General features: G+C 43.1%; 2 protein-coding genes across 3 annotated transcripts; one reads left to right on the forward strand and one right to left on the reverse strand.

Annotated features, from left to right (window-relative positions):
• The first annotated feature begins 814 nt into the window (after positions 1 to 814).
• Positions 815 to 13010, forward strand: CLNS1A (chloride nucleotide-sensitive channel 1A). Of its 2 annotated transcripts, none has more exons than XM_075716608.1 (7): positions 815 to 963; positions 3587 to 3723; positions 6417 to 6527; positions 7251 to 7361; positions 7820 to 7993; positions 9549 to 9633; positions 12282 to 13010. In XM_075716608.1, the coding sequence occupies exons 1-6, from the start codon at positions 815 to 817 to the stop codon at positions 9614 to 9616; spliced, it is 750 nt and encodes a 249-aa protein (XP_075572723.1). In that variant the 3' UTR covers positions 9617 to 9633; positions 12282 to 13010. The 2 variants fall into 2 exon arrangements, with proteins under 2 accessions (XP_075572723.1, XP_075572730.1); XM_075716615.1 differs by having other exon boundaries at positions 6420 to 6527.
• Positions 13011 to 16659: 3649 nt separating this feature from the next.
• On the reverse strand, positions 16660 to 29624 carry AQP11 (aquaporin 11). Its single transcript, XM_009485530.2, has 3 exons — positions 29030 to 29624; positions 23517 to 23633; positions 16660 to 16747 (listed from the first exon to the last, which is right to left on the reverse strand). Exons 1-3 carry the CDS (start codon positions 29622 to 29624, stop codon positions 16695 to 16697), a joined length of 765 nt encoding a protein of 254 aa, XP_009483805.2. The 3' UTR covers positions 16660 to 16694.
• Between the last annotated feature and the right edge of the window lie 41407 nt (positions 29625 to 71031).

Here is a 71031-nt window from a genome sequence, read left to right on the forward strand (position 1 = left end):
GGGGCCAGCACTTGTGAGGGGACAGCAGCCTTCCTGCCGCTGCAATCCGCTGTCCCGTGACTACCCCCAGCTCCCTGGTGGCAGCTCACCAGGTACATACTGTAGTAGCATCGGGCTCCTGATCCCAAGTTCATTGCTGCTGAGGGAAATCAACTGGATATCCTTTAAGCAATTCAGGTACTTGTGACTTTTTCTTCTCCATGTGTATCTAACAGGCACTGGGCGGTGGCCGTCCACCTAAAATTCCCTTTCCCGCATTTAATAATGGCCACCAAAAAGCTGCTGTGTTTGGTTTTTTCCCTTTGCCACCTGTCCGACAGATTTACAGGCCAAAATACCTACGCTGCTCATCAGCTGTCATCGGGCGGTAGTGTCTGTGATGACCTCAGCATTCCTCTTTGCTTCTCTTTTCCAGATAACGAAAATTTTCCTCAAAAAAATGCCATAGACAGATGCTCCTGGAACACAGGCCGCATTGCTCTGGAGAAAACCCGCAACTCACTCTCAGGAACGTGGCCGTTTTGGGGTGAAACACCGTCCCGTTCCCTGCGGGTCGCCGACGAAGGGGGACATTACTTCGGGGAGAAGGACAGCCTTCGGCGTTGCCGCACGGCCCCTCGCCCGCCCGTGCCTCAGGCTCCGTGGCGGGAACGGCTCCAACATGGCGGCGGCAGCAGCGGCGCGGGCACGCGCCACCCGCCCGCACCATGGAGATGGCGCCTAGAGCGGCCCGGCAGGGCCAGGAGTTCCGCTTCCGGTGGCCGTCGGGGCGCTTCCGCTTCCGGCGGCGGCGGCGGCGGCGGCGGAGGAGGAGATGGTGGAGGAGGGAGGCGGCGGCGACGCCATGAGTTTCCTCAAGCGGTTCCCGCCGCCGGCCGAGGGCGTTCGCCACCAGCAGCCTGACACGGAGGCGGTGCTGGCGGGGCGCTCGCTGGGCGCCGGCACGCTCTACATCGCCGAGAGGTGCGGGCGGCGGAGCGGGAGGGCGTGCGCGGGGGTTACGGCTCTCGGGGCCCCCGGAGGCCTCGGGATGCGGGGACCGCGGGTACCGTCGTGAGGGGACTGTGGGGCTTCTCCTGAGGGGGCCGACTTATGGGGGCTTCCCCTGGGGGCTGGTGGAGAACGGGCTGGGAGGGCCGAGTGTGTGCGGGCGTCTCTCCCGAGGGGTCCTGTGCCCTGGGGGGAGCGTGGGGCCCTCCCTGAGGGGCCCTCTCCCCTGAGGGGACGTGCCCGAAGGGGGCTGAGGGGGACTGGTGTGAGGGGGCCGTCGTGTGTGGGGGCCCTCAGAGCGGGCGGTGAGGGGAAGCTCTGGGGGGGGGGGGGGGGCGCCGTTCCTGCTCTAAACGGTGCTTTTAAACAACGCAAGGGGGAACCGCACAGGGAGGGAGCACACAGTGGCCGGCGCGTTAAAAACGCGGCACCTATCTTCCACTGACCGGGGAGGGGACGGGGCTGTTGGTTTTTTGCTGTTATTAAGTTCTGTGAAGTCTCTGATGTCGTATTAGTCACGTGGGTGCTGTATGTTCTCACAAGGCAGGAATCAATTTGGTTACTCTGGAAGATGTTATCTGAGCTCTTTATAACTTCCTTAAAAATTTTTCTTTGCCTGCATTGTACAGTTCAAGAAGATAGCTTGTTGATTAAGGCAACATAATTTTCTTTAACTGTGGAAAAGTACTCTTCTCCCAAATAACTAGCAATAGGACAACAGGAAATGGCCTCAAGTTGCGTTGAGGAGGCTTAGATTGGATATTAGAAAAAATATCTTTACTGAAGGAGTGGCCAAGCATTGGAAGAGGCTGGCCGGAGAGGTGGTGGAGTCACCATCCCTGGAAGTGTTCAGAAAACGGGCAGACGTGGCACTCTGGGACATGGTTTAGTGGGCATGGTGGTGTTGGGTTGATGGTTAGATTGATGATCTTAGAGATCCTTTCCAACCTTAATGATTCCTAGTTTTTACTTTCATTAAAAAATAATCCAGCCACCAAGGCAGGAAACATGAAATTAATTATTACTCTCCCCTTAATTGGTTTAGTGGTGGACTTGGTAGTGTTAGGTTAATGGTTGGACTGGATGATCTTAAAGGTCTTTTCCAACCTAAACAATTCTATGATTCTATAAATAGAATATATTTCTGCAGTGGAAGAGTGTTGTTAGAACAAAAACATCATCTGAAATGTGTGCTGAGGAGTGAATTGTCTTTTAGGACCTTTAGACTCTGAAATGTTTATAAAATAGGTAGTATTATTTGAGGGGCTTTTGCCCCACCTGAACTTGTTAGTGATGTTGTGTTCCTCTTGGAGAAGAATCTCTCTGGAATTTCAATTACAGTTTTCTTTAGTTGTTTGGTTGCAGACACAAGGGCTTCTGTTCACGCAGCATCTGCTCTCAACACGTACAGCGTTGAGTTTCCTTGTAACTCGCTTTCAATAGATTTCTGTGTGAGGCACACACAAGTCTGCCAGCTTCCTCCCAGCGTGTTTTGAGTACGTCGCAGAACTTTTACTGGAGTCACTTGCTGGTAATGAATAGAAAAGGCCAGCGTTTGCAGGAGTGTCGTGCTGTGGGAGAACCGGCTACCCGGGAGGACAATGTGGCTTTGGATCTCTGTACTGACTCTGCATCAGCAGCTGTAAACATCGAGAACTGGCCAGTCGAGGCTAGGAAGGAAATTCCTCACTCCCCCTTGACTGGCTCTTGCTCTCAGCCTGATTTCCCAAGGCGAGGACTTTTCTGTGACCATTTCATTGCTTTTATCCCTCCAAAAACTTGCGAACACTGGGTTTTGCACGCAGCGGCCGTCTCACTTTCTGCCCCTTAGTATTTCTGTTCACTGTGTGACCTCATTGATCACAGACACCCCAAAGTAGCTTGAGTTTGATTTCTCAGCTGCTAGATGGACATTGATCTTTCTGATGGGAAGGAGGTAGCAGCCCAGTGGCGACAACCTGTGCTGTCTCTTGCTGTGGTTAGGGATGAGAGTGAAAATGGGCGGAAGCAGAGGTTAGAGCATGTAAGTCATGAGGGGGGAAGAACCATAGCCTGGCTTTGTTAACTCTGCTGATTCCAAAACTGGTTGTTTTTCTGCATACAGTCTCTACCCACATCCAATCTGTAATCCTACAGAAATTACAATTGTGCCTTTCCTTGCAATGTTCTCTTTATCTTTGAAAAAAATACAGAACATGTAATAGTTTGAATTATAAATCGTACTCTGGAACCTCTGTGGTTATCTTGGGATGATAGATCTCTACAGAGAGGAGAAAATAAAGAGGTAGGGAGAGAAATTCAGGCTTTAGTGCAAATGTGATAAAGCTGAAACGTGTTTAGGGTGCTCAGATTCGCATTCCTTCAGAAAAGGTGTCTTTTACCGCAGCCAACAGTTAATGCAGTTGCCGTGTCCCGTCAGGGCAGGTCCAGGACTCTGTATTAGCTGAGAGTAGGGTAAGTGCCCTGTCCAGAATTACTCACTTTTTGGGGTTGGTTTGCTTTTCTGCAGGTGTGAGTCAGGTACCTGAGACTCCTCTGTTAGTTTCTAACTTGTGTCTCTCTCCTTTTTTTTTTTTTTCCCCCGCCTCCCTGTTAGTCGTCTGTCTTGGCTGGAAAACTCGGGAGTTGGCTTCTCCTTGGATTATCCCACCATAAGTTTACATGCTGTCTCCAGGGACCTGAACGCCTACCCATGGGAGCACTTGTACGTCATGGTGAATGCCAAATTCGAAGGTACGCCCGGAGTGCTGCTTTGTGTTCCCACGCAGTCCTGAGCGGCATGATTTCCTCTTCAAAAGGAGTAAATTTTGTTTCTAAAAATTATATACTTCATTCAAGTAATAGCTTGTATTTTCTTTTTCATTTCCCTGAAGTGTAGTCATTTTGGCAGTATAGCTTTGTCCTTGTTTAGAGTCACTTCTGTAGTGTTCTGCTCTCAGCACGTGAATACGTACAGCTGGAGCCGCTGCAAATCGGTTCTCTGCTCTCTTATATTCATTTTAAGCAGTTTAGTTTCTCTGCAGTCTCCCTGTGATTCCAGCTTGGGTATCATTTTTGCTTTATTGAATTGATGTTAATGTTGGTACCCTCTTCAGGCTTTATGAATTCCTGCTGTTTCACATTTGCCTGCAAGCTTTCATTCATTTTCTCCCACAGCTTGCTTAAAAAAAAAAAAACCAGAGAGAGAGAGAAAGAGAGACAATAGCTCATGTTACCAGCCTTAATGGATCTTTGTAGATTTCCTACAAAACCAACCTTTTGACAATTCTTGCTTTGACCTAGAGAAAACAAGCTTTCTATTTCATTGTTTGTATGAAGATTTTTCTATGTTTTTGATGTATCTTTTTTTTTTTTCTTCTGGCAGACCTGTTCATATTTTAAGGTCTCATAAACTGCCTTCTCACTTGAAGAGTAATGAGTGCTGTCTTGAGTGTTCTCCTTTCCCCTTCATGCCTACTGGTTGTCATAGTTAAAGGTTAAAATCTGGGATTTAATTTTTCTGTAGATAGTCTATATACTGAAAGTATTGACAAGACTCTGAGGAGGCAGAGGTGTTTTTAAGCTATTAATACTCTTTGTTATTTCCTTCTCTCATGTTGCTATTATTCTCTGACAGTCTGTCACTACAAATAATAAGAGAACGTGTACATACGCCTCTTGGTTTATCTTCCTCACTTTCCTTTAACTGTGCTTAATTCTGAAGTAAACTGAGCCTAGTCTGAAGAATGGTGTTGTTTCCAGCTTTTAATTCATTCTTATAATGATGTTTGAAAATATGGGTATCCTGTAATAGTTCTTATATGTAAATCCTTAATAGACTGATTTTTGTGGTGTTTTTTTTTGTTTTGGTGGGTTTTTTTTGTTTGGTGGGTGTTTGTTTTTTTTCTTTTTTTTAGTATTTGACCTCTGGCTACAGTAAATCTTCTGCAGCAAGCAGAAGATTTGTTTAGCTGTCAAGTCTTTCCCTGGCCTGGGATTTTAACTGCTGAATAGTGTTAAACCCAAACCTCTCCGCTTCTTTAGCTGCAGGAATCTTCATTTCTTAGTGGGGCAGGGTACATTTTGTTCTTCCTCTGAAAGTTTTTGTTGCGCTCTGTGTGTATGTGCTTTATCCTCGCCCCTTTTTTAGAAAAAGGCAGTCAGAGGTTGACTTAAATGTTGAAAACAAAGAGCTGGACTCAGCAGTAACAATCTATGCCTGCGGGTGTCAGCTGGAAAAGGATTGAGTAGCTTCCTTGGACACTTCATTTTTTGGGGCAGCTGGCTGGCAGCTTCTTGGCTTCTTCATATTCTTGGTGGTGCCAGTTTTGTATGTGATAAAAGCCACTCTGGGCGGAGCAGCCTTAACTGTATTCCTCTTTTTCTCTAGAAGATAATTTGCGCTTTTGAAGCTGTCAGTGCAGTGTCCCCAGCCACAGAATGATGAACTGTAGCCATCTTGTTTGTGGTTTTTATATTTACGGAAAGTAAAACATCACGTTGTTGCTTACTTAATCATATATGTAGTGCTCAGAAGCCAGGAAGCACGGTTTTGCTTACAGTTGTCGTTGGCTCTGGGTGCACTTTCTACCTCCGACATCTTGCTGGCTGGCTTGGAACGCCAGAAATCGAGTAGAGGTCTTCTGTAAATCTCACAGTCCTCTGAGAGGCCACACTGGAAGCGAGTTGATTTCATGACAGTAGTGTTAAGGATCCGTAAAATTCACATGATTTCAAAAAATACATATATAGCGTTGTGCAAGTAAATGATAATGATTGTGAATTGTGGGAGTTGTTTGAGTACAGTTGTTTTTAATAAGAATCGGGCAATTTTCCTGAAGTATGTAGGGGCCTATAGGAAAGATGGGGACAATCATTTTAGCAAAAAGATTGTCCTGTTATGACAGGACAAGGAGTAATGGTTTTAAACTAAAGGAGGGCAGATTTAGACTGGATATAAGGAAGAAATGTTTTACACTGAGGGTGGTGCAGCACTGGCACAGGTTGCCCAGAGAGGCAGTGGAGGCCCCATCCCTGGAAGCATTCCAGGCCAGGTTGGACGGGGCTCTGAGCACCCTGATCTGGTTAAAGCTGTCCCTGTCACTGCAGGGGGTTGGGCTGGGTGAGCTCTAAAGGTCCCTTCCAACCCAAAGCATTCTATCATTCTATGATTCTATGCGAATACATCATGTGACTATTATGGAAATCTAAAGTCCTAAAATTATAAATAGAGAAGTTTTCGTGTGCATTGCAAGTGTTGTCGAGGTGCTGTGAGAGGACCTCATATGTACGTAATGCAGATGGGAGTGGGTTGGTTTGTGCCTTTCACAGTTTGTGTCCAGGTTTCTGATTTGATTATGTGTGTGTTCCTGAAAGAATAAACAAATGTGACTTTTTTTTTTGGACAAAATAAACACGTTTCTCTTAAATCTTTCACTTTCCTAAAGAAGAGGAGACAAAAGAGGCTCCCATGGCTGAAGGGGAGGAGGAGGAAGACAGCGATGACGATGTTGAACCAATTGCAGAATTCAGATTTGTACCTAGCGACAAATCAGCCTGTAAGTGAAAAGGGAAATCGTGTTTTAGCTTAGTCCTAGCTATATGCGGAAGACATCTCTGGTACAGAGATGTAAATGATGTGATCCCTTAGTGTCCTTCTCTGATTACTTGATTTCTGTGTGCTCAGAACAAAGCAAATGGTTTCATCTTGCTTGAAACTGGAATATTTCAGGCAGCCGCTTCTCAAGGAAAATTCTAATGTTTTAAAATACTTTTAAGTATAAACACGACACAGATAATCTTATCTCTATACATTTGCAGAGAACTTGTATGGGAAAGAGCTTTTTAATTACAAATACAGTGATATTTGAGTCAGCGACAGTTTCATGAGGAGCATGCTAATGTCCAGAGGCCACCACTGGAAAGCAGTTGTATCCCGTCCGGTGAGGAGCTTACAGCTGGATCCAAGTTTTAAGAATCTTATGCATTAGGTGCTGCAAGGAATCCTGTAGTGGGTAACCACAGGCTGAATTGTCCAGAGATAAGCCTTTGTCATCAGCGAAATAATGGAAAAGCGCTATTAAGAGGATAAAGCACCAGGCTGGAGCTAGGAAACCTGATTTGTTTCTTGCATGGCTGCTGGCTGCTTGGATGATGTTTTCAAATACGGATTCTGTGGTGGTTCTGGTAAAGGAATATTCTCAGTCTCTCTGATTTCTTGCCTGTTGTTGTGGTATTGTTGGAGAAACGAGGGAGGTTTGTGTTCATTTGTGTTCGTACAGTGGAAGCCATGTTTTCAGCGATGTGTGAATGCCAAGCTCTGCACCCAGACCCAGACGACGAAGATTCAGACAACGATTACGAAGGGGAGGAGTACGATGTTGAGGCCCACGGTTTGTAACAGCTGTTTCTTTCAAAATACCTACCAGCACTTGGATACCTGGAACTTGTCGTACGGTATCTGTCGTGAGAATGGTTTGGTCTGTTAAGAAGTTCCTTGTCATCTTGCCTAAGCATTCTTCATGGCACAGTGTAAAAACTCAGAAATGTGTAATTTATCTGTCATGAATCACTGGAATTCAGCAGAAACATTGTTCTCATTCTCAAAAGCCCCAAGGCACAAATATCAGCCTTTCCTGTTCCCAGTGGACTTGCTAGCACAAGTTCAGTGCCCATGCTGTGGCATGGTCAGTTTGCATCACTGTGTATATTCCGTAACTGATGTAAGCAGCCTTTTGATCTCTGTCAGTCAAGCTGAGCATAACTCGCCTAGCTGTTGTCCTGTTCCTCCACCCCTGCTTGATCCAGGCTCCTAAACTCAGGTCTGATAAAGATGAACTTGTTTTTGCAGAACTAGAACAAGGTGACATCCCGACCTTTTACACTTATGAAGAAGGATTGTCGCATTTAACAGCGGAAGGTCAGGCCACTCTGGAGAGGTTAGAAGGCATGTTAGCCCAGTCTGTCAGCAGTCAGTACAACATGGCTGGAGTGAGAACGGAAGACTCGATAAGGGAGTTTGAAGGTAAGAAATGCTTTTGTTTTACTAAATAATATATGAAAGCTGTGGTTCTCCAGTCTGGCTAATCCATAAACACCAGGACTGAGCAAGTACCGTGTTGTGGGTGATACCTTACTGCCCTGTCTGTGTCGCCAGCGGTTTTGTCTTTGTTCACAACCACAGGCTGTAAAAATGCCCGTGGCCCTACAGGCAGCACATTGCCTGCCGTGGATTGAGGGCTGCTGTGTTAAAAGAATTGGGATCGCTGCATTAAGAATTCTTGATTCTTACTGGTATGATTTCCTGGAATAGTGGTAGGGTGAAGTTGATTTAGGATTAAAAAAAAACCCTAAACTTGTCAGTCTATGCTGGGATTAGGAAGCAATTTCCACTCTAAACAGATAATAGTATTTTTCTTGAAAATGCCCTAATTTGTAGGTTAATAATTCTCCTTACAGAGTTCAGTGTGAATTCAGAATCATTGAAATACACTGGAACAGATTAAAAAAAAAAATAATCTGCTTTTCTGAAGGATGCTGCCTCTTAATGCTACTGGTTGTTCAAACATGTATTTAAGAAGTAAGGTTTCTTTTTGTCAGGGAAAAAACCCAGTCTCTCAGATTTTGCCTTTTCTGCATGCTGTTTTCACTGGGGGGGGGGGGGGGGGGGGGGTATATTACCTGGGAGAAGAACAGGGAAGTGGTTTAGTAGTATTGCTTCTTTTTTGATATAAATCTCAATGTTTTAGTATGGCCTGACATTTCTGAAAGATGAAAAATGATGCAGCTGCTGTGGATTTCTAGCTATCAGCTTGCCTAGAATGCTCAACAGAATAATAACTAATCTGTTCTGATCCACATGGATGACTTCTTAATCTATTTGCTTTGTCAGTTGTTTATCTTTGTTCCACAACTTCGAATGACTTTAAATAATGTAAAGATAACCTTAGGTGATATCCTTGTGTTTTAGCAGTGCCCTTCATTTGAGTATGTTGTCAGGTTTCTGAACCCCAACATTTTGAAAATTAAAATAAATTGAACAGCAAGTACGTCACATGTCTCAAAGCCATCTTCATCATTTTTATTTGCCTTCCTAATCTTATTTGTTACGGTACTGTTTCTTGGTTTGTGACAGTCATTAAAATCCCCAGGGCTGCTCAGTTTCAGAATTCTGTTATTTGTTGATGTAGCATAGAGCGATTGTTCCTTTTTTCGGCTTTATGATGGCTGAGAGCAGTTTCAGAACAGCATCCAGCCTCTTTCTGTTAGAGCATAGTTAAAGCTATTAAAAGGAATCATGCCGTTTATTACACCGAAACTTCATTAAAAAATTAAATCCTTTAAATCCGGTACTTAAGTCTTTTTAATAAGATAGGGTGAGATGAGGTTGTAGGAAGCAGTGACATCTTTAAGTGACTGACTGATAGAGCTGGAACAAACCCACAAACTTATGAGCACGTCAGTCTCCTTCAGAAGTTCAGCAAAGGAGTTTTCTGCTCTGGCCATCTCTTGTCAACAGAGGGCACTCGCTCTCTTTCCTGTGATAACATCATCTGCTCACGTTGGCTGTTGTTTTTCAGACGGGATGGAGGTGGACGTAGCACCAGTAGTTGCGGGGCAGTTTGAAGACGCAGAAGTCGATCACTGAGGAGGACGTATGCTGCTGTAAGTTCTTCTGTCTTCCAACACCAATGCCTTTCAGTCCTGCAGAGCCTTTTGCCTCTGTAATTTGTGTGATACAGATGATCCCAGATCTCCTACGGGAAGTATCTTGTGATATCAGGATGATGGTGATTTAGAGAAGGAAGAGGCAGCTGTAGTTATCACAAGTACGGAAAGATGTTCAGTGATCTGTCCAAAATTGCCTGTTGGTGTAAACCACCACGCTGCGTGGGTAACCTGCGTGGACATGTCTGTCTGGAAGACAGGTCAGCCCCTTGGTAAATGTAACATTGTCTGATCTCGGAGGCTCTTAGATACTGATATATGAACGCTGCAGCCATCACTGGGAAGTTACTGTCCTTAGAATCTGTTATTTCGCCCTTAGTGTGCAAGGTTCCCCAGGCCTTTCAAGGGGGCAGAACACCTCACAGCGCCGCAAATCATCTCTTCCTTCACTGTAAGTGGAGCAGGAACAGTTCCCGGTAAAGTTACCGAGCGATCTGGATGGGATTGTTGTCAGAAGTGCACAGCTTAGAGACAACACCCTGCCTAGGTGGTTGTGCCAGTGTGCCCTCTTGCCTACCACCACCTGTACCGCTTCTCTCCTGTCAGTGGCACTACAAGATGTGCCAGTGTTTCCTCGCTGGCGCTGGGTGGGAGAGGAAGAGCAGCTTATTCTGGGGCTGTGTTTGTGGAGACGCGCAGGCACAGCGGGGCTGCGATTCCACCCCTGCCTCAGCAGTGCTGGCTAGTGCATGGTTTGCCCGTGCTGCTCAAGCGGTGGTGCGTTGTCCCAGTTCTTCTGCCTCGCTAGGAAGTGAGACTGCCAGCTCTCGCCTTGAAGTGAGTGTGGAACTGTCCCACTTGAAATGCTGGAGAAAACAGTCGTGGGGCAGACAGAAAAAGCTCAGGGGAGGAAAAAAAAAGGGGGCAGGGGAGGAAAAGGCCACAAATAGGAAGACGACACGCTGAAAAAAATCAATGGAAATGGGTCAGAAGTTGTTGGTTATGGATTAGAGTGTCACCGAGAGGCTGTTGCGGAGGGATGGTGCACATCTGCTTTCCTCCTCCGTTGCTTATTTTACTTCGTTGCTGTTAATACTCCTGCAGTTCTGAAAGTCTCCAAGTAGCCCTGTGTTTACTCACTGATCTTGACCGCTGCCACTGGTCCTGAATTAGTATTTATTGTTTGGTGTAAGAGCTCAAACTTACCTTCAGTTGCTCTTCCTACCCTGGGAAAGACTTTGCAGTACAGAGAGTTCTTCCAGAAAAAGTCAAGATACTGTTTGCCTCGCCACTGGACGGTTACCTTATTTGATACAGGATGCATTTTAAAATTAAGGAAAACTTCAGCTGTAGATGGGGTGACTCTTAGTGAATGGAAAGCTTGGCTCTGACTCCATCTCCAAGATGATTTTGGTCCATGGTTTATTTAAAAAAGAAAAAAAAGAAAATTGTGTTGGTGAAAATTGAAATTTGAACACTTACTGTCCTGGTTTAAACTTGAGCAGGGTTAAGGAGAGTTTAGTGGCTGTAGCAGATCCCTAAGGAGCCTGAAAGCACTAGTGGAAGTGGTGTTGACTGATCTTCTAGCAAAGCGCAAAACACATCCTGTGAGGAGTAGTTTTGGTCAGTGGAATTCTTCCTGCTGCTTACTCCGTGCTTTCCATGGCGCGGCAGGTGGCTGTGGGCAATGAATGCTGCAAGAGGTGACTGGATAGGGAGTCCTGCTGCTTGCTCCTAAGCTGTTGCTGCTCTGAGCTGCGGAGCTGATCCCTGTCGGGGCAGATCAAGTGATCCGCACATGCAGCGTCAAGCGTTGCAATGGCGTCGCTCCAGGTAGCGGTTTGGGAGCTGTGGGTGTGATGGGTCTTTTGAAAGTAACCACCGGCCCGAGCCCGGTGATGTAATTTAAGTAGGTTCAAAACCCCAGGATACGCGGCAGCAATAAACAAGCGAAGGTGCGGAGTGACAAGAACAGCTCTTGCAGGTCTGTGCTTATCACCCTGCCAACAAGTTTGAGCATGAGGGTGGCTGGGTTCTACACTCTGAAAACAGGGGCAGGGAGGGAGTGTGCTCTGATCTTCTCGGTACTCTGTGGAGCAGGTCAGCCCTTTTAACCTTCTGAACTGCGAGAAACGACCTACAGGAACATCTTGTTGGTGATCCTTTAGAGAGCAACACGCCGCCCTGCCTCTAAAGCGATGCCCTTGTGGGATGCTCATGTTGCATGTCGCTGCTCGTTACCCAAATGAGATGTGACAGTTGCCCGCTGAAGCTCCTGCAGGACTTGCTGACGGTTGATGTAGGACATTTCCACCGGTCTTGTAATAAGAGGCTTTTTGTCTGTCGCGTCACGAGGTTGCAGTAACTGTTCCGAAGCAACCGGTGTGTCTGTGTGTGGCAGTGTGACGGGGTCTTCCAGGGCACAGGCGTGCAAGCGCGGATTGTAAGCGCGTGCTGTCCTTAGCTGACCTGAGTTCAGAGCTGCTGCCAAAGGCAAAGATGCTCAGCCCTTCTGAAAATTAGTGGGTTTGCAGTGAAGTGCTGTCCTCTGTGACTGCGCACAATGGATAGCTACTGCTTTGTAAGGATTAAGAAGTTTTTATTTTAATGCCAATTATGTAAACTTGGTGTCTTGTATCTTTCAGATTCTTCTTGTGGCACTTCCAGAATAAGCTGTAAAACTGAAGGCATTGCAATGACTATCGGGAGTTAACCTTTCTTTCAGTGACCTAAGCTTAGACATCTAGGTCTATAAATGCTTTTATAGATGTTTAAAACAGGGTTTGACATTTGTGACCACTATGGGGTTATTTAAAAAAACACAAAAAACAAAACAAAAAACAATAAAACCTCTTGCATCTAACACTTGAATGGGGCTAATCAGGGGTCATTTCAAAGAAGCCTTTGTAGGAATTCTAGGACTTCAGAAATGAAATAAAACTGTAAGTAGAACAGAATTTTAGATTGTCCTAGAATTTTCCATATTTTTGTACCTGTTCGTTGAATCGGTGGAGTAAAATGGAAATAGAAATGTTACAAAGTTCTGCTAAAAGGAAATAGGGTTGGCTAAGGATTAAAAGCGAAGCTAAATTTAATGCCCCTCAAGTAACTGCTTTATTGGTTCAGTGCTATCCCTTTCATTTCTCTGAGAGCAGAGTTTGGGTGGTAGAGGAGATGGAATAAAGTCTGTAAAGTCCTGAAAAAGAGAACTGTTTTGTGTCTTTGTATTAAATGTTAACAACATTGTTAAATAAACTAAGATTTTTGTATCTCACAACCAACTCTGTGTTGCAGCTCTCAGTCTTTTACTTCAGCAAGCAGCTGGCAACTCTGAGCAGATGTCCCTTCAGTTTTTAGCACTCTCTTCTATAACAAAAAAGTCTAGGGAAGCCATTTCCATCATTTACCTGGATGTGAGAATAAAAGGGCAGAACATTTGCGGAGTGCGCCTCTAAGAATTAGTCTGCAACACATCCCAAACTTAGGAACCCGGCTTTAGATTGCTAAGAGTGTGGTCCTGCTGGAGCTTTTACTGTTTCATATCTCTGCATGGTGGTGTATTTGCCATGGGGTGAGGGCAGCAAATTTCGGGGGTTTTTCCCCCCCAATACTCAAATGGAAGTCTGATATTACACTTGTTCCACTTTCATTTGATTTGAAGTTGACTTGTGAATTGTTTTTCAATATGATTATGTTGGTCTATGAATAGTTTTCTTTACCAGTCCTACACTTTTGGAATAGTACTGAGCGGTCCTGCCCTGCTTAGCATGTTGGGATGTGGTTTGTTTTCAAGGTATGTGAAAATTGTAACTGCTTTTTGTTGAGTATTCATTAGGAATGCCAGTCAAATTAGTGATGCTTTAATAGCATCGTGAACTATTGACGTTGCTGATAAATGAAGTTTTTAGCATGTTACAGAACAAGGCATTCTACAAGAATGTCTTTCCTGGTCCTTTTATATGCATATATGTTTATGGAAATGTATGCATGTTTTTGTTGGGGATACAGAGTAACAAAGGAGGGTACAGAGCGATGCTTTAGGGTTTGCACTGGGATTTGGAGAATCTTCACATGGTGAGATTTTGGGACAGCTAAAACTCTACCAGCACCATAGTTTAGGAAAGAAGGTTCATACAATTCTAAATTACCGTTCATCAGTTAAAACAGACTGGGGTTTTTTGGTTTGGGGTTTTGGTTTTTTTTTTTTTTTTTTTTTTGTGTAAATCTGGGTTGTTGGACTATGGTCTTTCTATTGTTTTTCATACTCAGCTGCAGACTACCTGGCACATACCCTGGCAGATGGGCACAGTTAACCTGCAGGGCAGCTGGACTACACTCAGCTCCTCTCAGTACTCTCACACTATCTCTGAGCAGTAGGAAGCTCCAGAGGGAGAATTTGTTTTGTACTAATGCAGAGCTCCAGGAGCAGGCATTTTATGATGCTTCCAGTCAAATTGATGGAGCAAGATTAATTCCGGTCAGGCAGAAACAAACCTGGATGAGCCCTGAAGGTAGTGTTGAGAAGTGTCTTGTGTGGATTTACAAGTTTTATTTTTAATAAAACTTTGTATTTAAGGTATGTGTAAGTGTTCTGGGAACACTTATACTTCATAAGCATTCATTACTTTGAATGAAAAATGCTGATTTTTGTCTGTACTACCAAACCCAGTTAAATTCTTCAGTTCCTAACAGTTTTAGTTTTCATTCTTCCTGCTTTTTTTTTTGCTTTTGTTTTGCCTTAATTTAGTAAATTTAAGGCTTGTCCATTTCTTACTGATTTTTTTTTTTTTAATTCTACTTCTAGTGGCTATAAATAGAGCAACTACTTGTTAGTCACTCAGATTTGTACCAGTTTTTTTAAAACTATATGTTATGCCAAAATAAACAATGTAGATATACAGAAGTCAGATCTGACCTCTTTGCTTTATGGACTTTGCTTTTGCAGGCTGTCCAAAATGACGTGGAAGTAGGGCCTCTAATCTAACAAATCTTGTCTGCCTGTAGGTTTGTATCTCTGCTTCCTCTTTTCCTTGGCCGCCTGTTTTTATGCTCTTTGAGGTTTATTTTTGAGACCTTTACCCTGTGGGCCTCATGGGCTCAAAGGAGACATGCAAATCAGTTCATTATGTAAGGCTCATTTCTGTAAGAAATGAGGCTAAAAACTGGGCTTGAGTACACCAGTAAAGGCAAAGTCCCAGGGAGGGGGAAAAGAAAAAAGTAATCTGTAAGGGATGGATCACTTTAAAAATAGGTGAAAGGGATAAAAAGCAAGAAAGAGACAGGTAGAAGCCTCCAAAACATGTTTCAGAAGCAGTACATGGCATAAAAGGATGTGTTTTTCAGAGGTCTCGTGCATCGGGTTTCTGTTCTAGCAGCCCTCTGTGGCCAAGTTATAAGTAAGCGGGTGAATGTAAAACCAGCTACAGGATTGCACCTTACCAGGCTCACAGCGTGGTGGGGCATAGTCCTTGCCGTGAAGTTTTACCAAGGGTGAGTTTCCTTCAGGAGGCCTACTCGCACTGGTATCGAAGAGCTGCTGAGCGATAACCTAGCAGTTCTAGTTCTCTTTGGCGTATTGGCAGGCTACTTTATTTTAACGACTGAATACAGGGTCACGGATAAGAATCTTTGCTATGAAAAGCATGTTCAAACAGTCGATTTCATTCTGCACTATAATCTTAAAGGTACCTTGGAAAGTTAAAATGAAAAAAGATTTTATTGCAACAGGTAAGAAATTACATGGAAATATTTACTTCCCGAACTCTTGCAAAAAAGATAGCTGACAACAGTAGCTGTTTAAGACTTGGTTCAGAATTTTACTGTGGAAAAAACCCTGATTCCCTCCCTTTGTCTTAGAATATGGTCTGCAAGGTGACTTGGGTAATGAGTTGAGGCGCCTACTACTGAGATCTTTGTAGAACTTGTTAACCACCTCTCCTTTCAAACCTAGTGACTATAAAGTTGAAAAAATTAATTTAGTCTTAAATTTGAAAAATATATTTTGGTGTATATAAATATGAAGAGGCATCTGGAAGAAGAAACTTCATTCTAGAAACAGAACTTTAGGGGATGGTACCTATCAGTGCTCTTCACCTCAGCTAATGCTATAAAGGGTGTTTGTGCCAATTTGGGTATGTAGCTTTCCTGTGGTTTTAGCTCTTATTTATTCTCTTGTATTGCAAGTTCATTTATTTCAAGAAAAGTATCTGATAAGAGTTCATAAAATCAAGGACAAATCAAGTTCCACATGATTATCGTTATATACTGTGTTTTGCTATGTGAAAAAGCAGCAGTAATCTCAGATAAAGTAGGGTTTGGGGCGGGGGAGGTTGCCCAAAATGCACTTTTGTGTGTGTGTGTGTACAGAATTTTATGGTACTTTATTACCGCTCTTTTCAACTAAGACAAACACTCAATAGACTATAGTGAGACAGGATGGGGCAGAACCTTCTGGAAAGGAAGCAAGGGGGTTACTTACCTGCACTCGGGTATAATTAAAACAATGCTGGTCCTACAGACTTTTACTTTTGGTGTAGGGTATCTCTAGAATAGAGCTGTGGAGACTCTTCTAGGGAGTAGAGTAGCCTTTCTTCCTCTTGGAGGTATGTATATTGCAAGTAGGAGTATGATGAGGTCACTAAAAGAATGAAATCTTCAGCTCCTTTTTTGCAGGTGCCTTCTATGGGAAGAAATCCGATAAAATCAAACCTTGAAAGGTCTGGGTGTTTGTCTAAAATTAGTTTTGCATGCTGTTGTAATAAAGGTCAGCAAATGGCACTTAGGGCTAAAGTGACAAAGTTGCAATGCTTTAACAGTCCTGTACATTCATATGGCTTAACTGAAAATGTTGGCAGATACTCTCAAAATCCCAATATGCTATTACAAAATAAGTATTTAAATACAAAGTTGTAAGTCAAATATTTCAAACATGAAATCTGAAAATACAGCTGAAAGGTGGCGTGGAAGTCGATGTCAACAGTTTTCTGAAAGCTTCATATCTGCAGGTGTTGAAAGTATTTTTTTTAATGTAGTACTCCTAGATTTCAGAATTTGATGACTCAGGATATCCGAGGAAGGATTTCATCCCATATAAAAGCCACAACTATTGTACCTGAAAAGAGAAATTACAGAAAGGACCTTTATTTAAATGTATTTGAGAAGGACACGGTACTGGTAATGTTTATTTTCAATATGTTCAAGTATTTGAGTGTCTAACATGCAATACAGCAGGGAATTGCAGAAAAATGGAATTATCTGTCAAAAGGGCTAGAGGCAGTCAGTGCTTTTTGCAAACACAATCTTTTTTCACAAGGAAAGCTTCCAGACTGTGCAAGTGATCCTTACGAGTTAATAATCTTGTTTTTCTTTGTGTATTTAATGCTTTAATTCTGATCTGTATAAGCCAAAGGCAGAGCAGTTTGACCAGGTGAATCCAACACGTGCACCTTCCTGTTGCTGTATCAGGCCTCCTTTCTTTGTAGCTGGATGTGTAAATGACTGACCCAGCAACTAAACTTCCATTCCTCAGCCGACAGGATAAGGCTGAGTTTGCTAGCAGTATCTGTTTTGATAACCGCATTGGTTTTAGCTGCTGCAAATGGATATAGGATAGCGGGGCTTTTTTTGGAAGATCACTCTAGTTTAGGGTTTATTCTGAGGCTGAAAAAAGGTAAAGGTAGAGGTTGTAGGTTCTTCATGAGAAGGGCACCTAAATACAGTATATTAAGACTTTTTTTTTTCTCCTGGAAAAAAAATAGTATATTCTGTTTCAGAAAGGGATTCTGGTTGAGAGTGTTTTATTTTATGAATGCTTGTATTTTATGAAGCTTCCTAGATCACAAAAAGGCTTATTGGAGGGGGTCTCCAGTCCAATCTCCCACTCAGTGCAGGACTGTTGCCTATGCTATATAGGTCAGTGTCCCGAAAAACCTCCACAGATGGAACGAGACTGTAGCACTTCTCCAGAAAACTTGTTCCACTGCTGCTGCACCCTTCTCCTAAAAGTTCTCCTGGAGTCTAACCTGGACCTCCCGCACCTCAACTTGTGGCCTTGCTGTTGTTACATTGTCTGCCAAGACCCAGAACAGTTCATCTCCATCATCCTTGCAAGTACTCTTCAAATAACCATTGACTGCTCTTTGACCTCATCTTCATCAGCTTAAATGAGCCCAGTTCCCTCATCCTCTCCTCACAGACCAGGTATTCTAGGCCCTTCACCGTCTTGGTAGTCCTCCACTGGACCCTCTCTGTTCTCCACATTCCTCTTGAACCGGGGGACTCTAGGCCAGCCATGTTCCAGAGGCCACCTCACAAGTGTTGAGTAGAGGGAGACCATGATCTCCTGTAGGCTGATGGCCCCAATTCTGAATCATGGAGTTTGTCTTGAAGAACAAACTGTTGTAGCAAACTCACGTTCAGGCCACTGTTGAACGTGCTGAGGAGTACCAACTCCAATACTGACACCAGGATACTCTGCATTTTACTGGCCATCAATCAACAAGATGTCAACCCATTACTACATTTTGAGGTCAGTGGTTTGGCCAATTTTTATTCCAGCTAACAGTCTTTTTTGTGTGACCCCCTACTTTGACTTTGAACCAAGAATGCCGTGGAAGATGGTGTCAAAAGCCTTACTAAAGTCAAGGTATACATCCACTGCTCCCTGCTCATTCCCATAGACATTCATTTAATCACAGAAGGCAATCAAGCTGGTCAGCCATGGCTTGCCCTCGCTAAATCTGTGCTGACTGTTCCTGATTGATTACCTCTGCAGTTTTTACATGGTTGGAAATGGATTCCAAGACAAGATACCCCACTATCTTCCCAGTGACTGAGGTAAGACCAATGAGCTTATAGTTCCCTGGCTTCTCTTCCTCCTCCTCTTCCTTATAAAAGCAGGCATGGTATTAGCACATTTCCAATTGTCAGGAAGCTCCTCCAACTGCTGTAACTTCCCATAAATGATGGACAACAATAACATTGGCCAACTCCACCTGCATTTTTCGGTGAATCCCAGTAAAGCCAATGGATTTGCGTTCATCCAGCTTTTCTGTCATGCTTACCTTGTCGCTCCCTCACTAAACAGAGGTTTAGGAGCAAACTTTGCTTGGGAACACTGGGCAGGGAGGGGGAAGAGTACCTCAACCTTTTTCATGTCACCCATCACTAGAGGTTGTCTTCCCCATCCACCAATGGGCTGCATTTTCTCTGGACTTTTTTTGTGATTAGTATATTTATAACCCCGTATGTCCCTAGTTTTAGTTTCATCTGAGCTTTAACATTCCTGATTTTGTTCCCAAATACACGTGCAAAGCTTTTATACTCCTCCTTTGCTGCCTGTCTCTGTTTCTACTTCTTACATGCTCTCCTTTGCTCATTGGGAAGCTTCTTGTCTAGCCAGCAGGGAAAGGCTTTGTGTCAAAATTCCCAGTCTAACTACACGACAGATTGTTCCTGCACATCAAAACATGTTACTGAGCTCTCACTAAGCTTTTTTGAAAACTCATCCTTCCATAGGATACTTCTGCCATTTGTGGCAGCTTCTGAGGGAATTACTACTGACCTAGCAATTCCCTAAATAAGGAGAATTTTGTTCTCCTGAAGTCCAAAGTCCAAACAGCTCTGCTATTTACCTTCCCAGGCTTCCCTGACCCTGAACTCTTGTGAGGACTACAACCCAAGTGGCCACATTCACCACCTGTTCTTCCCTGTTTGTGAGCAGGTCAAGTACAGAATTAGCACTCACTGGCCCTTTAGTACTTAAATTAGACTTGATTAGTGACCGTTTTCTAGGAACCTCCGGGACTGCATTCACTCACTGCATAAGAGTTTTGTTCTGTCAGGTGATGTCTGCATACTTGAAAACCCCTAGAAGCACCAGGGTCGGGGAGTAGAAGACTTCTGCTACTTGTTTGTTGAAACTCTCCTTTGGTACCAAGTACCTGAGATGCCAATCATTTTGCTGCACATGGACTTGCAATTCTTGTTTCTTTGCGAAGCTCCATGCTTAAGTGTACTGAACTTGACGGAAACCTCTGAATACCCTCTCCTCTGAGCAGAAAGGTGAACGTTTCACCTGTAGTCTTCCCCCTTGCTTATCTCCTCCATTTATGTCTACTGCTAAGCAACTTTTGTGGCACTTACTTTCTATCCTATCATAGAATCATAGAATGCTTTGGGTTGGAAGGGACCTTTAGAGGTCATCCAGCCCAACCCCCCTGCAGTGAGCAGGGACAGCTTTAACAGGTTGCTCAGAGCCCCATCCAACCTGACCTTGAATGTTTCCAGGGATGGGGCCTCCACTGCCTCTCTGGGCAACCTGTTCCAGTGCTTGACCACCCTCATTGTAAAAAATTTCTTTCTTATGTCTAGTCTAAATCTATTCTTCTTTAGTTTAAATCCATTATTCCTTGTTCTGTCACAGGATGGTGATCCTGATGGTGAAAAAACATTTCCTTCTAAGGAACAGTATTAGTCTTTCTGGTAAAACTGGTCTAAAGAAGTGGCCATTGATTCTGTTTTTGTAGTGTTTGAAACCTAGCAGGAAGCTAAGCTGGCACCTGTCCAGGAACGAGCATCCCCTTTTATTGTCCTCATGTCCAGTACCTTGCCACCAACTCTTCCATTCATAGCTGCCATCTCCCTGGTACTGAAAGAGAAGCATTAGCTTGGTCCCCATCATTACTAATGATATAATCATGCCTGGACAACTAACAAACTCCTTTGGCAGTAAAACAGAAACTATCTTTGTTCCACTTGTGCTTACTGCTTCAGTGTTCACAGTGCAGGACTGAGGCCTGCCTCTGCTAAGTCATAAACACTTGCTGACATCTATATGAACTACAGGAATTAGCTGTTTTAATGCTACTGGAGAACCACCTTCACCAAAACATCAGTGAAGTCATTTTGAAAAATGAGTTCTTAACTACAGTTCCAAGATTATATTCGTGAAAGACCATAAACCACCAGTAGCTTTGTTTATCCTAAAAGAAAACTTCCACTTCCTCCTCCTCTTGTGAAGGTGATAATCAGTCTTCCTCTTGTTCTAAGTGTCCTTTGAAACAATTTTCTTAGAAAGTTGATGGTTAGGAACTCGCTTATAGCTAGATCCAGGTATCTGTTACATACTGAATGGTCTCGGTCTCCTTGTCCTCATGGGTATTTGCTATGGCCATAAATGAAGTCATATTGCACTTTGCACAGGCAATTTGAAGTTTCATGGTATGCTAGTCCATGGTTCTGCATACGGTAGTTATTACAGCAAATCACAAAAAAAATGTAATAGACTCCTAAAAGAATTCCCCTAGATAAGAACAAAGTAATTTAGCCATCTAACATGCTGATGCTGGGAAAAATAAGACATCAAATTAGCATATCGCTATGACCCTGACAGTTTCGAGGAAGTCTGAAACAGTATTTCTGCTGATGCACGGATTCTGAAAGTATGCACGGATTCTGAAAGTAATTTTTACAACTAAATTTAAAATATCCCTTCCCTCATTATCTGCTTTTATCATTCTGCTTAGAGGTTCTTTTCACAAGAATTTTATCATCATCATAACAGGTCATTTTCCTAGATGCCTCATGATTTGGTCCAATTTTGGAAGAGAAATGTTCTATTCCTATTATTTTCTTATTTTCAAAAAGTGTCAGAAGTATTTAATTTCATGTTAGATTTGTAGATCTGCACGCCTGTATTCATTGATTCATTTCAAATACAACTATCTCCTCTTTACTTCCACCTCAGATATCTCACATTTGTTCACAACTCTTGGTTTATAAGATAAGGTCTATATGTATCCATAAAGCTCCCTTGTTTTTTAAAGAGATATTTATGTAGCAAATAGACTACTCAGCCTTTCAGGTGATCCACAAACCTGAGATCTGAAACAAAATGTTTGGCTACAGTAGCGACACTGCACAAGAAGTGATGCGTCCTGAGTATTCACATCTTTACAACTGCTTGGTCTGGAGTTCCTTTCCCTCATTAATTAAGGGACAGCATTGAGTACATTCTGTATGTATTTTCTATACGTTAACTTAACAATAAACCACTGTTTATGAATTTTCACAGAAATGTAACATTACTCCCTAACCGCATTCTAAATTCCTCAAGTCACGGTTCCATTGGAGTTAACATCTGCTGATTTTCTTAAGTCAAAATTGCCCGAAGGCTTTCTGCAAAGCAGTTCTGCAGGATGCATCTTGCTAAATGAGTAGAACACTGTGTTTCAGAACACCTTCTGTTTCTTTAGATCGCTTGCGAAAATATTAAATCCCAAGTACTTACAACCTGGAAAATCTCAAAATGCTTATCAGCTTGAAATCAGTTAATATACCAGAAAGCTAAACCTGAATTCTGAGAAATACGGTGTGTTCCCTTAGGAGCCAGGTGATGCTCATCAGCTTTGCCTAAGACATCTCACTAGCTACTAACTGGAATGGTGCATGGGCTTTTAGCAAGCTTACTCTATTGTTCAGTCATCCCGTTTGGATATCTAATTTACACAAAATTATATTAAAGTGAATTTTAGTTAGACTAAAAATTCTGTCTCCATTTTTGACTGACTGAGAGTCAATGCAAGTAGAACATGCACAGACATGAACTCAAACAAGAAAAAGAGGTTATTTGTTGTAACTGGAGCCCTTTGAGATGTTTCCTGTGTACATTTCACAGCTGTTGTACCTTCACTGTTGTACCTTCTAATAGGATTAACAGTCATGAAAGAACTCAGGATTAGCAGACTGCTGCTTTATATACCCTGTAAGCAGAAAGCTCAAGATTTGTAAGGACTAACTGTAAACAATCAACAGCATGAAGTATTACATGGAGCATTTTCATCTGCACACAACTAGAATTTAAAATCAATAGCTTCTAAATTAAAACCATAATTAAAGTTAGAAAAAATCCAGTTACTAATATTCTTTAGTCTTAAACTAAGAACAGACTGTTTCCAACAGCGACTGGGGAAAAACATAGAATGGCAACTGCAAAGTTTAGACACTATGGAGATAAAAAGATTTGATATTATAATAGTAATAACTGAGAGAGCGTATTTTGAGCACTTGTCCCAATACCTCTGTTTTGGGTTTGGTTTTTTTTTTTTTTTTAATTAATCATTCCCATGTTCTTGTACACTGTCACGAAATGAGACAGAAAGTGCATGCTAACCAGTATGTTTCTCCTTCTGAACTTGATCAGGCTAATACTTACTTTCAGGTATCCTCTTCTCCTTTTTAATATTCTGCTAGAATCTACAAGTGGACCTTCTGTCAGTGTCAGAATTTACAGTATACCGCAAACAGGCTAGATTTTAATACCAAGGCATAAAGTCCCAAACAACAGGCAGCTTCGAAAGGATCATGCTCTGGAGTAAACAGCTGTTGATTTATAACTAACTAGTTAACCCTAACCTAAACGCTAACCTTTTTCCATTTAGCATTGTGCTGTTGTGGTTTTTCACTAGGTACATTTTCTTGCTCAAAGTATCCCAAAAGTACTTAGACTCGAACATGACATCTAAACTAAACAATTATACAACCTAATATGGTTCTTTCTTTAAAGAAACTGATCAAAACAGTAGATATTATTTTGTGAATAAAACTGGTGTTTAAAACTCAGTATCAGATGCTTGATTCACAAAACAGAGTGCTACAGGTGCTCTACACAGAGCATTAAACAAGTTTAAAATACACAGCCTAAATCTGCAAAACAGATCCATGATTTTGGAATGACTTATACACATAAGTTATAACTATTTTCTGGATTTTATTTACAGCAGAAAACGAGCAGACTATCAAATAAAGAATCCCTATTTCCTGAGTTTTGAACCATGTACTAAATAATACTTTCTCAAATACATAAAACATTAAGAACTTACCTAAGGACGGTGCTATCCAATACACTAGTGAGTAACTCAAAAATTTGTCATAGAAACAATTTGCATGTAATGAAAAAGCCAGTGCGGGGTTAAATATTGCTCCTGTCAGATTTCCACCTGCAATACAAATGTAAACAATATGAAATCAAACCATCTTTCTTAATATTTATTTTAAATTAATATTGAAATGGACATGCACAATACTACAAGAAATGTACACCCTGCAATAAAATGAATTAGCAGAAATCATTTAAACAGATAAACTCTTGTGAAGTTATTTACCGGATGATATGTTTAACGGTTTAACTGTTTTCTAAAATGCTTTAAAATATCTGAAGTGTAGGCTATAACTTCCTTTATTGCTTTCTAGTGCATATTCTTTGAAGAGATGGGTTTGGCTAGTGTTGAACATTTCTACTGATAAAACTGTAAGCTGCTTTACTGATAGCCTGTATCATGCTTTTAGAAGAGACAGAAATTACACAAATATTAGTAAACAAATACTGGCTTTCATTACATCCCCTGTCGTATGTAACACATAATGGAAAAAACCGTCAAGTGCTGTTCTTGCTAAGCTGACCTCTGTACGTTCTTATTAGAACACTAATATTATCCTATCCATTTAGAGAACACTAAGATTATCATATAGTAGTAACTTGGGGAACAGCCTTCACAGTCATTCTATATGCTATTTGAAGAAAATAAAAGCAAACGCCGCTCCACTCCCTTGAAAAAGGAAGCTTAAAGAAGCCAAGCATCTTTCCTTGCCTCCAACTTCAGATGTCAATGAAGTTGCCTAAACATTCTCTAAATAACTTGATCTGAACATAGGACATTGTGGAGACTAAACTGTAATTACACTGCAGATGAACCTGGAGGTCAGGGGTTTTAATTCTGACATAAGTTGTTTCGCTCATGGCAATCCTGCAGAAAAACATTACTTAGAGCAAAATTTTTGGTATTTCTGTACTATTAGTTACTAACCACCCCATCTCTGTTTTATCTATTAATCTATTCCCATAAAATATTATATAACCGTGTCTATTTAGTTTCTTAAAGCTTATTCTTGATTTTTCCCAAGTAAGTTAGCGCGAGCTTGGAACTTACCCTTTGTACGAATACCACGCTGCTGTAATCCTCATTTGTTATGAGCATGCAATCATTTACCGAAAGTTTTAGTAAGGTTTTTGTCATTCTCCTGTATTTCTCTTTCTATATACTCATTATTTCTCTTACCATTATTAGAGTTCGGGAAGGTTTTAATCTTTGTTGACCTACTCAGTTTACTCTGGTTTTACACTTGTACTCAACAGCAACTCAGATTTACTGTGCAGTCTGTTATTCTGCACGTTGACACATTAACAACTTCCACTGTTGCCAGGAAGGCGATCTACAATAATTTACTTTGCTTTGATCTGTTTATGAATTCACTGCTTCTGCTTGTATATCCACAAACATATTTACGAGTAGAATTTCACTCTCAGGAGGCAGTTGCTGTTTCTGAACATTAAAAACCAGAGTTTTAACTTCTGTATTTCTTCAGTATTCGTTACTAATAACTACTGGAATCTCAACCGTAGGCCAGGGCCACTAGTATAATCTTATTTTAAAATATTTATTAAACATCTCAGTCTGTTTACCAGAGAAGAGACATGATTTTATGGCAAAAGAAGAGTAACATCTTTGCTACTGTACACATAAAAACTTAAAAAGGTGAAGTAATGTGTTCTCCACACAATGTGCGAGAAAGTAATTTTAACTTTTGAAATTAGTGAAGGCAAAACCAAAATTAGGAAGAAACTGGGAATTAAAAATCTGGATGTGAGTTTTACCTTGATATGTTAGACTCAGAAACATCTAACCAATTTCATACAATTCTGACTTAATTGTAATATTGCTTGCAAATGAAAAAGTCCTCAAAAGGTGTATTTTTTTTCTTTCCTCTAATTAAATATTTTCCCAGGAAATATCAAAAAACATTCCTTATCAACATGTGTATGGTCTGCATCCTTAACTTCTGAATCATTTCCTTAATAGGCAAAGACATAATAGTCTCTTTTTCCTTCTATTCAGTAGAAGAAACAGTGAATGCACTACTGGAGCTTTTGTGTACAGTATGCGCTATTATAAATATTTGGTCTGTGTAAGTCTATATGTAAAACCAATCCAAATAATTTTAACTATGAAAAAGAAAAACTAAAGGGACAGCTTGTCATTTGGAAAATACTTACTGTATAATCTGATGCTATTTGTTGCATGGCATACTTAACTACCTTTTATGGGGTACACACAACAGTGACTTGTCAACATTTATTCTAACTTTACTTAGTCAACCAAATAAATACAATTTAAAGTTTCTGAGTCCTGTATGTGTATCAATATATTTAGACAGGTGTAAGCCATAGGGATACGGCTATCCTTCAAAATTTTACCCAAACCAGATTTGATATGGACTAAGAGATACTCCTTCTTGCAGTTCTTTTTTAGATGCCAATCATTCCTCTTACAGGATACAGCTTTCAAACATATAGTAGAATATAATTCATGGAATGAAATATGATATACTATATGTGAGATGTATTTTCTAACATTTCTAGTTCATTCATAACTGTAATAAACCCAGATCCTGAAGGCACAATTGATTGGTTTGGTTTTTAAAATCAGAGTGTAAAAAGAAATCATTAGCATAATTCATTTTGTAAATTTAATGCACCTTTCTGACTTCCTAGCTAGAACACTCCATCTGTCAAATTGAAGTTTGAAGAAATCATTATTCATAAAATATTCTGAACTACTGGCTATTTTTGTAGGAAGAAGGAAGAACGTTACCGGTTTGCCTAAACTAGCATTGCTTTGCCTAAATTTGGGCTGGTTGCCTAGCCCTTTGGTGCTGGCTGAGCAAGAACAATCCATTCCTCTTAAAGAGGTGCTCAAGTGCCTTATATACAGTTAGTGAAGAGGTGCAGAAGATTTCCTGAGAACGATCCAGCCCAGCTAAGTTAAGCATCTGCCTGTCTTCAAAGCCCATAGATGAGAAGCCGGAGGCCACCATCTCCAACACCTGATTTGGAACTCACTCTTCCTACTGCTGCTATGAAGCACCGTTTCTCAAACTGGAGGCGGAACAGACATGGTTAGGGCTACACCACAAGACCCACAGGATATACTGTGGGTCGTATATATGCACCAGACACAGGTCGTGACCACCTACCAGGCCCTTCACTATTGCCTCAGCTACTTGGCAATGCTGTCTGGAGGCTGAGCGGCTGTGGGAAGGGGGTCCCAATCAGCAGCCTCAAAATAGAGGGGGCAGGAGAATGGCGGATATCCTGGGGAGCGTTTGTGTGTAGATGTGGGCAGAAGAAAAGAGGCAGCAAGAAGGGTTTGAGAACCTCCAAGGTGTCCTACGTGAACCTACCCAACCTTCCACCAAAAAAGAGATCTGTTAGAGTGCAAGCCTGTGACTTCATCACACAAAGAAATTAATAGCAGCAGCCTGCTCCCACACTTGTTGTATAAGAGCTCAGTGATAGGAATCTCAGGTTTTATGCCCTCCTCTACTTCACGGGGCTTCAATCCACGTGTCAGGAGTGCACAGTAAACACCGGGCTCAGGACTACTGCAGGGGGAGGACGGCACTTCTCACCTTTCCTTTTGAACCTGAGCGTACAGCAAAGAGTGCAAATCTTACAAAGCTTGGAGCAGAGCAAACGAGAAAGAATTAGATTTTCCACTAAGGAGGGGATAAAACTAGATTCAGGATCTGCTCTCTAGGATGCAGATATATTTTTATAGTAGACTTGATTCTAGATTAAAAGAAATGGAAAGAAAAATGTCCAGGTAGCACAGGGTGTTCTGCACAGGACACAGCACGAACTCTGCATGCGAAAGAGGCCTGGGCGCAGTAGGTCTGGTGTTTCCTAGAAGTACCTGCAGGTGGATCGCACTGGATAGTCGTAAGCCCAAGTTTATGGTAAGGAAGGGGACGCAGGACGCAGCCTGCTCCCGATAGAAAAAGATATGAGGCCAGCCCGGCCAACAACACTGGGCATGAATTCTCTGTATGAACTAGCAAAGAGAAAGGCAATGTGACACGTATTATTTTGCTAAGCAGGAAAGGAATGTTAAGAATCAGGAATCCAGCTTTCTATGCTTGTAGAAGAGGTAGGATAATCTTTGGCTACGCTTTTACTGAGCGATTCAGAAATACATTTAATGTGCTAAAATGCATTGACACCTTGCCTCTGCCTTCAAATACTAATTTTAGAAAGTAGTTCAAATCGCTAAGTTAATTCTCAGAATTCTCCATGGACTTCTTTTAATCTTTCAGGTATTAGCTATTTTCAGCTAAACATAATGAGTAAAGGTTTTTTCATTAATACATCTGAAAAATCAACTGCACTTTATTCTGCTATATGCTATTATGTTAGATAGCACAATACAGTTAAACCTTTTGGACAAGATGCCAATGACATTCCACATATTTGCAGATAGAAGAGCGATCTCCCTCTCGCCAACGGATTTGATAATTTCCTCAATGACTTCCTCTGCGGTGGGAGCTGTAGCACAAGCAAGGAGTTCCGTAACCACCTCTCTCTCACCACCCTGTACCCCAAACTACAGGATCTCCTTCCCAGTACAACCCACTCCCTGCAGGGCAGTCCTCAGGTGACATAACTCTGGCACTTCACTGGGGACAACAGGGAGCATCAACAGCCAGCAGAAAAGTTCAGACTGACTCCCCTCACCGCTTCCTCCCCGCTGGCGCAGAGAGGCTGCGCAGGTGACAGTATCCCAGCTCTGGGAAGCAAGAGGTGACAGTCAGGCAGGGGCAAGGGCATGGACACACAGGGCATTACACAGACAGGAGACTTGTAAATGCCATGATACAACAGGCACCTGAATTTTTTTCTTGTTTTACCTTTGGTTTCATGAGGTACCGTTTTATACTTTCACATGGATTCTACAAATAGCCATTCCTGCTCTGATTTAAGGACTTAACATAGTGAAATAAACCGCACTGATATGAATTATGCATTAATTAAATGCCGAACTTCTACATCACCGGTCTGTACCCTGCTGTTGTGCAATCAGCATTTTTTTTCCTGATGCAGACAGTGGTGCTCTCTCGCAATGCTACTTAGAAATCACAGCACGCTGTGTGAAATCTCCAATGCTATATAAAGTCAGATTATGAAACGATCCTTCACTAAGGTATTTTAACAGTGTTCCGTGAAACTCTTAACACTATTTACTCGTAGATTTGACATAATTTTAAATTCGTAACTCACTTCATTCTTAACCCCACACCTGCCTGGAATGTAACCAGGCAAACTTTACATAAACTCCAAATGAACTCTGCATATATAGGACCAAAGACTTTCTTTGATGCATTTTTTGTACTCTTAAGAAAAGCAATTTTGTGACTTAACACGTTTAAGAAAATTTAAAAAAAAAACCCTTCCATTGCAACTTTATGGCAAGAACAGAGGGAAAAAAAAAAAAAGACTGACCTGCATACACGAGCATGGTGATGAGAAGAGCAATCAAATGGACTCTGTATTTGGGATTAACACTTTCCACTCGCAGGATGGTCAGCTGGAAAACGACAGAAAAGAGCAGTTCTATGCAGAACGCCTGCGTCTCTGTGGTCTGCATGGGGTTGCTGCAGCTCTGTGAGAGTGCTCCAAAATGTGGCTCTGCCATCTCCAGGCTCCAGATAAAGCGCATAAACATTCTGGAGAGCACTGCAGCCACGAACTGAGCGGCGATCTTGAGTCCACCCATCTTGACCGGCATCCCACCGCCCCACATGGGCTGCAAGGTGCCACAGGGGTTGCAGGTGCTGCCGGTCAGGGTCAAGCCGTGCAGGACGGAGAAGCCGTAGGTGAGGGTGAGGGCGGTGTGCGGCTTCGGCTCCACGTTGCCGAGCAGGCAGAGCTCGTTAGTGCAGGCGCAAATCTGGAAGGTGCTAAACATCTCCAGCAGAAAAGCGCAAAGGCGCTGGCGGGAGCGCAGCCGGCGGCGGGTCAGTCTCCTGCACAGGCCCACCGTGGCCATGATGCCGGCCATCAGCAGGAGCGAGGTCCCGACCCCGCCGCCAGCCATGGCGAGAGTTTCTCAGGCCGAAGGACTCGAAGGAGGAGTTCACCCTGGTCCAGCCCCACCACCTACGGGGAGAAAGAAAGCGGGAGAGGGAGGGAAAACGACCACCCTTTGCCTTCGAGGTAGGTGCCAGCTTCTTCCCCCACCTGCCTGCAGCCTGCGAGACGGGAAGCAAAGGGCAGGGAGGCCGGCCTGGCAGGGGTGAGGGCAGGGGGATGCCCTCCCCTCCGCTCCCCGCCGGGGAAGGGCTTAGCAGGAGGAAGGTCTCTCCCCGCGGTGGAAAAGAGGCACGGGGGGGAGAGGAAGAAGGGCGCCCTGCTCTCCCCCAGCCCCTCGGCGGTGGGGCGGACGGGGCTGCCCTCAGCCCGCGGGGAAGGCGGGGGGGGGGGGGGAGTGCCCGGCCCCCACTCCCGCCCACGGGGGGAACAGGAGAGGAGCCAATTTCTCGGTCGGGCTGGTAGCGCGGCCTCTCCGCAGGCAGGCGAAAGCAGTTAAAGGGGAAAGCTCCGGCCCCGCGGCGGGGCGAGGCGGGGTGCTGCCGCTGCCATCTCCCCCGCCTCCGCCTCCTCCGCCGCCGCCGCCGCCTCAGGACGGCGCATGCGCGCGGCGGCGGCTGCCCGGCGCGGGGGGGGTGGCGCACAAAAAGAGCGGGCTGCGCGCGCCCTTCCCGCGCGCGGGCGGCGGCCGTTGGTGCTGAGGCGAAGTGAGGCGAGGGCGGGCGGGCGAGCGGGCAGACACGGCCGGGGGGGTGCCGGCTGCTGCCGCCGGCCTCAGCCTGGCCTGGAGGCTTTGAGAGTGGTTTCCCATGTTCGTGGGAGCCTCGCTGCGCAAGAGGCAGGTGCGTGGGTTAATGCAGTGGCTTCCTCCCGCTCGCTTGCTGGGAGAGAGGCGTTTGACAGGGCGCCGGGAGGAGGCAGGTGGTGATTCTTGGGCTTCTCCAGTGGAAGTAACGCTAAAAATAGGCGCCGTCCTCATGCTGCAGAAGGTGGTAACATTGGCTTTCATAGCAGGCGCCAAATGGCCTCAGGACGGCCCTGAAAAATAGGCATGGCCTCCTTTAGGATAATTTTTTCTGCCTAATAACTGAGAAGGGTGAGTCCGGTGTGAGGTATCGGTGTAAATGCCTCCTGTCCTGTTAGGCTGGGGTTGAGTTTTCCTTCAGTCTCTACCTGCGGTGCTACTTTGCACTTACACATCTGGAAAAGGTTGTACCTCTCACCGTGAGTGTTTTGCAGAGGGGAAGAGAGAAATAAATGCATGGGCTCTGAGCACACGAATGGTCGTACCATGTGTCCTTTGACATACCGCTTTAGTTTTCACCCTGTGGAAAGAATAAATGCATTTTGCAGTGGTTTTTTTCCTGCTTTTTGTCCTCTCCATCACTGACTGGTGCCGCATGTTTAGGCGTGCCAAAATCCTGGTTTTATGAACTGGAAAACTGAAGCGCTGCTGGCAGTGGTTACTGCTGTGCTGCAGTTAAATGCACCTGCAAGGAGCGACAAATGCTGAGTATTTCTAGGATCCAGTATTTTTGCCACAAGGTGGCATCGAAGATGACAGTTTATCAGACCCGGCGGGAATTCTGCATGGTGTATTTCTTGCAAGGAGGCAATACAGAAATATATTGCTTCTGAGCAACAAAAGCAATCCCTTACTTTTAGTTGAAGGTCAGCCTACCATAAAGATCAAAGTTGCAAAACACAGAATCGTTTCTCTAGGAGGGAGTGACATGACAAGCTCTTCCTCATTTCCAGAATGGAAATGGACCATCGAGACATCTGGTCTTAAGAAGTTTGGGGAAAAAAAGAGTATTTGGAAGGCTCAGCTTCCAAGAGGATCATTTGACGGTGAGAAATAGGGATGTTTTTAACCGGGGGTGGGGGCGAGAACCCAACAGCTGAACAGTAATAATGTAAAGAGAGGAAAGGAGAAAATGGCAGAGTGGTTAATATTTGGCTTTTATTGTTTGTACAAGATTAGATGTCAAGAAATGTGAGTGAGGCAAGGTAGGAGACGTAATGACTGCGTTAAGTCATCATATAAGTCCCGAAGCACCTTCATGAAAACCTGAATTGCAGCAATTGCTTTCCTCAGCAATGATGTTCTGTAACTATAATATGGAAGAAAAAAAAACAGTTATATCCTTTATGTGTTTAAGATTTCGGATGAAATTAAGGATCGTCCTGTTAGAAGTAAGGATCATCATAAGAGAGCTGGCTTTTAATACGTGTGTATATATAGGCTCCTTTTTTTTTATTTTTTCCTCTGACCACATCTTTATACACTCTGTTTTGAATTAATTGGTGATAATGTACATAATTATGGATGTGGTCAGCACTAACTTGGAAAATTATCTTCCATTTTTCTTTCTTACAAGCGGTATTGTAATTTTTATTAAACACTTGTATTAAAGTGACATCTAGAGACTGGAGTCTGTTGGTCTAGGAGCTCTCTCGCGCGCACTAAAAGTGAATGCCAGTTCTGAAGAGCTTATTTTCCAGAGAGATAAAGCAGAAAATTGCTGGCAATAGCTTTAAGTTTTATTTGGCAATAATTTGGGAATTTACTATTGCATGACTTCCTTTACTTACATAGCTAAGCACAGCCATGTGTGTTGTTCCTATTCTTGCCAGAGAACATAAAAATTATTGCCAGTGTGTTTCAGAGCCTCAGACAGTTATTTGTGCTTACAACCAGTCATGATTGTGTCATTTTAAAACACAGTCTGATAAGGTGGATATGTCATTTAACAGCATGGTCTCAAGGTGGATTACTGAAGTGTGGATTGGAATTGATTGCATACGTTTTTTTTTAAGTATAGTTGGTGCCAATGACATGAATAAGGGGTCAAACAAACCATAGTTACCTGTACCACCAGCTCCAAATATTTTACCTTCCTGGTGTATGTGTAACAATTTTTTGACCACCAGAGGGTAGTGTCATTCCAAACAATTGCTTTTGGTGTGCTCCTGTGGCAGCTTTATTTTGTGTTTTGCCACTGATAAGTGAGAATGTAGATCTTCTAGATCTATATTCTAGGTGCCAGCTCTTAATTTTGTAGTTTGTAAAAAAACGAATGTTCAAGCCTGGAATGTCTTTTAAAATTCTTTTTACAACATAGAGTTTCTCGAAACTGAACGAGTTGGGCTCATCAGTTTCTTCTTCCTGGTGGCGCTGCTGGCTCCGTGTCTCATTCCAGGTTATCCTTGTGTCTGCTCCATGTGCCAGATTCACTTGTGCTCATGCCTGCTCTTTAACAGGATGTATATAGTTTCCCTTTTCTCTGATACTTCCCACTTTCTTTTCTTCTTATTTCAGAGTCCCTCCGCATTCTTTTCTCCTATATTCCCTTCCATGCATATAAGTGCTTGTATTTTCTTTCCTATTTGCATGTATTCCTACTTTCCTTCTCTGCCCAAGTCCCCATATTTCCAGCTCTTTCTATAGCAGTTATGCAGTTAACTGTTCTTAGCTCTGTGTATGGTTTCAGCGCCCTTCCTTCCTAAAATTCCCTGATCTACTTCCTTTTCCTATGGGAGGCTGAGTCATTCGGAGGGTATCAACATGCCAAGAATGCTTGGATGGGTTTTGCAGGGGTGAAATTGGGCATTATCATGCTGGAAGATGCTGGCAAATGCTTCCAACCACTTTAATGTTAATGAACTATTGCAGAGGAGTCGAGTCTGTAGTTCAGTGTATAGCAGGGAATTCATGTGCCCGTATTTTCTCTGTTGTGGTTTAGTTGGTTTTCCCCCAAATCAGTAGCTTTCCACTGACATTTAAAACTGGAAATCAATTAGATGCAGAAACTAAAAGTAGTCATAGTGCCTCCAAACAGAGAAACCTTGTTGACACAGGCCCTGGCAAGCTCAGGCACAGCTTCAGCACAGCTTTTCTTAGCAAGTGGTTCTGGAGGTTTAGGACATTACCCCTTTCCGGACACTTTTCACAGCAGTTGAAGGACGGTGCCAGGCTTTGCACTCAGAAGCTCTGCTGTACGCACACTGCTGTGCAGATATTAATCCTGGTGATAGGAAAGAGCCAGGGATGATGACGTTAGGGGAATTGCTCGGCAGACGTGAGTGTGAGCTTTTAGACAATATATCTGAGAGAGCTTGATGTTAGGGCAAGAAACGCCACCGCTGCATGTGTGGGCTGTTGCTGTAAGGACCTGGTGAGGGTATTGGCACAGATCAAAGTGTGAAAAATGTACAGGCTTTTTTAAAGCTCTGCCGATACCAGCAAATTAAAGAGCATCAGGATGTTCCTGAGCACTGGAGCTCAGTTGTTTCTAGTGATTCTCACTAATCCTTCCATGGCTTTAGCCTGGGCTGATGAGCAGTTTCCCAAAATACTCCAGGGCATGGTTTAGGGGATACATCTTGCCATCCCCAACAGGCAGATTGTGTGCTTTCATTGACTGTTTGAGGCTTTAATAGAACGGACGTTGGTTGTCCTGTGCCAGTTGGCCTCCGGGGCAGAGACTGGTCCCAGACTTGTTTAATTTACTAATATGGGTGTAATCACAGTGACTAGGCCCAGGCACTAGACTGAAAATTTGGATTTGCAAACCCTGTTGGGTTTAGGCAGCAGCGGCCGAAGGGGGGTTACCCCCATCTGTTCCCCCACTCTGCTTCCGAAGGTTACTGCCTCGTACCAAAGGGCCAGAAGGTGTATTTGCTTTTCAGTCATGACTGGCCACCCTGCCCAGTAAATGAGTACTACCACTGATTTTTGTTTTCTGGTCATGGCTGTTAGTTTTGATGGGAAGCACTTCTTTCCTAAAAATATAACAAGCAATGTTATTTGATGAGGTGAATCATGGAGAAAGGAAGTCTCTAAACCACCTTGTGTTCATGATCTCTGATGCGACAAGGCATATACAAATTAATAGAAATAAAATCACTATTCCGTAATAATAGACGCAGCTTTCAACATTCTACAAACCCAGATATTTTGCTGTAGAAGCCTACCTGTTATTACTGCAGTGGCGTGTGTAGACTTAGGGTTTTAAAGAAAATTTTTAGTATGACTGAAGCAAAACCAGATTAATTTTAAGTAAATGATGATTTGAAGGCAGGTCCAGTTGGCAAAAGACCCTTGCATTAACTGATACTTGATTTTCTTATGAGCACTGCAGTGTTTCTCTTTTCCCCCCAGGACCAAGATCCTGAATTCAAGTGATTCTGTCAGTTTTGATTTAAAACCAGAAGGATCTAACTTTCCTGGTTTTGAAGACAAGCTCACAGGCATAATCCAAAAGGCTAAAAGCTAAAACAAACAAAAAGCTAAAGGCAGAGAAAAAAAAAGCTTCACATTTTTTAAGGGCTCTTGTTTCTTAAGCCCATTTCTGGGAGGGTTTTTTTCCCCCTCTGGGTTGTGTAATACAAAATCATCCTTAGCTTTGCCTTTCTTAAGTGTTGCTGTTAGCTGCCACAGCCTCATTCATGATAGTAAGGTGACACTTGCTAACAAAAATTGCACAGTGTGCAGTCCTTCATCTTTTGTTCACATTGCGTTGCTTTCCATCTGTTTGAAGCTTGTTCCAGAATCAAACTGCTTGCCTTAAAACATGGTCCCATATTGAACAGGGAGTCCATGAAGTGAATGTTTATTGTCTCAGTATATCCACTGCGCCCAACTTCCAAAATACTTTTCCCTAGAACCACATTTCTAAGAATTGTAAATGCTGAAAAACCAGTAGAAGCCCCTGAGGTGAAATGACTAGTATTCAGGTGTATTTAGAACAACAGTCTCCAAAACAACAAACTGAATTTGCTGCTTCTGTTTATTATGCATAGTGCCATAGATCAACAACAATAATTGCTCTCTTATCTTTTTACCTGTGGGTGTTTCTGAGAAAAATAATTACATAAGAGCAAAACGCAGTATTTTGCTGAACTTGTAAAGAAAGATATGTTACTGAATTCCAGCTGCTGTCACTGATAATTAGCTTTCTCTGTAAAGTGTCATGGAACAAAATCAACAGATAACGTGGCACCGCAATGTACAGCGGCTCCAATTAGTATCTTTGTACAAATCTGGTGTCAAAGCTAGAAAGGTTAAGAGGGACTGTATTGTCTCATGCAGCACTGAAATGTATTTAAATATACATTTGTGTTTTGCTGGGCTGAGTTAGAGACTTGGGAGTCCAGCAGCCTTTTAGCATGCTGTCTTGCTTTTAGCAAAACACTTAAACTGTGTGCAAACTTTTAACCTGGTTCTTACTCATTTTTGACTTTGTCCTTCACGGATCTGCGTTGTGAGTGGTATTCACTGTACTGCGTGAGCAGGAGGGCTTGTACTAGTAGTGTTTCCTTTCGCACTTGCTACCAAAGCAGTGTTTTGGCCCAGGCAAAGCAGTTCTTGAATTAAGGTTTGTTTAATTGTAGGTAAACTGTGTATTCGAGTATAAGTGATCCCACTGATCTCAGCGTACACCTGCCAAATGCCCTTCTGAACCTGCTATCAGACATCACGCTTGCTTGACAGGTATGAAAGCATTTATTGAAAAAAGTATGTTAGCAAGCGTGCCAGAAACTTTTTTTGTGGGAAAGAAGTGAGTGCTTTTGTTCTCCCTCTCTCAGTTGTTAGTGATAATGACTCATGCGTTGCTTATAGCCGCAAAAATACAACAGCAGTAGTTCAGAAAGCAAATGGGAGCTCTGCTTTTCTTTATGAACAGGTGATGAAAGATTTTAAGAGAAGAAAGGAGGCAGCCCATCTTAGAAGGATTTGAATCGGACAGCTGCAGCAGCAAGCTTGACCGAAGGTGAGTGAAGAAACAGACGTAAAGGGAACGATCGCAACTTTTCGTTCACTCTGATGTTGTCTGCTTCTGATGCCAAAGGAAAGATTGTGGAACTGTGGAAAAGGAACGTGACTATGACTTATGCCTGGTTTTATATTTACATGTTCCCTTTGAGCTGTACTGTGCCTGTGTCCTTTGTGGTTTCCTTCAGAGAGAGCATTTTGTAAGCTCATCTTTGCTGGAGTCCCTGTTGATAAGGTGCATTTGTTCGTTGTCTGCTTCTGATGCCGTGAAGCTGAAGCAAAGGAAAAACTTCAGCGTTCGACAGGAAGCTCAGTTTGAGCGAGTGGCTCCCTGTGGCAGAAGTTTATGTTAGTGAAGTTGTTGCTTCTAGCGCTAGGAGACATCTCATGCCCGTTTATCATTGCATTCACATAATTGCTTTGAAAGTTTAATAAGCTTTATTAACACAACTGTGTTTCTTCCATTTCACTCGAGCAGATGCAGTACTTTTTCTATGGGGGATTACCACATCTTTTGTTTGTTTATATGTTATACATCAATATATATTTTTTTTCCAGGGGGTAAGAAGAGGTGTTGAGTGGACTACTTTATATAGTAGTCATAACTCAGTTGTGAGAGATGAGGTAATCTGGTAGCAAAGCATTGGTATATTAGTCAAGAGAGGTGCAGTCTAATCCTTTTTGCAAAATTATTTGTGTTGTGATCTTGATTTGATTCCTGTTCAGCTTGTCTGCATCCTTCTAATTGTCAATTTACAGCATAAACACTTGGGTATATGGATCATCACTGCAGTGTGGCATGCAATCAGATCTCAGATGGGATCTCTAACCGTAATATAATACGAAGAATTAGTAATAACAGTGATCTCAGAATATTACATGAACATTAAAAGTATGTTTCACAGCACTGTTACAAGATACAGTAGAAAATTACTCATTTTACTGTGTAGTAAATCAACGGATAGTTAAATGCCTTGCCCGAGATGACAGGAAGGCTGTGGGTTATGTGGAGGAACTCAGCAGGATCTAGGCCTCTCAACTCCCAAGTTTGTACCGTGATCACAAGATCAAAGGGAAGTATGGACCCCTGCAGATGCTCCCTCCAGCCGCTGCAAGTTATCAGTAAACCTGCGAACTGTGCTATCAGAAAGCGTAACCCAGCTCTCGTATGGACAGCACACAGTCTGTGCTCAGGTGACTGGGTACAATTTTGTTGGTTGTTTTTTTACCTTCAGCTGCTGCTGCTTGGGTATTCTTGGCCTAAAAAGTGAGCAATGGCTTTGCTATTTGCTGCAGACATGCTAGGCCCAAGCTGAATCAACTGGAGCTTTGAAAGTTTTCATGAGGGTAAAATGAGGGCACTGAGTATGAAGAGACTTTCTTCCCTCAGTAAGATGTTAGGCATCGTCCTTCAAGACAGATAATAAGAGGTAACTTGAAGGACAACATCGAGACACCAGATCTTTGAAGCAACTTCTGTGTCAAGCCTGCCACTTCTCAATTATTCTGTTTCTACTTTTGTATGAGTTTTAGCCTGTGGAGATGTGCCACACTAAAGTCTCTGAAGCCTGAACTTCCATGTCACCTTTAAACAAAAATTGGTTTGGGGTCAGATTCAGCCAGTGCCTAACTACAGACAATTGCTAATTTTCTGTGATGCCACTAGTTTCCCAGAATTGAAGCTTTTGTTTTAAACTTCCATTTTCTCCCACCTTCTCCGATTTCTAGCCCTCAGGATTTCAGAAAACAATTCGGTGTGTGACTGAAATGAGTTTTCAGAAATCTGGGGGAAAAATAGTTCTGAGAAACATGAACAGATGCCTTTCGTCTCTGTGGGTAACATTTCTGAACTTAACAAATGAGATCATTTCATTTTAGTTGCAATATTACTGAGGAATTGGACTAAAGCTCTGTCACAACTTCCCAGTCTGCCTAGTGGCCAAGTAACTCTGAACAATGATAATTTTAAAGTTGATGGAAAATCTTTGATGGAAAAAGGGACAGGAGCGATAACAACTGTGCTGCTTAAACACATTTTTTTTATTAGATCTATGCGGTTATAGGCTTGTCAAGTGTTTATAATGACACCAGAGAGCAGTAATACAATACAAACACAACATATGAAAACAATAAATGAACAATATTTTCAGGGCTAATGTTCAGGCAAGACAGAATCTGCTAATTAAATTTACTGATGATATAAAATTGGAAGGCAGTATCAAAACAAAGGAAAACTGGAACATCATATAGGAAGCACTGCATAACCTTAAGGACTGGAGTAATAGAAATTGGGTGAAGTTTGATAGTACAAATCACAAAGTCGTGTACTGGGGACTAAGGAAAAAAAAAATTCATAGAAGAGAGGAGACTTGCAGAAAGAGTAGAGGTAAAACATCTGGATGCAGTCACCAACTGCGAGTATACTGTGGACCAGCACTAAGATGTGCCCAGATGAAGGCAAATGAAATCTTAAAATGTCTCTGGTTGCTGTTTCAGAATACACGGAGCAAGCTAATGCTCTGCAGAGAGATGACACATTTATTTTAAGCTTTGATTCCCATGCTTCTAGTAGCAGAGAACACGAATTCATAATTCAAGTCTTCCTTTCCAGTCATGTTATCAGTCATGTTCCTAGAATCACAGCTAAAACATGTGCAGGGCTCACTTACTGTCAGTAATACTTTTCCCTGCTAAAATGTAACAAACTCCAAGAAACCTGGGAAGCAATCTTAAAGAAAAGCCCAAGTCAAGTTACCAGCTGTATCAGGGTTCACTAGGCTGTGCCAGAGCAAAACTGCCCCTGAATAATTTGTCTAAACAATAAATATAAACAGAAAGAGTGGGTTTTAATTAAGCTGAGGATTAAACAGAGGATCTCAGAAATGCAGTCTCTCCTAGTCTGCTCTTGGCAGAATCTTCAGCCCATCCCCCAAAAGTAAAATTGGACCCAGCTAGGATATGGGAAAACTGACTTGCAAAACTGAAACTGAAGGTCAGCAAAGGGAGAATGATATATGTTTTCTTTCATAAGGAAATATACCTTAAAGAGACAGAGCCTGAGGGCTTTTTTATGAGCTAGGACTTAGAAAAAATCTTGGTTGTGTAGGATTCTGCATTAGTGTTTGCCAAAGTGCTCGCTCCAGTCCCATTCCACAATCTCAAACTGGTAGACCACCAATAACAAGGATAATAAATAAGACTCCAAGACACAGACTTGTAATGAACCAGGGAACTAGACTTGGTAATACTACACCGAAAATGAATCCTGCTGGCTTTGATGAAAAGAGTGTGGAGAAAAAAAATTTTAAAAAGGTAGACTTTTATGCTAAAGGATGCAATGCATTCAAAACGTATTAAAAATAATTCAAAATGTAATAATTAGCTGCATGGATCCCCTTGGGTAAGGTATTCAGCAAGTGCATGTGAAAACCTAATTCCTTCTCTTTGTGTTTACAGTCTGAGGTGAATCTAATGAACTGATCAAGAGTCAGTGGACCATAACTTTGCAAATTTCTTCAGAAATGTGACTTATCTTCCCAGGGTTATCACAACTTTTATGGAGAGCATGAAAAAGCATAATTTGCAATAAAAATAATTATTTTGCTTTAACCAGTTGTAATGGGGCCTCTGTTTGAGGCTACCTATTTAGTTTTAGTTAATGTTTTTCAGCCAAGGGTCTGTCGTGGGCTGACTCATCCCCACTTCCCCCTGAAATTTCAGGCAGAGCTGCTCAGTCGTTCCCAGTATGAAAAGAGAAGAGGAGGTGGTTTTTCAGTTTTAAAACATCTTAGAAGCTTGGATGCTTTTGTGTTTTTTCCGGTTTGGCAAGAGAATGAACCATGTGTCAGGACTGGACCTCTTGTGCCTGTGAAAATTGACCTAAATTGGGCCAAGTCAGAAGGCTTTGAAAAAGACTTCTCACGTTCTGGGTAGATGTGCTGAACTTCAACAGTAAAATAAAACAGTGGGTGGGAGAATGACAGAGACTGGGTGAGAAGGTGGTGGGAGAGAAGGGACACGAACAGGAAACTAGGACTGGCCTTTTGAAGGTGTTGGATTGGCTGTGGGGGAGTAGACATTTACCTAAACAGTCTGGTGTGCGTGGGGACAAATATATTGGACAAACAAAACAGAAATGACAGGATGTATGAGAAGTGAAAAACTGAGACTGAGCAAGAGCTGTTCCCTATGGAACTGGAGAGATTACTTCTCCCCCTTCGAGGGTATTATAAAAATAAAAAAGAAATGCTGAGGTTCTATTATGATGACAATCATAGAAAACTGTAGAATTGACTAATATTTTCTGTCTTCAGGTTTGGCCAGCTTACAGTGAATATGGCATTGGAACATGCATGAAATAAGGAGGGAAAAAGGAATTGAGCTGCTGTTGCTTTAAAAGGTGGATACTGCCACATCCCCGAGATAGTTAAATTATGGTTTTGTACGTTCATCATGGTAAGACCTGTATTTCAAAAGGAGATTCAGTTTACTTAAGACTCAGACTACCTAAATTTGGTGTGTAAAGACAAATGGTGCCAATCTCCCCTTGAGTGAGTGTTGTTCTTTTTGTGAACCAAATGAGGAAGCAGGGATCTGTGGAAAACCAGCACCAACTCAGATAATTAAAATCCATTATAAGGTATATATGCAAAGGGAATTAATTAAGGTGGTGCAGCTGACATTCGCTTTGGCATTTTGCAGCCTTCAAATGCTTAGATTTGCAAATTTCACTAGTGTTCTTTTAGCATCCTTTTTGTGCATTTAATTAGTGTTGTGTATTGTTTGTATAGAGGTAGAGCCTGCAAGCCCCAGGCAAATATTGTAAGGCTTTGCAGTCACAACACAGAATCGCTGTCAGAAGCCCACATTTTTTAGTTACTACTGACTTGGACTACATTTGAAAAAAACTGAGATTTATGAACTTTGTTTTGGGAACATGAATAGTGAGTGGTATGTAGTGCCTGACTTGTCTATTTAGACTGTGTGCTTTTCAGAATGGGAGATGTGTTGTCTTTGTATAATTTCTGCTGTCCTGTGTTACCACCTTAGGACTCTCCATTCTGTGGTGATGAAGATGGTTAGTAATAATTTGCAATATAAAACCTTTCAAAATCCTTAAGTCTCACTGGTGCATGTCAGAACTCCCCAGCTGGATGTTGCAGGCTGAGTGCTGTTAACAGACAATAGAGATTGTCATTTTGTTTCGTTGTAAATACTTGTGGTTTTGCAGACATCCATTCTTCTTCTTCCCGCATAGCTCAGAGTGATTTGGGCATGCATTAATGACCATGAAAGTTTCTGGCTTCTGTGCATTTCTTACTGTATTAGATAAGCTGCTTGGTTTTGTAGCACATGAAACAGCTAGAATCGTCTTCCCTGAGAACGCTTGAGTGACCATCACTCATCTCTCCTCAGGCAGGTAGGCGGTCAAGGACAGTCTGGCTGTCTTGTTCTTCATCCTGCACTCCCCTCTGACTGAGCTGGGAGCGTAGGGCTTCCTCAGGTCAGGAAGCTTGTCTGAGGAGCTCGCTCCCTGTGGATGCCAGCCATCGTTCTGCTCCTTCTGCCTTCAGGTCTCCGGGCACAGCTCTTCAAAGCCAGTACATTTTTTGGCAGCTCTGTTTCCCCCTTCTTCTTTAAGCTCATTTGGGAAGTTTAATACAGGAAGGTTGTGACATCCATTTAATTTTCTACTGTATCCTAGAAGCTTGGATAAAAGATGTAGTTAAAAGAATAAAAAGATTAACAGTAGGATAAATTTGTCATGGTCTGATGCATGGAAGTCTGTAGAGTTGCACCTGGAATGACTCCGGTGTAATGCGTGTGGCAAACTTGTGACTGACAGGAGAATTTGGCTCAGTTTGCAGGCATGTGGATGAACTGCAGGATCAAAACTTTCCATTCCAATTGAAAAAACAAGAAAAATCATTGCACGCGCTCAAACTTCGGTTTCATCAGCTGCCTTCTTTTGAGCTGCAGTAAGAACCAGTGATCGCACTTCAAATGATTACTTCGTTATATAAGGGAGAAGTGCTAGTGTAGATGTTCCTAATGACGTCCCTCCCCCTGCCACAGAAGGTGACACCACAGCAAACAAAAATAGTGGGCATAGCTAGCAAAACTGTTCTCTTGCAATCAAAGTGTAAATAACACTTTGACATTGAGACTTCACTGCTGTATAATGCTTTCTTTGGGATTGCATTGCAAGCAAAAAGGCAACTTACTTTAAAGAAAACCCAAATCTCTGTGCAGCAGAGGTCTCAAGAGTGCTAGTTCTTCGTTGGCCATCCTGCAGCGCAACCAGCAAACTGCAGCTTAGCCGCTAAGCCTCTCAGACCCGCTAATCTGGCCTTGATAGAAGTGGAGGCTTTACAACAAAGCTGGAGAATTTAGAGGCAAGTGGAGATCAGGTAAAAAGTAAAAGGAGTTAACCAAAATAGATAGTATCAGAACAAGGGTATATATTTATTTTGTAAGATAACTGATTTTTGACAGGAAAAATATGTTTGCTCAGGACTTCAGTGAAGTAGTTGTTGGTGTGTTGCCACAAAGGAAACTGAGTAAAACAGGCGAAAGTGAGGATTATGGCGAGAATGGCGACATAAACAGGCGAGTTCAAAGTTCCCTACTTATTTGGGATTTTTCACGATTGTGTCCCGTGAACCCACTAAACTGGTTGTTTTGTGCCACGTTATCTACATCAAACTAACAGGTTTGACTTCCATGAGTAAAGACTCATGGAAAACATGCAGGTGAACTGCAAAGGGGGCAAACCATATCCTGGGTTTGCCAAACTCCGTCTGGGTTGACGACTAGTGGATGTTGTCACTGCGTGTCTGTAGGTTGTGCAGCTTTTTTGAAGTCTGTGTGATTTGGATATGCTAAATTGTCAGTGATTGGATGAAGTGACTGAGTGCTTGACATGGTCTGCTGAAGTCCTGGGTGAATGCAAATTCCACTCTCTGTACAGTGTCTGTAAGTCTACAGAAGGTCACTTTTCTAGTATTAGATGAAACAGAACAAGACTTAATTAGCCTGTTTGGGAAGTGGTTTGCAAAGTGGACCTAAAAGGGAAATCACTCTGTCAGTCTTGGTTTTATCGATCTGATTTGTATACCAGCATCTAGATGTGCTTGAAAAAAATGCTCTGGGAAGTACATAGAAAATCCAAGTTCCTTGTTTGGACTGGGTGGACTCTCTCCCAGCCTTTGGAGTGGGTGAAGAACAGGTAGGCTGGGACAGTCAGAAGGGAAAGGGTCAGTCTGGAAAGAGATGTAAGTTTTAGCAGCAGTCCAGCATAGTTTGTCAGACAAAACAGCAGTCTTCCATTTGACAGTGACTGGCCAGACAGGAGACTTGTTCTGTAGTCAGAATCTGCTAGAAGTATTCTTCACACCATGCAAAGCAGTCATTTCAGCTGCATTTTTGCTCACCCTGAACACCTGCAAATAACTCTGCTGTTAAAAAAAAAAAAACCAGGAAGGCTAAAGGGGGGGGAACACTTTGGAAATGGAGAGCTTCCTATACAGTTTCTGAGGACTGAGGTTGCTTGCTGAGCTGATTTATTTTTTTTAAGGAACTTAAGTTGATGTGTTTAAATTTCTTTTCCCTTACTAAGTGGGCCTTATAACCTGCTGCTGTTTTGTGATCTTCTTAGTCATCACATTACATTACAGGGCTTGGGGAAGAAAACAAGGAAAAGATATAGCCACTGGCAATCTCTGATCTGAATTTGTTTAATAATAGCATCCTGTTTACTTCCTTTTCATGTCTTCCCACAAATACTCTGTTCTGCATTTACTTACTATGCATGAGGACTGTCTGCTGAAGGAAACTTACCTCCTGTAGTAGTAAGGAACCACATGCAGACCCTACATAGGCTAACAAAAGCTTAAGTGGACTTACTAGTGGTGCCAATATAGTAGCATATACTCTGAAGTTGATTTTTTTTAATAGCTCTGGTTTGTATATGTACAGAACAAAGTAGAGGTTAAAAAAAGAGGTGATGAACTCCTGGTAGCCTACTCCCTGTCATAACATTTATAAATGACTATGAAGGGTACTGAGCAGAGGAGAATCAGGCCTGCTTGGCTTATTATGTCTGTTTCCTTTTTTTACGTATTTTCCTTTTTTCCATATTTACAATGCCTGTTTGTTACAGAGATTAGTCATATATTTGCAATGTTGGATGGTTTTCCTCCATTTGTACACAAGGATGTGTACAGTGCTCCCAGTGGAAATAAACACAAAATAATTCCTGCTCTCTTCAGTACCAGTAAGCAGTTGGGAAGTGTGTGTGTCATGCTGGAGGTGTGAGTTCGGGCTTGGCAACTGTTATTACTCATAATTTAGTGTTATGGTGGTGCCTACAAGCCATGGCTTTGCCATTGGGGTACTGATAAAAACATCAGATGGAAACCTTGATCTTGGTCTGTATAATACATGTGGTTCAGGTGTGATTTTCATGTATGTGCATTTAACAGAATTTTAATGACTATATGGCCTAGGCTAGGTGCATGATTTGTCTGCTTAGTTTTTAAAGCTGAAATGCATCAGCCAGAGATTGTGGCATCCCTTGTGACTATGCGGTGTATACACAGCGTAAGAGCAGAAAGGCTGATTCCCATCTTTTTCTGTTCATGAAGAGAGACAACACAATGAAAAATGATGATGATTAGTAAAATAAGCAGCATTTCCAGCATATCAACTGCCTCCTTGTGGCTGAGCAGTGTGAAGGCATCATCCTTAGCCTAAATTTTATTATGGTGGCAAGGAGGCTGCAGTGTTATTGTTCTGGATTTTCTTAAGTTCTTCCTGTTGAAGGACAGCATGGGAGAAAACATCACAGTGTTGGAGGGAGTTCCAGCCTGATGAATAGTAAACACTGATACCTGGCAGACCGCCTTCCCCCATTGCTCTAGATACGCCATTATGCCCTGCCTAAGGGCATTCAGTGCAGGTGGAGATGCTGCAGCTGCTAGAGAGCCATTTCTTTGATCCCGTTGAACAAGCAAATGTGAGCACCAGCCCACAGAGGCTCTTGTTCTGTGACTGTAACTTATGTAATTTGTTTGTTCCAGTGGCGTTCCCTAACAGAAATATCTAAGGATCAAAATACTAAATTTTAAGAATTATCCTATTGGAGTTTAGCTGTTTAGCTGGAGTTTATTGGAGTTTAGCTGTTCACAAGCATGGTCCCCCAAAATCACCAGACAAGTGATTTCTTTCTGGCTAGCAAAGTTTCTTGCACTCTGAATTTCCCTTCTGCACATCAGGCTGGATGCCGTCCTGGCAAGCACTTCAGCTCCTGTGTTGCTTTTAACCCTACCCAGGATCCTCAGAGCAGGCATTACTTTGTCTGCATCCACTGAGGGCTGTGCTCTGGAAGCTGTGCTCCGAGCACACACACACCACAGCGGGCGCAGTCACTTAGGTCAGGAAAAAAGTAAATAACCAAGGGTGCAGCAGCATTGTAACTAAGTAGTCGAGACAGCTTGGACCAAGACTAGATCTCCCTTTCCCCTGGGGTGTGCTCGAACCCTTAGGCTCCTTCTTTTTGGCCTAGTAATTCCTAAATTGTTTGTTATGCTGTGACAAAAATCCAGTAGAAGTTTTCTTGCCCTTATTTCCTTGGGCATTTTCATGCTTATTTGCAATTCTACTTTCGTCTTAACTTCAGGCATTGATGGATCCACTCTGGTGAGTATTGCTATGGCAGTTTCAGACGTGCCTGCTTGTTCTGCCCCTCTGGTGTGGGTTACTGCTTCACATCAGAGCTGTCAGAATGAACGTGTGCTGGGGCTTCTACCTGATGACAAAGCCAAGCTCGTAGATAGATGATAAAGATGCATCTGAGTTAAGACGCTGGATTTTGGAGAGGAGCAGGCAAAATGTAGGCATGCATTTCCTTCTGCTGACTTTGGAGGGATGGGAGCTCCAGCCCGAGGTGACAGCTAACAGCTGCAGAATGGAAACATCTTAAACTGATGCAGCTGTTGCTAAGTGACTGAGCCAAATTTAGCATTTTAATGTAGCAAATTTAACAAATTAATTTAGCGTACAGGTGTTAATTTATTACCCTAACTATAAATATATTTATGTTCCTTTTTTCCTCTTTGCATTTGAGACTGCCTGGCAATAATGGAAGAAAATTAATTTGAATCCCTAGTATTGTCATCCCTAATATTGTCTGGTTTCACCATTCTTTCCTAGCTGATGCTGTGGTATGATTTGTATCTTGCCATCTGATTCCTTAATTGCAGTTTGCAATGAAGAAAACCATACAATACTTGAATTGCAAGCTACTCTCTGTTAGAAGCAAATGAAATAATTATTTGGAAAACCAATCAGGAAGCATTCAAACCTTCCTTGGTGACATGCCTACTTTAGTTGTATAGCTTGCTTCCTTCTGGATCGCAAACATCAGTGTTAAGATTAGCCTAGCATCGTGAAAGTGCTTACTCGGCATTTCATCATCAGGATGAGTACTGCTGGATTTTGTGATACTGCTCCTCTGCCAGTGCCGAACGGATTTAGGCGTAGCAACCCTCACATGCTCCTGCTGAAACCTGGTCGGTCCTGAAACAGCATGTTAAAACAAGAGCTTACAGTTGGATGTGCTTTGCTTTGGGGATCGGCTGAGAATTCAGAGGCTGATACAGATACCTTGCAACTGGATACCCATGAGAATAAAAGAGCTGAACTGAAGGAGATTAAGCAGCTCTTTGTACATTCTCCCCTGTGAAGTGTAAAGAACTGAAAGCTTCATTGTTTTGTAACCACTTAAAAATTAAAGGGGAAAAACAATTACTTCAGCCCAGTCCTCTTGAATATGGTCTTATTAAATGTGCTCTTCCCAGAAATCTAGATATACGTGCAAAAAATAAGAAGTCCTCCATAAACAGATTTCACAACAGAGCATTGTCCATCGTGGAACTTAAATGTTCCCAACCCCAGTTCCCCGTGAGCAAGTAGCTTTCCCACACTGTTTCAAACACAGTCCGCATACATCAGCAGTTGGCTCACTTTCTGCACTGTTCTTTGAAAATTATTTACCTTATGCCTCTAGGCCCTTTTTCTCTATACAGCCATTTACATCTTCCTGTCTGGGTGGGATAAAGGCCACCTTCAACAAAGAATAAGTTTCAGTGTCATGTTTTTCTGCAAGGCTGCTGTCTGCTAACACAAAGCCTTTGGACAGAGGCTGCCAATCTGATGCAAACGGCAATATTAAATGTTTCTTCCCTATAGTTCACCTGCCTGCTGAAGATTAGTTCTCTGTATGGCTGCATTGAGTCAGGTCTGCTCCACTAGGTTTATGTCTGCTGTAATTGGAAGCGTTCAGAGGCAGTTTGAAGGATTGATCTAGTCTGAGAACAGAACTGGGAGACAGGAATGACTGAACTCAGGAGGCATAATTGCAGTCGTTTTGCTGCACGGCCTGAGGCTACTGGTTGAGCTCTTACCTCATTTTCCCCATACGCAATACTGCTCATAGAATGGTTTGGTGATTAATTTATGCTGACGAAGTTAATTATTTGGTAAGAATAGAATAATTTGCTAGCAATCTCTACATATCCCAGAAAATGTGGCAAAAAGAAAAACAAAATAGCCAGCCCTAAAACTGTTAATTAACAAACCCAGACAAGATGGTGAGATTCAGGACAGAAAGCTCATCAGCAATTTTATTGCCAGTTACAATGACGCCTTTTGTCTCAACTGAAGATCCTAGATGAAGTTATTCTTCCATGACTAGTGCAACTTGACGTTCCTCTGATTCCAGAGGCAGCTTGGGAGGAATGCAGAGTTAGAGGATGGCATGTTCCCAAAACCTCAGTTTTATCCTGGCAGTTTTGGAAGATCTACGTAGTATGCTAAGGGAGCCAGTGAAAAAGCTCAGGGGGCTGTATGTTGTTATTTTGCAGTTCCTGCAGGTATACACGAGGCAGCAATGGGAAACGATTATGCAATAAAAAGAATTTATTAAGATTTTCTGTGTCCTGCAGAGCAATCCGTGACTCATCAGCGATTTGGAGAGCACTGGGACGTACATCATATCAAAGGAATTCTGCAGGGCCAGCTCTCTTGGCAGGCCTGAGAGATCTATATCTCCAGTGTAACTTTGGTTTTAGTGTGACCAACCAGTATAATTAAATTACCAGTGTCACTGTCCTCAGCCCAATTGCCCCGAGCTTTTATAACTCCCTCTATTGGCTTAACTATCAAAGCTCTTCTTCACCTGGCAAAATGGGTGCTCCATCTCTCCAGCTTTTTGATGAGTTAATGTTGCTCCATGTTGCTGGTTTTATGATACTTCGTACTGACCCAGAGCACGCAGATTATGTTGCTGAAGACCTTTACTTTGCACTTCAGTGCGATTTAACTGCACTGATGATCGAAGCTGCAATGAAATGCCTCAAATTCAGTGTAGTTTTTCCAAAACATCTGAAGTCAGCTACTCTATAACCTTTGTGTTACGATCCACTTTGTCCATCTTGGACACAGTGCAAATAGGTAGAAATGAAGGATGGTGGTTTCCTATTTTCACAGCTTGTGAAGCATCTGAAACACCCAGAGACTCCATGTCTGTCAGCGCTCTGCCATTTTTGGTTGCTATTCATGTAACCCAGTGAGGCAGAATAGCAGAGATAAGGGAAAGAACAGGGGAAGATTTCTCTCTGCAGTTTATTCTCCAGGGTTTTGTTCAGTCCAGTTTTAAATGGCTCAAGCTACTGAAGTGATTCAAGCTATGACATTTTGGCAGGGTGTGAAACAAAGTCTGGCAGAGGTGCTGTGACTGAAGGGCTGGTTTTGTTCTTTCTGAAATGTGTGGCAAATCTCTCGCTGGTTTCAGTCAGAACAGGATTGGGTCCTCAGAGTCATTTAGTTTGAATAAGCTCAGCAAAACCAGCAAAAGAATCTGATTTTGTTATAATGTTACACTGCTACAACCTCTTTTGGGCTCACCCTCCTCTGTTGACAGTGTCATCCAATGCAGCCAAGACTTTCTGTGTAGAAAAATGAGCTGCTTTTGTTAGGTTTTGAGTAATAAATAGCCCTGGATTAGTAGTCCTTGTTTGATGTCTCATTCAGACTGTCTGTTGCATTACCTAGCTTTTTTTTTTAAACCCTGATACTGGAAGTGGAAGCTCTCCAGAGGCATACTTTAAAAAAATCAATAGAGAGAGGAAAAGCTAATTGATTTTAAAATAATTTTTATTATTATTTTCTTTATAAGATAGCCCATTAAACTTGGGCAGTCCCTAATGAAAGGTAAGTTTACTGCAGTCTGTTTTACCACACTTTCAGCATCATCTCCCTTGTTGCCTTGATGTTATAGCTTTCTTTTTTATTTCTCCCCACTTATAGGTAAAAGGACATTTTAAAAAATAACATAGTTCAGGATAATTTGGATAAATTTCACTTTCAGAAGTGTTTTTCTGGATTTCTTACTGGTTCAGCAGGAGTTGTTGAGCTCAAGTTATGTGTAAATCCATTTCTCCTGTGTTCTTCCACATGCTCACAGACAAGGATTTATCTCATCATAGGTCTATAGATGTCATAGAATAAAATGAATAGAAAATTATAGGACAGAAGAGTGATTCTGAGTGTGTGTTATAAAACCATTGCAACTCTGTAAGCTGAATCCTGGAAGGAAAACCTGTCACAGACTTGTCTGCTGGAAATACTGTTCTGGGCAGCAAATTGACATTTTGGGCAACATTGTGCTATTTTTTTCTGAATTCTTTGTACTGAGGAGAGAAGATGAGAGTCACGGTTCTGGGAGAGTCCAGAGAACCTGAGGCCAGGACAGTCACCAAAACAGATCTGAGAAGGCTCTGGCACACAACGTTGCAGGCCAGGGCCACTTGCTTGTACCAGCAGCTGGGCAAGAGGCAGCGACCATAGCTCATTCTCTGATTTCCACAGGTATTTTGCCAGTCTAAAGACGTGCTCTCATGTGCTTGGGATGTTTGTCTGCCTTTACCATGCTACTTTCCACACTTCCTGCTCTGTCAGCAAGTTCCTTCATGCTCCAAAGGCCCAAGTCAATAAGCACTATTTACGATCTCCCCCTTTGCCCCCCACCTCCCAGTGGTGCCCCTCTAGCTCTCCCTGGGCGCCTCGTTCTTTGTCTGCAGCACTGCTCTAAAATACTGTCTGTGTTTTACAAAGCAGAGTTGCTATCATGATTTCCAGTCAAGATGATCACTAAAGGAGCGTCTAGACAGCATGCCTATCCTCACCTTAGGTTGGCTGGGTGGGATCAGGAAGGGAGAGGACTTTTGAAAATGAGGTGAACAATTAAGTAAGGCTGGGGGATGGAGGGAAGGGGAAATGGGAGGAAGTAGGACAAGGTGTTTCAAGAAGCAGCTGGGAGGAGTAGGGGCAGGGATGGATGGGGGCTCTTTGGACTGCGGGCAGAGGGAAGTTCTGATGCAGGGAAGTACAGCTACAACTGTAGTTGGGAAATTAAAACAGGAAATTCTGACTCTAGTTTCATGCCTGCTTTTGAAAGCACATCAGTACTGGTTTTAATATCTGAAAGCAGGCCTTTCTGTTATGGCACTCATCGCCACAGATTCTTGCACAATGTAGGATTTAAATGCAAATGGTCAGATCCTGGTGTAAATTCACATAGCTCCAGTGGCTGACCCCAATGTGTTTGAAGCTTATGTCCCCCAAAAAAGCTTATGGCATTTGAATATGTTTTTTTCCCTAAGATTACCAGTGGCTACTCATATTTTTTCAAGGAACAAAACTCTTCAGATCATTGAGAAAACATACAAAATCTAAGTTAAAACCAGGATCCAGTACAGCTCCACAGAAACTTACAGGGCAGGGTAAAACTCCTCCCATCTTTTTAAGGTCAAATTAGCAGTGTGCCTCAAAACTGGGATATATGTGCTTAGATTCAGCTGTTAGCTAATGAATCAAAGACTGACCTCATCATTAAGCCATTACCCATCTGTATTTTATGACTTCCAGAGATACACAAGGCTTCCAGAATCAAATAGTCACTTGCGGCTTCTCTAGTATTCACCCTGACTTGCTGACTGCTCACCAAAGCACTGAGTGCTCTTAGCTGTCTCTGTGCAATTTCCTGGCTAAAGGAGATCTGGAATGCAAGTGTATTCATCACCAGAGGTTTTGCCAGATTCCAGGACTTCAATGAAGCAGTAAGAGATGATTTAAAATCGGAATGGCATGAAGATTCCTCTGAGTTTTCAATCAACTATAGGGTAACTTAACCAAGAAGAAAGTAACCCTTAAGGAGAACCTGAATGATTTGGGATTTAAGCACCAAAAAAATGTACCAGGTTGTAATGACTGTTATACCTGTACCAGACAGATCCTGACTCTTTACTGTGAGCCGCTTGATACAGAAATGAAGGACCAAGTGGCAAGTGGGAACATGTCCAGTATGACGCTCTAACCGTTTATCCAGAATGAAACAGGCGGATATAGCCAAATACTGAGAAATGGTAGTGCATAAGCTGGATTTTTTATTTCAGTTAAGAAAACTGCAGACAGTGCTAAGTTCAAACAAGTATAATCCAGAGCCAGCTTTGCTAAAATGGCAGCCCTGGTTCTTACGCCTGTATTTGAACTGATTCTAGGCAGAGAAATCTTAGGAAACCTTTCTCCAGCATGACAGGAAATGCATGTCCATGTTAAATACGCAGCAGATGTAATGTGCTACTTGCATACATTTTGGAACTGATTCTAGCTTCCTTTGTGATGCGTATTACATACCATCTAACATTAGGATACGTAAGATAGGAACCAGGTGCTGCTCTCCACCAGTCAGGTGTTCTGGCCCTTTTGTTATTTTGCTACTTTGCTTTTCTGGCACTAGAACACCCTAAAACTTACTAAGGAAATGAAAGATTGTTGCTGACGTGCTTTTGTGTGTTTGTTTAGAGAAAACTCATGTGCTTCACAGATTTGTGTCCAGAAACACATTCCCCACTGCTTTAGTCTACTGTGTTATCTGGACAAAGTAGAATAAAAAGGAGATAGTTCTGATTTGGAAGTGTTTTACGTACATTTTGCAGAGCTGTACAAGCTTATACGATATGTAGGGCAGTGATGAATCACAGTCTGTCGTCTTCATCGCTTCACACCACTATAACAACATTATTTTGCTAGATTGACTTCTGATTTACTGGGTGAGAAACCTCCAGGCAGTAGTATGCTGACCCACCATCGCCGTCAGTTTTGCTTGCCGATGCTTGCTATTTCTACATCTTTGCAGTGAGATCTTTGGCTGAGGAACTTTGTGTATTGTGTGACTGTAAGACTCCTTTTTGTCTTTTCATCTTTTTCCAATCCTTGCTTGACTACTAAGACTTAGAGACTTGTAATTAGTTGTCAAGTCATTCATGAACTCTGGTTTCTTCCTTGTAGGCTGAGGCCAATTTGTCTCTAATTGCTAGAGCAGATTAAAGGAATGGACGGATGATTGCAGGGGACTGAGTTGGTACATCATAACAAGTTACTGTCCCTCAGCTGAGATTTAGCTTCTGTGATTTCACATGCTGCTGTGTTCCCCCTGCATTGTGTCAGCCAAGATAGTTGGGGATTTGATCTGGCTGAAAACACCCGGGAAAAATCTCAGGTGGACCAGTTCCTTGATCCCTTCCATTACATAGCTGCACAAATAGCTGTGCTAGCACACTGCAGGGAGTAGCTCAGGAGCAGAGATGCACAGGAGGGTAAGAACTATCAGTACTGGTACTGCTGACAAAAAAGGAATCATCAGGCTGTGCCCTACGGCAGCTGGACTGCTCGTTCTGCTGTACCTCTGAAGGGGAGGAGAATGCGGTTCTTACATGATCACTGTAAAATCAATTGTTCAACAGAGTTGGTCTTTGAGGCTGGGGCCTGGTGCCAGGCTTCTTCCCACAGAACACAAGAGACCCTTTTGAGGTGTAAGAAATCCCTTTTTCCCCCTCATACTGGAAAGGGGCCATCTGACTTTATCCTGAGTACAAGGCAAGATGGATCCTTTCCCTGAACCCCCCCAAGCACTTTCTCTGCTCCGAGTGCTTAGAACACAAATAAAATGATCTACGTTTCACTCATTCCTTTCTCAAGTACCAAATTTTGGTTTGCAGCGGTAGCTCTATATTCCATTCTGATGTTGTTCATGGACATCCCAAATGCCTCTCCCTCCTTTTGTTTGGGAACTCCCTCTGAAATACCCAGAAATAGTTTCAGACAAAGGAGTCTTAAAATTTGCATAAATTCAGAAAACTGTAAGTATCGTAATCCTATGATATCCCTTCAGGATATCTGTTTAGGATTCCACATTACTACAGAGTAGGATAATAATGAAATGTGATAATAAAGTTCTGAACGTTTTGGTGAGATCCCTTGGCAGTGAAGATACAAAGACTTAATTGAAACAGTTTCTGAACTGAGTTAACCTGCGTATAGATAAAGTCTTTTTTCATCTTGAAGTGGCTTTAAAAGCACCTATAATTAAAGTTCTGGTTATTTGATGCTGCTTTAAGTACCTTTGTACAGACAGAAATACAGCTATAGCAGGGGCTGTTAGAGCAATACACCAGCTGTATATGGACCAGGCCTTAGGTCAACCACTGCTCTTACCTTACGCAGCCATTCTCCAGGTGGTTGAATGAACCTATTTGGTAAAACATCTTGTCAAACAAGGCATGTTTATAAGTATTTTGGAGTGATCTCTTGCCTGGCTTCAAGTTTTAGTTTTTAGATTATCAGGGTGCATCTGTGTTTCTGAAAAGGCTTTGTGATTTTGAGTGTGGTACAAAAGGAAGTTACTCTTCAGGTCTCAGTTCGGCTGAAGGGTAACCGCTCAGCTTTAACTCCAGCTTTGGTGGTGCCCCCTTTGTGGATCCGGCATTCAAGCTGAGCTGCAGCGTTTTCTCCTCCCTCTCCCCCCTGCAGCAATCACGTAAGCACAGCTCCCGTGTAACTGCGGGATTCTTGGTACAGGCTGATCGTGGCTGCCTTTGGAGTGAAGTGACCGATACGCTGCCCGGTACTGACATAAGCACCTTTCAGTTGCAACCAGACCACAGACACTGGACAGACCGTGCTCCGGGGGAGTTGGTGCAGTCAGTCTGTGTGTGTGGTTTTGAATCCAATTTTAAATATATCCAACAGAGGGAAGTAATTCCAAGTGTGCAATTCCACAATAGGTTAAGCTGATGGAAATCAGCTCTGTTGCAGTGCCACTCTCCCTACCAGCCCCACGCTCGCATTCTCGCTTCCTCCATTTGTTTAGTTTTGCGGGGTTAATTTTCTGGTGGTTTAGCTCCCAAACAAACTTATCGTGGGAACTGATAAACTTTGGTACAAGGGGGACGGGCAAGACTGTGGCAGCGCTGTCTTAATCTGTCATATATGGACACGCTGTCTCGGTATGAAAGGCAGGTCTGGGGTAGTGACCTGTATTATTTGTCTCCCTTTCATCTGTATCTACCTGCTTCACTTAACATTTTACTTTTGTATGTCTAGACAGCATGTTCCAAGTGCACAACCTCCCCATGCCCGTGCTCTGTTCTTGAAAGCGGTGCAGCTCGACGTCTGTGCAATCACATCCCTCCTCTCTCCCAGCAGAGCCTGAGCGCTGAGCCCAAAACTCCTGTTAACCAGGGTGACAAGTTTCCAGCGAGCGCTGGATCACAGGGAGAGCAGACACCGTACCCCTGCAACATAAGGTATAGACGTCTCGGCTTGTGCAACACAGCAGCAGGGCAGAGCCCATTTTATTGTTGCCTTTTTTGGATCTGCGTGCACACGGTCCCTAGCACAATGGAGCCGGCTCCGCGATAGCACGGTGTGATACGAGTAACAGAAATAAAGTCATTACAGTCTCGCATGCCAAGGGTATAATTGCCCGTGATCCAGTCCCGCGGTGTTGCTGCCTCCACGGCGTGATCACGAAAACCTTCGACGTCCCAGGCCAGCACCGCTCCCTCCCTCTGCCCTGCAAAGGTGCCGGATAGGGCCCGCAGCTCCAGGTGCCGGGCTCCGGGCAGCAGCCTGCAGCCGGGCTGCAGCACAGCCCACGGATTTCCCGAGGCAGCACCGAGGCCAAGCAAGCTGCGGGCTCCAGATCTGCAGCACCGGGAAGGTAACACACCCCCCCGCCCCAAAACAAACAAAAAAAACCCCCAAACTTTTCACCCCGGGCCACTCGCCTGCGGTGCTGCGCCCCAGCGGAGGCTCCCCCCGCTCCCGAACGCAGCGGGAGGGTCCCGGCTCCTGCCCCGCCGTGCCCGGCTGCCCACCTTGGCGGCAGGGGGGCGGCGGGGCGGGCCCCCCGGAGCCAATGGCAGCGGCAAGGCGGGGAGGGTGAAGGGAGGCGGTGCCGGGCCCACAATAGGGGCGGCGTGGGGAGCGGGCAGGGCGGGCGGCCGGGCGGAGAGCCGGGCAGCACCTTGCGGCGGGCGGAAGGTGAGTCCCACCGGGCCGGGGAAGGGGATTTCCTCGCTTGTAGTTTTGTAGCCGGGAAGTTTGCAAAGGGGTTGAGCGGCCGGGTTTTTAAGTCTTTTTGTTTCCCTCCCCGCCCCTCCTTTTTTTTTTTTTTTTTTTTTCCTTTTTGGGGGGGGGTACCGAGCCTGGCTCCCTCCCCCTGCCTCCCCGGCTCATTCATTTAACAAAGGGAGTTGTCTTCAGCCTCCGGGCTTTGCGAGCGGGGAGCCGTTTGGGGCCGCATGCTTGGGGTCCCGGGGCAGAGGTTGGGGTGGGAATCGGGGCTCAGCCCAGAGTTTCTGCTGAGCACCCCGTCCTGGCTTCGGCTGGAGGAGCGGGTGCTTCGGGCAAACACAAAGAATTGAGGAGCTGCACCCTTGCTGGGCGACGGGGTGATGCAGCCCGGGGCTTTGTGTGGCTGGTGCGCAGGGATGGAGAGGTGGGAGCGTGTCTTTTAATCCCCCGCCCCCCGCCCGTGTGTGTGTCTGAAACCGTGGCTTTTTGTTATTGAAGTACTTAAAAACAAAGCTGAACTTAGGATGGTGGGATAATTCAGATTGGAAGGGACCTCAGGAGGTCTCTAGTCTAGCCTCCTGCTCAAAGCAGGGGCTTCTGTCTGGGGAGCGGGTAGCAGTGAAGGGACATCGTGTGACGGGTGGCACCTCTGGGTGCTCTTGAATGCTCCTGGGAGCTCGAAGGAGCGGCAGCAGCAGCAGGACGAGCCCTCGGGGGCAGCAGCGCTTCTCTCTTCACTCTGCGTGGAAATGCCCCAATCCGCAGCTCTCCCATGCCTGCAGTCCCTGTTCTTGCTGCTTTTTTTATCCAGCGGGCTTAAAATTCATGATTGTTGGGAATAGCTGGCTCCATCCGTGTGCGTGTCATGGTGCATCTGCTCCTGCTGAGCATTACTTGATCCTTATTCCGACATTACCTCCGGGGGTTTTTCTTCAGGAGTAAGATTTATAAATAGGTGGCAAAATCTGGCTCTTTGCTGGGGACCTGCTACCGACTGTAAGTCATGTACTTTATACAGTGATTAAGTATTTTTTTAATATATATATGTGTGTGTGTGTAAGAGCAACTGTAAAAGCTGTTTACTTAGCCAAGCTTTTCAAAGTGAAAGCGGGTATTGTAACAGTTAGGTGAAATGGCTGTGTTGGGCACAGACGGAAGAGTGTTTGTTCTCTGTGCTTGCAATTACTCTTTGTACGGTGACTCATGGATGCCTTTCACTGAACTACCTCACCCTTCTCCATACCTGGAGTTTCCTGGTGTTGCACCTGGCAAAGCAGCATCTTCCCATCTGCTGTTCTAACATCTCTTAGCGGTGTGTTAATCTTGTTCACAGCTTTTTAGGATAAGGTTGGAAAAACTCCTTGTGGAACAGTTTGTGTGTGTGTGTCCACTGGATGCTTAGAAATTGCTTTTCCCTTTTTGTTTTTAAGTCAGAGAGGTAGAGCTCGTCTCTGCACAGAGAACAGAAGGTACGGTGGAAATTTTATTTAAAGCTATTAAACTATGAATTGCCCCTGTCTTGTGCCACGGGACAGAACTTGTTCTTAGCTGTGCTGTATAACAAAGCTGGTGTGTAAGACTGTGGGCTGATAAGCTGGGTGGGTATTTAGCCTTTCTGAGTCCTGTGGGGAGGGACCAGCTTCTTTAAGCGGGATGATATAACTACCATTCTTTGACTTGGAAATGAAAGCCGAAAATAAAGTTGAAGAGGAAAATGCTCTTGTAGCATGACAGCGGGAATGCTTTGACTGGTTTTAGGGAATATTGTGTCCTCTGAATGTTGCTCAGAAAAAAACGATAGGGAAATGTAAGGCTTTTGGTTCATGCTTTTCCATGCATCACGGGGATACAGGAAGAAATGTGTGACAAGTCCAGCAGAACTTCCACACATGAAAAATATATTGCTTGGTTATTGTGTTTCTGACTGCCTTGCTTGCACTGGATTAAAAACTGATGCTAGCTCTTCTTGCCCAAGAGATCAAAGAACTGTTTGATTACTGCTGATTCTTGTGTATCCTTTTTCCAGGTCTGTGCAGACCTTTTCTCTCAGCTTTGACTACAAGTGTGTGAATTTCACCTAGTTTGCTAACTAGTGGTTTTTTGTTTGTTTGTTTGTTTTTTAAAAATATGAGTGAGCTGCAGTGTGGCTTCTTTCCTTCTTCCTTTTGCACACCTGTCTCGCTTCCTCCGTGTGGGAAGCTTTGTAATTTCAAAAGCTAGTTGTTATGGTCCAGTTCCCTTATGTTCTTAAGGGTGGTACAGAACCACCTAGAGCTGAAATAGACTTTTCTCAGTAGCAAAATACAGAAATGACCCAGAACTCCACCCTTAAAGTGATCTGGGTTTACAGCTCATCCTGTCAACAACAGATAACAGAAGCAAATACACGTTGTAAAGGATCTGAAAAACAACCACTCCTTGTGAGGAGGTACAAGAAACAGACTGAAACCAGGGAACTAAAAGCAAAAGTTGTATTTCTTTAAACCCTAGTTGATCGTTAGCCTTTTGACAGGTACAAGAATATCTTTTGTTGGCTTTTTACCTCTGTGGGAAGGCAAAAGAATATTGTGTGCCAGAATTGTATTGTGTGAAAGAGCCTTTTTCTATGCCTGGCAAGGAGCTGAACTCATTTTTTCAGCCTGATGTCTTGGCCTGTATAGGAATTGGGGAGAAAGTAGACGTGTTCTGTTTGATACTGAGGGCTTGCTCTTATGGAGAGAATAATTTGTCTGGTGTGTGACTCTTCTTATGCACTTGCACAGCTCTCACCTGGGAGGAGCTGCTTTGCACCCTGTTCCCAGAGGTGGGAATGGCTGGGTCCATTCCCTTGGGTGGCAGCAGCGCTGGGACTGTCAGCAGATGCTCGCTCATGCAGCACATAAGTCATCATGATCAGTTCTTCCCTTCTGAGCATAAGGCATGTGATGCTCTTTAGGAATGAACAGCTTAAAAATGTCTGACACTGCTTATGCTAACCAGGTTTTTACTCAAACTTAGGTCCAAGCTTGAAATTCCTGAACTTGCGTGCGGCTGTGCGCGGCACGTATAGGTGTGGACGTTCTGGCTGTGAGGGGTACCACTCAGTGCTGCCACTGGTGATGACTGCTTCTGGCTTTGTGTGGGGGAGGAAGCTTACTTTTGTCCTGCTCCTCCTCAGGCACATCCTCAGAGCTATAGACAAGTCTTGGCGTCCTCCCACGCTCTGTCTCCTTTTCAGCATGTGGCAGTGGGGTGCATGTCACAGTTTCAGGGCCCTTCATGCGATTCACTTGATGAAAACATAGATGCTCAGAGCTGAAAACATAGATGCTCAGAGCTGAACAAGTCTCCCCAGGCTCCCAGTACGATCAGTAGAGAGGAAAAGGCCCTTTTAGGATGTGGTACGTATCATTTTAAAATAGGTCAGAGAGTTGCACTCTAAAAATGCTGATTCCTCTTCGTGGTCACCCTGGTCTCCTTTATCTCCCATGAGTTGTGTTGCACATGGCAGCAGGTAGCTGAGAGGAGTTTCACTTACCCGTCTCACTGTGAGGGTGCAGGCAGGCAGCATCGCTAACAAATCCACTGGCAAAAGCACTGTAGTAGCATGGCTTTTCATGAGTTCCCTTCATTTTAGCGCTTGTTTGTTGGGGTGGGGGAAGGGGAAACAAAAAAGCCATCTAATTAAGTGCACTTCCAGGGGAATTTGAAGACAAAGTGGAAGTATTCAGTTCTGGTTTATGTACTAATGTGTTTCTGGTAGATTGTCTAGGCTCTAGAATAGCTGTTCAACTTGGCAATCCAAGTGTTCCGGCTTCCAGTCGTGTAGGTAACGATGGCCTTTCTCTCTCTCTTGCATGAAGTCCGAGACACAGGTTAAACAATAACTTTCTTTCCATGATTTCTTTCCTTCTTGCACTCTGTGCTCTTTGGACCTGCTGTATAGCTAATTTATGTCATTCTTAAGCTGATATAACTGCTGTAAAGTCATTCTATTTCCTACTTCCTGTCTAGAATCAGTGAAGTAAAGTGGTGGCAAATCAGGCATCCTTTAATCATCTTAGGTTTAAAAAAAGGAGAAGGGAAAAAAAAGTTATTGGGATAGAGGAAAGATCTTAATTTGAGAAAATCAGGCCAAATCAGAAGACTGCAGAAGTAGTAACCAAATGTACTTTCTGAAAAGAAATAATTTCTCCTACTGTAGCCCTTTGTGATCCCACTTACCATGTGAGAGGCAATGCGTGTAATATATTGAGACTGCCTTGAAGTGTATGACGTGTAGCTGTAAACATCTCCTTGATCTAGGTGGGCCTGTAGCTGTGGGACTACAAGCAAGTCAAGTGGCAAGTACGTGCTGTGTGCAAGTGGGGCATAAAGCCTTGTTTCATGCCTTTTGTTCTCTTCTTTTTCCATAAAGTCAGTCCGTACCTGTAATCTAAATGGAGAATGGGGGAGGAGAATAATTGGTATTCATATTGTGTGTGGTTTTGGGGTGGCGGGAGTCGTCCAAGTTTACCCCAAGGCATTTTACCCCAAGGCATTGACTCCCACTCTTAGGAGCTTGGTGCGTGTAGTTACAGTGTGTCTGTCCACTGTTTACAGTGGACGGCATTTGATGACTTTACAGATGCCAGCAGAGAGAAGGAAAATGAAATACAAAAGGTTAGGACACGTTTTGACAGACTGGCTTGCTAAGGTGTCACAGCACCATTTTGGGACTTTGAGTTACTTTCCCTGAGCATCAGTAGGGCTTTGAACTATCAGTTCTCTTAATGGCACACAAGTATTTTAGATGATGCCTCTCTTACAAGACGAAGCCCATGTTCTATTCATGAAGTAGGAGCTGGAGTGAGAAATATTTTTATTTGAACTGGTGGCTTGCTTCATGTGGTTTTTCTCCTCATTTACATATAGAAAGTTGAGTGTCATGTGAAGTACCTTATCACTTCTTTAGCATAAAGAACTTCCAGTATAGATTATTTTCTACACCTCATATTCCCAAATGCACATTCCCTGCTGATCTTAAAATATGAGTGGCTTGGCCACTTTACTCTTTCTACAGAGGAGTTTGGGTTGAGGAGTGATTCCTTTTGTAAAACTTGGATTTAATTTCCCCAGCTATCTGTGTAAGTGAACATCATGCAGTTTCACCAACAAGTTCAACTTAAGGGCTTTGTACCAGGATGAATCTGTCATTTGCTTTTAGTAGGTATTTCAAGAATGTCTTATTTCAGTCGTGCTTTGGAGAGGCTAGAAGTCACAGCTGAACATAGAATTCATGTGCCTCCATAGTTCAGACTTGTTTGGGATGAAGGAAAAGCTGATTTCCTTCAGCAGCAGCAGGGAGGAATATGCCAACCCCCCCCTTTCCCAATCCTGGCTGTACTACTGAAGCTGTTGGATTCGTTTCAGCTCAAGGCCCCATTCTGACCTCCGTGTAAGGTGCAGTGCGTGTTTGAGGCCGCTTCTGAGCTCTGTAACTCCAGCGTGTGTTGAGGTGGGGGGGGGTGGGAATGAGGCCAGGCTCACAATGTATCCTTTGCTTTTCTAGTTCATTAAACTGCTCACCTGAGTCTGAACTCTGGTGTCCCTTCATAATAGAAGGTAGATTTAACAGTCAGGTAACAGCTGCAAAGCCCAGGGAGTGCACAGCACAGAAAGGAATGAGCAGCAAATGGACATGTCAGGATTTGAAATGCAATATTGATTATTTCATTAAAATTAGTAAGACACTCAATTATAAAACTCCCGTTACATTTTGCAGTTATTCTGGAAACAGAACAACTTTTATGACCTTACCCTTTCAGAAATACCTTACTCAAGATACATTTTAATGTCATTTCCTTTGCAAACCACAGAACTTGTTAATTCTTAGTGGAGCCCAACTTTGTCTGTGTTTTATTTAGTAAAACATTGTTTTTAATAGACTGGAAGACTTAGTCATAGTATTATGTACTAAAAGTTGCTTTAATTGAGAGTGATCCAAATCAGTGTATAATTGGACTAATGTCACCGTAGTTAGGGTCAAAAACTAAAAGGCAGATATTCATATACTGGCTAATTTTTAGCAAATCAGACAAAGTTGTTTCAAAACAAAGCACATAGAGGGGAAACCCTTTGCTTCAAGCTCAGGGACTCAAGGAACAAGTTTGTGAAAGGGAATGTTGGTTCATAAAAACGACAAGTGTCACATTTTTCCTAATTCTTAAGAAATATGTATACAGCCTCCATAAAACAGAAATGTGATTTTTCAGGCTACAGATCCAATTGCCTTGTGGAACCTTAAGTGACTTATACCTGGATTTCCATCGTGAATCTCTATGCTTTACTAAGTATTGTACTTTGTTAAATAATACCTTTAATAAAGGATTTGCTTTAGAGGGTTTGAGCCACTTGACTCGTGGCACTTCTTGCTGAAATGAGAAATTGCTCTAGGAGTACTTGGTTTCCATGCAAGAAGGTGGCCAGAGGAAGATAAAGATGTAAAACAAAGATCCTGGAATGATTGTTAAGTGGATGGCGCTTCTCATGGATGTGGTCACTGCTAATTCTTTTTTCCACAGCAAATAGATAGAATTTTCTTGCCACACTGCCCAGGAGAGCTAACTCTCCTGTTTAACCACAAAATGTTAACCACAAGCTTATAGTTCGCATCCCCTGTTTTGCCCTGCCATCGTGCTCATCTTCAGTCCCACTTTGGAATAAGATGAGAGTTCAATTTCAGTGCTGCTTCTCTGGCATCGTGATGGCAGCAGATTGCAGATGGTAACGGAAAAACTTTGGGAGCTGAACTCCAAGGGGTGGCCTAGAAATGAATGGTGATAATGCCGCCTAGCCCTTCATCAAAACCATCCGCTTTCTGATAATCAAAGTAATTGATTCTTTGGTTCTTCGGTAAAACGTATGCATGATGTGGGTGTATTTTAAGGTGTTTGATGCTTTCTGTTAAGCTCCAAGGTTCTGGAGATGTGAAAGCTATGCAGAAATCTGTGTCATACAAAAAAGACTTCTCCCACTCCTATCTGCAGAGAGAAATGACAGAATTTGATCCAAGCGTGCCTTGAAGACTAAAATAATGAGATTTAAGCACACAGAGGCTTTGGTTTGAGCCTCCAGTTCCTAATTCTGGGGGGGCGGGAAGTGAGGGTATCTACTGCATCTTAACAGTAAGTTATTAACATTATAACTTAATTCTCAAAAATCACTGAAATTTTCGGTGGGTAGTCTTACAGAAAGCCAGAGAAGTTGTGAGGGGAGGGAGGAGAGGGAACTGCAGCACAGTGACAAGTATTGTATCACAGTCATGTTGATCTAATAAAAAAATCTGTCTTTTACTTTCTGGCTCATCAAATTTCTGGTTGTTGCATCAGCTTATATGCCTTGTTAAAAAGGTGTCTGGTAAAAATTGCAGCCTCTTACGTTCATGTGTCTTCTAAATTCTTCTCCTACGCAATTTTGACTCCCTTGATAGCAGAGAGAATGATTAAAAAGGCTCTACCAAATTCACAAAAAGCAGCAGGAGTCTTGTCCGCTACCAGGCCAGTGCCAGAAGAGTCTGAAAGAGTGGGACTGGAACTACTTTTCCAGGCCTACTTTAATCCCTTGCTTATGTCCCTAAACCAGATTTTGAAGAGTATGAAGAAAATTAAACTACACTTTTATCTTGATGAAGTAGCCAGGCAATGTCAGACTAGTGTCTCTCTGTCTGTATCTGGGAGCCCTGACAGTCATACTAAACTTAACTTGCTGTGTGTATGTGGGAACTGACTTTTGTATTCTTCCTGTTTGTTTGGTTTATTTTCTCTGTCTCCATTCCTTACTTGTATCTCTTACAGCCTTTTTTGTTTCTGTCTTTCTTTTCCTTTTGCCTTTCTACAGAAACATTGTTCATCTCCTGTCTCTCGTTACGTTCCCTGGCCATCCCTAAGATTGATGAGAAACAGAGTCCTTATACATCTGTGATCCTGAAGATACCAGGCAAACACAGATGAGCAGCAGGGAGGTAAAATATTTTGTCCTCTACCCCAGTAAGAAGCAGCCTCTGCAGGGCTTGGGAGGAGGATGAAGACTGGATAGGGGAAGAGGCCTTAGACTCGTTCATTGCCTTCCTCTATCAAGCAGGCAGTTTTGCTGATATCTGGAAATATTTACATGTGTAGATTTCATTTAGAAAGGCTGAGGAGGTGAGGGTAGGGCTGGGAATGGCAAAGGCAGGACCTTCTTCAAGAAGAAAAAGCAAAAAACTCAGATTCCTTCAGGGCTCTCCTAAAAGCCAGAAAGTAGAACACAACCATCTACTGTGTAGGCTGTCTTTAAATGGAGGCAGATGGCCACAGGCAGTGTTTGAATTCTAGGTTCAATAAAGGCACATCCTCCAGTTAGACAAGGCAAAACAGTGTCATTTGTTAGAATTCAAAAATGGTATCTAAATGCCTCAATGACTTGTCATCCAGTGACTCACTGCACTGTCATAGTAGGACTTGTGGCTTTCACATGAAAGTTAAACTTGCTGAAACAGCGTCCTGCCAGCTCATATTAACAGTCCCCCCTCCCAAACTTGTCTCCAATTTACTCATGGTGAAGAGGGGATTTGGGGGACAGGGCAGGAGAAGGCGGCAAGGGTAGGTTAAATGATCAGAAATCTCATTACCTCTTCCTTCTAGATTTCTGAGTGCCAGTTTTTCATTTGTTCCGTGTCTCTCTGAAACGAGTCCTTGAGTTGCAAAAGAAAAACATTCACAAGTGATGAGCTGGCCATATTTGTAAGAATTTAGTCATTTATTCAGTCCAACCAAAAATGTCTTTTCTTGTGTGCAGTGTCTTCTTTTAAAGTTACTGGCTACTTCAAAAAAATATCAATTTTGAAATTATGTCAGCTTGATTTTATCTTCTGCAGCTGATTAGGGGATCATCAGGATCATGGGGTTTTTGTTCTTTGTCTAATTCACATCATCAATTTTATTTTAGATGCCCTTGGCTTTTTTTTAAGAGCCAATCCTTACTTACCAATACTAGGTACATCCTGCAAGAGCCCTTCCTGCCTTCTGATCCAATACTTACTCATGCTGGGACCTAGTCCAGATGCCACCAACAGTGCTTGTGTGGGCTTTTTTTGTTTGTTTCAAAAACATTTGATCACATGCTGATGTGCAGCAGCATTAAATGCATCGGTGTGCCGTGCAGGAGGTCATGGAGATTAAAAGAATCTCACCTGAGCAGCAAGTGACTTTCTGCTTTTAGCATCATACCCATTTCTGTCATCAAGCTTTAAGTTTAGTATTACCGTGGATGTTTGTCGTATCTGATGATGTTCAGTTGCTCTTTGAATCCCACCCTGTTATTTTGGCTCAGTATCGAGGAGCAGTGACTTCAACAAGGTGATCTCATCCCATGTGGGGTGTAGTTGTGTTTGGTTTTGAAGACTTGAGATTCTGTTCCATCTGCACTTCCTGTAGGTATAGGTAAATCATCCGACATCCAGTAGGATGAGCATGTGTGATCTCTGTGGTCTGTCTTCCTTCTTTTTTGCAAATTCATGCGCTTCCCTTCTGTGGTGGGGCTCTTGTTACTGTCTTTTTTTCTTTTCACTGGGCTGTGAATGGGGTGAGCAGTGAAAGGTTTCTGTATAAAGCGTAACCTGTGCTAGATTCTGCATAAAGACTGTCTGACCTCTCTGTGAGGGCTCTGATCCTAAATTCCTAATGAACTAACTACAAATTTGGAAGGAAAGAGTCTGTGGTTGACTTTGCATTCTTCTTGACTAACAGATGAGAAGCTTGTGTTTGCTTTTTTCCAAAAACCGTCCCCCCCCAACGCTCCCCCCATCACAAAACTATAAGGCAAAGATGTGGCTGTTGGCAGCTGTTTTCCTTTTGATGTGGTCAACTCAAAATTAATATTAAAAGTATAATTCTGAACTTGCATTTTCTTGGAGACCTTGTGCATGATGAAAGGACAGGAGGGTTCTCTCTCCACCTGCTGGGAGTGAGCTCTTTGCTTGAGATTTCTGGGAGGCTGCAATCAGGGGGTGAAGCTTGATGCAGCTGAGCTCATCATGGCACACAGCCATCCAAAGGCAAGGGTGCTTTTCCCTTTCAGCACTTGGCTGTGAGCTGACCTGGCAGAAAACTTAACAGAGCAACATGAGGGAATGTAGCTGTGGTGTAGTATTAAAGATCCCGGAGCTCTCTGTAGGTTTCAAACCTGGATGTAAGGACTGTAAGACATATGGCCAGATCTGGTGGCTTCTTAGAATTAGCTCACAAGTAAGTGCCTTTTTACTCCTTAAAGATCTGTCTGTCATTGCGGTACCTGCTGTATACAGCTTTTTATTTTGGTTATTTTGTTGTTACCTTTCTCTGTCCCCAAGCTCTCTGACCCTCTAGCACCTGCCCAGTCAGCTTCTGCTGGACCTGCTTATGCTTCATATCTGAAAGTCCTTGGTACAAAATGGATTTTGACTCCTCTCTAACTGATTCTCTGTCTTTAATAAATGTATTTGGGAGAAAGAGCCTGACAGAAAATCACAATTGGATCGTGCATTTCTCCTCACTCCCATGGTTGTGTTTTTCTGGATCCTCCTTCGCTTTGGTGTGGAAGCGTAATGCTTGTAATCCCTGCCCTGCTGTAGGGACTTCCATGCTTCACCTAGTGGGTTCATTTGTTAGTGTAGCAGAGCACTTCTGGGATTTTGCCATCACCTACCTGCATAATGTCTTGCGTCTTGTAAGTGTTTTATATCTTCCTGTAATCCTGAAAAGATGATTCAGAACTGAAAGGATATAACAAGCAGGTTATAAGCTGGGCCCAAACTTCTTGCTGGTGTCCAGCTGGAAGTATAATTTTAATCCAAGACACAATTAGGTTGCTAATGCTGCTGCCAGTCACACTAACTAACATTATTAAATAATCCTAGTTTTGTTTTGCTCCTTCTACTTTGCAGTCCTTCAGCTCATAGTCAAAGTGCTGTAGTTCAGGAATCATCTCTTCAACAAGTGCTCCTGGCTTATTCATGGAGATGCTGAGATTCCTTGTCACCTTCCACCTACATACTGCCCGTAAAGGCTCATGGTGAGCATAAAACACAACTGTGTCGGAGAAGTAATGTGCTTTCTTCTGTCATGAAGGTGTAAAGGGCAAACACAGAAGCAGCAGGCACAGGGAGGAACAGGAAAACATATTTCTGGTATAGCATGATGTCGCTTTTATCTCTGAATACCCTGAAATATGTACAGAAAGACTCTGGCAACATTTGTGCCTCAGAATTCATAGCCAAGATGAAAACAAGATGAGAAACTTTCATGTTGTCAGGAACTACGCAGCAGGTATTTGGTAAGATTTGCTGGGCATGAAGGAACAAAAATAAGTTGTGGGATTTTTTTTTTTTTTTTTTTTTTTTTTTTGGTAACCTGGGGACATAACTCTCTCAGTAGCCTATTGGTTTCAGTGGGAACGTTCAGGGACTGTCTTAGCAGCACTTAAGAGAGCCTAACCTTGAGAACAAAAGTAGAGTGTTTCATGTGGTTACATACTAAAAGATGTGAGTAGGCATCTAGTGGGAATCCAGAAAGTGCGTGGGCGCTTGATTCCCTCGGAAACTGTTGGGATTTGGCACCTAAGCTGGCAAAGTATTTTTAAAAACTCTTAAATATCTTTCTGAAAATTGGGTCTGATGTTGCTAATCAGTGTGAGGGGTGGGGGGATTTTTTTTTTCTGAAGTAATTGCTGCCTTTGATCCTGGTTACTTTCTAGCAGATAAACAGGAGGAAGTTGAAGGAAAGCAACAGAAATGACTTTGGGGCTGGAGGGATTGACGCAAAAGGAAGATAAAAGATATACCTGTGTAGTTTTATAAAATGAGGAGGAGGGCAGAACTGTTTATGGGCTTCTGAAGGGTATAAATGCCAAGAAATGGAGGGTGTGGAAGAGGGAAACTGTTTTGGTCTGCGCTGTGCAAATGCCTGTGCAGGCAGGTAGCTTCACACACAGCCTCATCTGAAAGGAGCATTTTCATTGAACTTGTGAGCGTTACAGGGGTGTGCTGGTGAGGAACAGAAACACTTTATATGGCAGCAAGGAAAGTGCCTGCTTTAGTACTTCAGTCAGGGTAAGACATTTAAATCTGCAGTTGTTTGCACCTCGGATTGCCTGGCATCTATCAATGCCATCACATTGCACTGAAGTGCTCAGACAGAAACCCCACTTTAGGCCCCGATAGCTCCTGTCCCAAACTTGCGTTGTTAGTGCTTGGATCTCCACCCTGTGTTAAAGTGGAGCTGGCTGCCATGGTGACACAGTTTAATCTTGCTGATCTCTTTGTGATACCCGAAACCTCTGCCAGGAAGGAAAGGCAGGGTGACAGCCGTGCCAGGGCACAGGTTGGTAGGAGGGGGAGAGCAGGGGCAGCAGGCAGGCGAAACAGTCTATCTTGGGACTGCTTTCTGAGATGTTAGGACTTCGCTTTTTATATCCATCAGGGCATAAATATTATATACAATCACTGAATCATAGAATTGTTTAGGTTGGAAAAGACCTTTAAGATCATCCAGTCAAACCATTAACCTAACACTACCAAGTCCACCACTAAACCAATTAAGGGGAGAGTCATAATTTCATGTTTCCTGGCTTGGTGGCTGAATTCTTTTTTAATGAAAGTAAAAACTAGGAATCATTAAGATTAGAAAGGACCTCTAAGACCATCAGTCCAACCATCAACCCAACACCACCATGCCCACTAAACCATGTCACGAAGTGCCACATCCACCTATTTTTTTAACACCTCCAGGGATGGTGACTCCACCACCTCTCTGGGCAGCCTGTTCCAATGCTTGACCACTCTTTCCATGAAGAAATTTTTCCTAATATCCAGTCTAAACCTCCCCTGACACAGCTTGAGACCATTTCCTCTCGTCCTATCACTTGTTACTTGGGAAATTAGGATATAATACATTAGGAGTACAGTATCTTGGGGAGTGCTTGATGACAACGGTATAAAAAGGTTACTTGGAGTTGATAAAGCCATAAGAGAATATAAAATCTTAGCTGCTGAAGGTATTGGGGACATTCCCACAACAAGTGCACTTTTTGTAGCCGGTAGATCAGAGAAAACTAATTTGAGATAAATACAAAAGGAAGAATCAGACCAAATAGGCAAGTTAGATGTTAGTAGGTCACCAGGGCCTGATGATGTTCAACCAAGAGTCCCGAGGAACCCGAATGCGAAACTGCAGAACTGCTGGCCAAGCTGTATAATTTATCACTGCAGACAGCCGCTGTGCCAGAGGACTGGGGAGTTGCCAGTGTAATTCCCATCTATAAAAAGGGCTTTAGAGGGGATCCTGGGAACAGCACACCAGAGTCACACTACCAGGAATGGAAAGGTCTGTAATAAAGATCTCTGAATACACAGAGCAGTGTTAACTGTTGGGAAGGAGCCAGTGTGGTTTCTGAAAATGAAAATCCTGCTGCCCTACCCCATGAAGTTCTGTGGGATGTTGGTTAGAAAGAGTTTAAGTGGATGCAATATATTTGGATTTTCAGCAAACTTCTGTCAAGATCTTAAGGTCCTATAAGTTTGGAGGAAAGGTTATTTTATAGTTTGAAAGCTGCATGAATAATAGGAAGTAAAAAAGTGGGGATGATGTCACTTTTCAGGATGGAGAGGGAAACATCATTGCAGCAGCAGCCAAAAAAGCCACCATCCTCGTCAGGAAAGGGGTGAAGGGTATCATTTGGCTTCGGTATCAACACTTGATGCACCCACATCTTGTGTGTGAAGTGTGGTGCTGGTCTCCACACCTCCAGAAGGACATGGTGGCGTTGCAGAAAGGCAGCTGAAAGGGTCAGAGGTGGACTGCCTTCCAAGGAGAAGCTAAAATGTCTGGGACTCTTCCTTTTGGGAAGGAGGGGAGGAACATGGGTGAGGTTTAAATGATAAAGTCAGCAGGTAAAGCTGAATATGAAACATCCATCAGCTCCCATGCTATTACAACCAGGGAACAAGATGGGCTTTGATTTTAAAATAGATGAAAGAGGATACTACTGCAGTGGAGAAGGGTTGGTGCTTGTGGCCTCAGAATAGGTGGAATTTGGTGAAAGGCTTTGCAGCTCTCACCCATGCAGGGCAAATGCCACTTGCATTGCCTTTGCAAGAAAAGCTGCCTGACCCTTCCTTTCCCCAGGGCTCTCCTCTGCAGCTTTGCATAGGAAGTGATTATCCAGGTGGCTGGCAAGTGTTTGACACTCCCTTGTGTGCATGCTGAGATTTTTTTTTTTTTTAATTATAAGTGACTTATCCTTCATAGAAGTGATTTTCTTTTTTTTTTTAAATGCTGCCTTCAGCAGGGTGTGCATGTGAACTTAATTTTAATTAAGGGTGAGGAATCTGTTTTACATAACTATATCCCAGATTCTCATGAGAGACTGAAAACAGCCCTGAGGGACTGATGAAAGGCCAGCAAAATCGGTTGCCTCACCTATGGGAGGCCTGATTCTGATCTCTCTTAGGTTCTCTCTGCTTGTGGGACTTGCTCCGGGCTGGCTGACAGCCAGCGGGATTGAACTGATGATGCAAAGGGACTGCCTCCTCATAGCTTTATTTTGGGCCACTAATTTGTGGTTCTGGGCAGATACAGGGGTGGTGGTTGCACCTCTGCCTGGGGCGGTTGTCCCTGTAGTGGGAACAGCCAAATGGGATGTGAATCTGCCTCCAAGCCCTTTCAGCCATGGCTTGGTGCTGGCTCAGACGACTTCTGCCACTACGCCCGGTGCCAGGGTATTACATTACAACACTTTTTTGCCCATCTCCTTGGAACAGGAGTGCCTGTTGCGATCGATGTGCTGTCCTCGGCAGCCAGCTGGGTTGCTTTGGATTTAATAGCGGTGCTAGTGGGATTGGGTCAAGGTGGTTCTCTGAGTCTTTGAGAATGAAAACGAACTGCACTGGAAGTCACAAACGAACCTTTTAGAGGTGATCGTGTATTTCTTGGTTTTGTTTTTTAAATGCTGTCAGCTAAAATTTTATTGTAGTTGTAAAGCCTGAAAATGTTTTTGTACCATTAAGGAGGGGGAATCCAGGGTGTGTGCATGGTCTTTTGTTTGTTTGGGGCTTTTTTCCTCTTAAGAAGAAAGAAGTGATAAAGGTGTTAATACTCAATTGTTGCTGTACTGGAAGCAGGGC

Source organism: Pelecanus crispus, chromosome 1 (genome assembly GCF_030463565.1).
Source record: "Pelecanus crispus isolate bPelCri1 chromosome 1, bPelCri1.pri, whole genome shotgun sequence".
Classification (NCBI taxonomy): Eukaryota; Metazoa; Chordata; class Aves; order Pelecaniformes; family Pelecanidae; genus Pelecanus; species Pelecanus crispus.

Bases quoted from the DNA above. Each gene is read 5' to 3' on its own strand.
- CLNS1A (XM_075716608.1), top strand. From the start codon at position 815: ATGGTGGAGGAGGGAGGCGGCGGCGACGCCATGAGTTTCCTCAAGCGG. The intron at 964-3,586 runs GTGCGGGCGGCG...CCTCCCTGTTAG, and splicing joins ACGCTCTACATCGCCGAGAG to TCGTCTGTCTTGGCTGGAAA. The intron at 7,994-9,548 runs GTAAGAAATGCT...GTTGTTTTTCAG, and splicing joins CTCGATAAGGGAGTTTGAAG to ACGGGATGGAGGTGGACGTA.
- AQP11 (XM_009485530.2), bottom strand. From the start codon at position 29,624: ATGGCTGGCGGCGGGGTCGGGACCTCGCTCCTGCTGATGGCCGGCATC. The intron at 23,634-29,029 runs GTCAGTCTTTTT...TTTGTATTGCAG, and splicing joins CACCATGCTCGTGTATGCAG to GTGGAAATCTGACAGGAGCA. The intron at 16,748-23,516 runs GTAAGTTCTTAA...TTCTCTTTTCAG, and splicing joins TTGGATAGCACCGTCCTTAG to GTACAATAGTTGTGGCTTTT.